This window comes from Rhinopithecus roxellana, chromosome 1 (assembly GCF_007565055.1).
Source record: "Rhinopithecus roxellana isolate Shanxi Qingling chromosome 1, ASM756505v1, whole genome shotgun sequence".
Taxonomy (NCBI): domain Eukaryota; kingdom Metazoa; phylum Chordata; class Mammalia; order Primates; family Cercopithecidae; genus Rhinopithecus; species Rhinopithecus roxellana.
Genome location: NC_044549.1, coordinates 132,484,746 through 132,556,834, shown reverse-complemented (window position 1 = coordinate 132,556,834; position 72,089 = coordinate 132,484,746). Strand labels below are relative to the sequence as shown.

At 39.0% G+C, this 72,089-nt stretch overlaps 1 long non-coding RNA gene and 1 pseudogene across 1 annotated transcript; one reads left to right on the top strand and one right to left on the bottom strand.

Annotated features, from left to right (window-relative positions):
* Positions 1 to 880: 880 nt before the first annotated feature.
* On the bottom strand, positions 881 to 4,363 carry LOC115899568. Its single transcript, XR_004059215.1, has 3 exons — positions 4,290 to 4,363; positions 3,466 to 3,598; positions 881 to 1,007 (listed from the first exon to the last, which is right to left on the bottom strand). It is a non-coding gene; the product is annotated as an uncharacterized LOC115899568 (long non-coding RNA).
* A 54,549-nt stretch (positions 4,364 to 58,912) lies between these two features.
* On the top strand, positions 58,913 to 59,393 carry LOC104664667 (annotated as a pseudogene).
* Positions 59,394 to 72,089: the final 12,696 nt, after the last annotated feature.

Below are 72,089 nucleotides of genomic sequence, written 5' to 3'. Positions count from 1 at the left end.
TGGTGGTGGTGGTGGTGCTGGTGGTGACAATGATGAAGGAGGAAGACATGGCCCAAGTCTACCACCCCGATAACGTTGGTCAGCAAATCATTTTGTCACTATAAGTGCATTACCTCTCAACTCTAACATTTATTTCATTAACTGTTCTAAGTGCCAATTTTAGCCTTAGAAACCAAAGAGTAACCCAAACACAGTGTATCCTTTCTTGGGTTCAGATAGCAACATTCCGAGGAGCTAACAGTTACTAATGAGGTCACTGGGCCCAGTATATGTGCTTATAGATATGCAAAAATAAAATTATGAAAGCTTCAAGTGGGAGAATCCCAAGGCCACACAGGTTGCTTAATCTTTGTGCTAAACGACTTCAATCCCCAGGGAGTGGCAAGACGAAAAACAACTGCATACTGTTGCTAGCGACCCAGCTGCCAGGTGTGTTTTCAGTTCATGTGAGTGCCCTTTATTGGGAAGGGGAATGGGTTGACCTAGTGAGACATTTAAAAATGGCCCTCCTTAATGGAGCTCTCATTGTAGACATCTGCAGTCTTTTTTTTTTTCTCCAATTGAAAAAGCTATACCCTTTCTGCCTCAATCTTATGATTTCCACAGTTGGCTCTAAGAAACTGCAAATAAAATCCAGAAGCCTCCTTAAGCTAAGACTTTTAGAATTGGCTTGCTTTTCCAAAACCAGTGGGGGAATAGAAACGGTGTGAGAGAGACTGGGTTGTGAGTGGATGGGACCACAGACACAATTTTCTTGAATAAAATTATTACATAATGAGACGGCTACAAGACCAGAGATTGTATAAGACATAAAAGACATGATTCCAAATCAAAGCACTTTATTTGTCAAAGTAACTAAAATAGTTGTTTAAAACACACACACGCACACATGCGGACGCATGCACACACACTGTTTTTTAAAGCGTGATATTTTCTGCCTGAGCCTTTTCTTCTCACTTGGCAGCCCTGTTGTGCACACGATCTCTACAGGAATGCAGAAAAACCACCTGAGGGAGAAAATTACTAATCACTAAAAATTACTAATCACGCTCTCACACTAAACAAATCCCACCGGGAGGTTTTTAGTTACACACCGGGATATGGGCTCTCTCTTTTTTTTTTTTTTTTTTCTTCTCAGGTTAATGACACAAAGGCATACAAAATTTTAAAAAGGAAGCATGTCACATCTTAATATGCATTAGCAGGGATATTTTTACACGATAGCATCTAGGTCTCAGTCCAAAATAAAGGCAAAGTAGACTGAAAGTCTCTACTGCCTACCACTGGGTCTCTCAGAAAGAAAAGAGCCTGGAGGGAATCGTACTTCCCACAGCATTGAATACAGCGCCTATCATTCCGCCAGCTGTCTCCCTGTCGCTCTCTCTAACATTCAACGACCTCCTTTTCCCATGATATTCAATTCACAAAGCCCATCAAGTGCCTATCATATATTATTTCATTAAGTAGATTAGTGTGTTATTTATGGCAGGCCTCATCCAGTTATATCATATGTTCACATTGTTTATCTCTTGCTTGTTTATCTTTTACTGTTTCTTTCACCCACTGTAAATAGTCTAGGCCCGTGTCCCTACTTAGTTGATCAGAAGTTGAGGGTATCCCATTCAATGATCATATTACAAATGAGAGAAATTAGTAGAAGCAATAGAATTAAGAGTTTCATTGTAATGCCCCTTGGATTTTTTTTTCTTCTTTGTTATTATTGTTTTCACTGATTATATGACATAATACCATTCACTATTAAAAATATGTTTAAGCAAGTGAAAAGTGTATCAAGTACAAAGTGAATGTTCTTCCCCGCTAACTTCTTCTACCAGAGACCATTATATACAAATACATTCTTTATGTATCTAAGTATAGATATAGACATAAACATGTCCATCTAAGTATAGATATAAACATAAACATGTCCTTCTAAGTGTAATAATGTGAAACATACAATTCTGTAATTTTATTTTCACTTAACAGTGTATCACAGCTGTCTTTCCATATGAAAAATATGGAGCTACAATCTCCTTTTGAACAGCCACTGAGTATTTATTCCATTTGGAGTTATATCATAATTAATTTAAATAATTTCCTATTTGTGGACATGTATTTTATTCCCCATTTTTCACTCTTATCAATAAATCTTAGAAAAACTGGCCAGGTGCAGTGGCTCACACCTGTAATCCAAGCACTTTGGTTAGGCCAAGGCGAGTAGATTACTTGAGGTCAGGAGTTTGAGACCAGCTGGCCAACATGATGAAACCCCATCTCTACTAAAAATACAAAAATTAGCAAGGTGTGGTGGTGCATGCCTGTAATCCAAACTGCTCAGGAGGCTGAGGCAGGAGAATCACTTGAGCCCAGGAGGTGGAGGTTGCTGTGAGCCAAGATCATGCCACACTGCACTCCAGCCTGGGCAACAAAGCGAGACTCTGTCTCAAAAAAAAAAAAAAAAAAAAAAAAAGAAGAAGAAGGAGAAGAAGAACAAGGAGGAGGAGGAGAAATAAAAACTTATAAATATGTCTTTGAATACCTTTCTAATTTTCTCCTAAGAATAACTTTCTGGAAAAGAGATCACCTCATCAAAAGACATGAACACAGTTTAAATTTTGAAATGTATTGACAATACACCTTGCAGAAAAGGTAATCCAATGCACCCACATCCTCACAAACACTACATATGATCGATATGTTTTGTCTCTGACAATCTGATACTTATTAGATATAATGCCTTTATTTTTGCAGGTGAATTTCCTTGATTGTTAATAAAATGAAATCTTTTCAGATGACTATTTCATTAATAGCATGATGAAATCTAATTTTTAAGGTTAAAATTCTTCACATGTTATTTTGTAGATTAAAACTACCCCTTGCTTTTATAGACTTCTATCCATCTATCACAGCATTAAGGGATCATACCTATTTTATAGATGAAGAAGCTGAGTCCAAAAAAAAGTAGATGGTTAAAAGAAAGTAAGTAGTTGGCAAGCGTTCTCATACTACTTCTTAAAACAGCAACAATAACCAAGATGGAGCATACTCTGTGCCCTAGATAGGATGTAGAAAACAGAAACGAACTCACATTTATCCCTATTCTAATCCAAGCCAGACAGCGTTGAATTGCAAATGCATGCAAAAAAAAAAAAAAAAAAGAAACCTAACTGATAAAGCATTTGAGTTTTTGCTCCAAAACCCCAAAATGTAGGCCCCTTGATTTAACCTAGGAAAGAACATGTAGGAAAGGGTGCACTCAGAGAGAAAGAGTGTGTGTGTGTGTGTGTGTGTGTGTGTACGTGTGTGAGCATGCACACACATGTTAAAATGTGACGCTTGGTCTTCTAGTTACATTTTTCATTCAGACTAATTAAGCAACACCTCCTAACAACCCTGACAAAGGTGTCCCTTTCCCTCATTCCAGCCCCCAACTCCACATACACTGGCTTTGCAACCCCCACACACCTTTATTTGGTTGGGTTGGGAGCCTGTTGAGACCGCCCTGTCACCACCTGTGTGGCAAAACCAGCCTTCCCCGAGATCAGCTGCTCTGCAACAGTGCACAGGTGTGTCCTGGAGAAATCTCAGCATTCTTCTTCTTCATTTAGGCAGAAAGAAAACAAAAAGGCAGAAGATTAAGTTATACACAGGTACAAACAGATGAGAGAGAACCCAGGAGAAGCCATGTAAGCTATAACCACATTTAGATAAATGCTACTGCAGGGTTCATGGTGATGCAGCTGAGCTCAAAATAAACTTTAAAAAAAATAACAGAGGCTCAGAAATCTTACTTTTATGTGACAGCGCCAATTACTTTCAGTTGTTATGCCAATAAAAATTCTATGGTAAATATGATTATATTATTGGAGGAGGAGATTAGAATAGAATTGATATGTATTGAATACATCTATTATGTGCCATGTAGTATTTATGCCAAGACTTTACATGTTTTTCTTAAAAGAGTGTGCTTTTCCTCCCAGACACAAAATATATGAATCTACAGAACTAAGGCTCTCTGGTATCTTCTCTTGCCCTTCACCAGTTTGTTGGCAATTCCTGGTGCCACAGACCTGCTATCTTTCAACGTGAAAACCTCCCCCAATCCTGGCGTGCTCTCGTCCTCTCTCTCCTCTCTGTCTCTGTCTCTCTGTCTCTCACACACACACACACATTGTGATAATAATAATGAAAATGTTGCAGTCTTAGGAAGGCACTACACAAACCTAAAAATCACTGTATCCTGCTGATGTTGTGTGTAATCCAAGGAAACAATAATGGAAGTTTTTTACCTGTTGTGTTGAGGGAAGGCAAGTTAAACTCCTTAAAGAGAGAAGGACTTTTTTTCCGGAGAGGCCAGGTGGCTGCTTTGATTGTTTGTTTGTTTATTTGGGGTTGACTCCTATGTTGCAAGAAGACTTCCATAACCTTGGGCAATCAAAATTCCAGTCCTCAGCTACAGAATAGTACTCATTCTGTATTTAGGTTTTCTCAGGCATTGGCATGCCGGGACATCAGAACATTACAGAGGGAAAAAAAAGCCAGAGCAATTAATTTTTCGTGTGTCTACAAGAAGACAAAATATTTTAGGCAAACAACCTCAGCCAACTTGGATAATTAACAAGCATGTTTTAGAGAGGCGTTCCACTCAAGGAAACTCAAGCTTGGTTTTGTTTCTGGGTTTTTAATTCCTGAATATAAAGATGGTGATATCAAAACTAACATAAACCTATTTCTGGTAGAAATTTGCCCTTTCTACCTGCTTGCAGGATGCTTCAGACAAGCTGGCAGGGTGTAGGTGACCTTAGCTCAGAGGCAGAAAAACGAAGAGCAGAAACACACAGGTCTCCAGGCTGCTGCTCCTACACTAAGGACAAATGACCTGAACATGGTCCTTCCCAGACCTTAGAGATGCTATTGAATTATGAGAAGCCATAGAAGTAAAAAGAATTGAGAAGGAGGGGTTGTGGCGTTGGGGGGTGCACAGCTTTGTGTTCAGGAGCACAAGTGTTCAGGTCACTGGGGTTCAAATTCCACCCAGCTCAGCTACTTACTAATGCCGTGACCTTGGGCAAGTTTTTTAACCTACTTTACTATACCTTCATCTGTAAAATGAGCACAGTAATAGGACCTCCCTCATGAGTTTGCTGCTATGACAGAATGGGATGATGCCTATCACACTCTTGCCTGCACAGTGCTGGCGTCATGGCTTGACAGAAAGCAGAAGTTGGCATTGCTATCCAGTGCCATGCTCCTAGAGAGGACACATGACTTATCCAATGTCTCCCAGCTGGTTAACCAGGACTGGGACTCGGTTAAGCCCACTTCTTTCATTGTTCTGCCATCACCAGGGTGAACTGATTTAAGGAAACAAGTTGATTTTCCATGCAGCCCAGCCCCACCTAGCTCTACTGGCCCCACCTTTACCCTGGGCCCTGCCCTGCCATGGCCTGTTCTGCATTACCCTGCCCTGCCCTCCCCTAGCCACCCTGGATCAGCCTCAGTAGAAGGATCTGGATCAGCCAAGCCTGAGCACCAGTCTAACAGGATGATGAGGCCAAGGTCCAAAACCAACACCTTGTCCCGCAAACCCAGATTGAAAACTGCTGCCATGGTAAGCAAAAGGTGCGGGCTTCCAAACCAGGAGAAAGGGAAGTGCAGGCAGGTAGGTGGTGCCCCAACCAGCTCTTGCCAAGAAGCTATGTGAGAGGTTTCCCAGGGTTCTGTCAACAATAATAAGCCCAACAAACAAACAAAACAAAGACAGACAAACCTTCACTCAAGGGTGGAACGAAGTGAAGGAAAGGCAAAGGGCAGGGCAAAGGAAAGGGCATCAGCTCTAGGGTTCCTGAGAAATGGGGACAGCAGTTCAGAAAAAGAAAAGCAGCAAGGGAAGATGAGCCACACCAGTCTGAGCAGAGAAGAAAGACCTGAGCTGTCATATTTGCACCAGTTCTGCCCCTATCAGGCTCACACAAAGTTCTGTGTTCCATGCTGGGCACCTACAAGAGAGGAGAGAGGCAAACACTGGGATATGCCCAGGAGATGGCAAACAGGCTAGTGGTGAGTCTTAATACCATATGAGAGGAGAGAAAAGATTTCAAGGTGATTGTTAAAGAGATGAGACTTCTCGGTGTGATATGGCAGCTTTCACTGAATAGCTGATATTTTCCCAGGTAGGCCCACTTTGTCAATGTGGCTCCAAAGGGCAGAGCGAGGCTTGGAGAATGGAACTCACAGGCAGGCAAATTTCAGCACAACGTAAGAAAGGTATGTCCGCCGACATTCAAAGTTGTAATGGACTCCAGCGGGAAAGTCAAGCTCCCCTGGTGGTTATCAAGGAGATGATGGAAATAGTACTGGCAGGATTCCTGCGTTGGGTATGGGGGTTGTAAAGTTGACCTTTGACTGTTGAGGTCCCTTTCGATTCCAACACTGGTAAAACGGGGTGAGTCAGTGAGCACACCTAGAGCTACTTTTATTCACAATAAATACTGATTCATGTGTCTCCCCTCTTCCCATCACTTGGCTTTTTTCTAAATAAGTAAAGGGGACATAATTGTTCTCTAACCCTCAGATTCAATAACATTTAGACGCTGATTATTAACTCCTTGAAAATAAAATGCTACATTACAAATCTCTCTCTTTCTCTCTCTGTCTCTCTCTCTGTCTCTCTCTCTCTCTCTCTCTCTCTCTCTCTCTCTCTCTCTCTCTCTCAAATTCTAGTGTGTTGGAAACAGGGAAATCAAGAAGTGATAAATACACTTTTAAAAGCTCAAGACTCAACTACATACGTTTTAATATTCTGTATGTCAAATAAACATAGAAAACAAAACTAAAAGGCAAATGCCTTGGAAAATGATCATTTTGAAACAAATGAGACTAAAGAATAGTGTCTAAATATATGAGTAGTTTATATAAATCCATATGGGGACAATCATAGCAATAGAAAAAAATGCAAAGGGTATGACTAGAAAATATTCAAAATGAGATATATAAATGACCAATAAATATATGAAAAATGTTCAAAGTAGTCAAAGAAATGCCAGTTAAAACAATAATGATGCCGGGTGTGGTGACTCACACCTGTAATCCCAGCACTTCAGGGGGCCGAGGTGGGCGGATCATCAGATCAGGAGCTCGAGACCAGCCTGACCTACATGGTGAAACCCCCTCTCTACTAAAAATACAAAAATATTAGCTGGCGTGGTAGCACGTGACTGTAATCCCAGCTACTCAGGAGGCTGAGGCAGGAGAATCACTTAAACCCGGGAGGCAGAGGTTGCAGTGAGCCGAGATTGTGCCACTGTACTCCAGCCTAGGTGACAGAGCAAGAATCGGTCTCAAAAAAAAGAGAGAGAATTATATTGCACCTATAATACTGGTTTGCACTTCTTTATTAAAAATTCAAACAGATTTGGATCCCTATTTTGGGGTGAACAAACACAATGGGTTTCTACACAAGGGTCTTTGCTTCAAAGTGGGGAGCATTCTGACCCCTTTAAAGTATTAAAGTATAATCTCCCTTTAGACAGAAACAATTGGCAGTGGAAAATTTCAAGCACAGTTCTATCATTCATTTGAAATGGATTCAGTGGCTGAACTCTTTTCTGGTTTTTAGTTGCAGCATTAGAAAAGAACCCAGCACAATTTTTGCAGAGACTTCTTGCAAGGACTTATCATAAGCATTACATATTTTATTTGCTGAAATGTAAAATTTGCCTTTTTGATAATGGTGCAGACAGGTCTTGGTGAAACATACGAGACAACCCTAGATATGAATCACAATTTGCTACTTCCAGCTCTTTGCAAGAGAGAGGTAAATATCTTATTAAATGTATGGTAAGTTTCAGGGCCCTTTAGGTCCATGACAGGAAAAATGACCAAGGGTCTCTGAAACACAATTTTAAATGGCTAATTTAAAAAAACAAACACACACTCAAATTGCATTTTGATTCCTGTAAAAACTTACATGAAAAGTTTGGTTTAGGAACATTTCAAGGTACTAATTGGAAAAGGATCCCTGAATATCTTTAAAATTCCCTTGTGCTTTCCTTCTCCCTGACTAGTGAGAAAAACTCAGGGGTAACTGAGTGGAAAACAGGGAAGAAACATTGTGATAAGGAAAGTATGAAAAGATGAAGTATGGAAAAATCTTCCCTGAAAGAGACACTACTGGACTATAGTGACTGGGATGATGATCAGGAAGGCAGGGATGGTTGGTTAAAAGTAGAAGGAAAGAACCAAAAGGTGTCTTTAAAAAGGAAGTAGAAGTAGGAGACAAGAAAGCTGGAAGGAAAAATAACATGAAAATAAATTCAGTACAGCCAGCTGAAGGACAATCTCTCTTGGGGCTTTTCTACGAGCAATTAGTCTTCTGGGTGTTCATCTCCTCAAAGGCAGGGGGACAAACACTGGGATGTGCCCAGGAGATGGCAAATAGGCTAGTGGTGAGTCTTAATACCACGTGGGAGGAGGAATAGAGAAAAGATTTCAAGGTGATTGTCTTGGAAATCTTTTTTTTTTTTTAATTTTTTTAATGTTCCCATTTTCCAGTCTCATTAGTTTGGAATATTGTTGATTGGAATTGAATTTATAAAATATTGAATTTCTCCTTGTTTTATTTTCTAAATTTTAGTAACTTTTTATTATTGTATGGTAATTGGAGGAAATTTAGAGAATACAGAGGAAACAGAAACAGTAAAATAAAATTCACTTTTACTTTCCTCTCACAGGTAACACTATTAGGCTGAAGTATAAATATTCCTGTCTTTTTACCGTTGTTTTCATTTACAAAATGAGGGCTGAAACCAATGAACAATATCTGAATGTGCACAATACTGTTTCAAATAAATAAATTTTTAAAAGAGCAGAAGCCATTTGACATTTTCTAGACTTCTTAATGATATGAAACCTTTAACTCATTGTTTCTTAAAAAAAAACAACTAAGGAGCATCAACTCTGATTTTGTCAAGAGCTGACACCAGAATGGAGATAGCCAAGGAGAGAAAGAGGATAAAAAAGGAAATTTGTCCAACCCAAAAACTCTTATACAAAGAGTAAACTACTTTGTATAAGCAAATAATATAATGTATAAATTACTTTCAGTTTATGTAAAAAAAATAGCAGGCCGGGCGCGGTGGCGTAAACCCGGGAGGCGGAGCTTGCAGTGAGCTGAGATCCGGCCACTGCACTCCAGCCTGGGTGGCAGAGCAAGACTCTGTCTCAAAAAAAAAAAAAATAGCATATCATGTATATAAAACAAGTGTACAATTGAGTAAGCAAATGCTATTACTCTACAGAGTTTCCAGGTAACAACTTTCACTCCAGTCATTATTAGAGTCTGTATTGCATCCTAACACTTTTTTTCAAACCAGTCGAAGGACATCAGGACAAACCTCCCCGAGATATGCCATGTAAGCTGAGACCTGAGGGATGTGCAGACAGGTGTGAGCAAGTTGACAAGCTAGCCTGGGGCTATAGTAGCAAAGAAAGAGCCTTTTCAGTAGAAGGAATAGTGTGTGCAAGAGGGAAGAGAGCATACCACTTTCTAGGACCTAAAAGGATTCAGCATGTAGATGTGGAGCCCCAGGAAGATGCATGATGTGAAATGAAGATGGAGATGAGGCCGAATAGGGCACAGTCTTGCCTAGCCCCTCACCAAGCCTGTCACCAGCACTTGTTCCACTTAGGAAATATTAGACAGAGAGGCTATTTTTTGTGAGCCCTAAAGAATGTTCTTTGTAGGGAAAGGCACTGACCTGGAGCTTTGGCATGGTGGCACTCTACCGTGGAGCTTACCATTGCCATCAACACGTGGCTCCTGCCACCTCTATCAAGGCTGGTCAAAATCCGCAAGCAAGTGCAATAGCCAGCACTTCTATAGCACTTAGTATGGTTCCAGGCATGGTGCTAAGAGCTGTGCATGAACTGACTCATCTCGTCTGTGACATAATCTTATGAGATAGAGCCTATACTTATCCCCATTTCATTGATTAGAAAACTGAGACACAGAGAGGCTAATGTGCCCAAAGGCACAAAGCAGGCAAGTGGCAGAGGCAGGCAATTTGGCTCCAGCAGCCTTGCTCCTAAGGGTTACCCCACACACCCTTTTGGCAAGTATTATGTGCCTACCATATGGCCTGCACTTTGCATCCATGTGAAGCAAAAAACCAGCATGGGGAATGTGTCCCATTGACAAAAGGCCTCACTTGCTACTCTGCTACATAAGACAAGACTGCTCGGCAAGTCCTTAGCTAAATATTTCAGTCATTCATCAACAGGTGTGCCTCCTTCAGTGGCAACAGAGGAATAATGATTCTCTCTGGTATTTGTATAACATGCTGTCACTTACAAAACACTTCCTCATGTTGTCTCTTGGTTATGGTTGTCACAACAACCCTGGGAAGCCAGAAAGAGGATTCTCCTGAGAATCAGACTCTGAGGAGGGAAGGGACTGCCAAGGACACTAGCAGGGGAGCCCAGGCTCAAACCTGGGGGTCCTGACTTGAGCAAGGCTCTAAGGAAGGTCACTGCACCTGACCTGGCCTTGGTTGGGATATTGGCTTAGCCAATTAGAAACTACTTAACTCACTAATGATATGGGCTCTCTGCCTGAATTTCCTCACCTCAAAAATAGGGATAATACCTGCAGTATACACTAGTTGTAAGCGCTTGATGAGGTCACAGGGGACAAAGGCCATTCAGCGAATTCAGTGTTTCCTTTTTACTGTCAACTTCATGTGCCTGCCCTTGGAGAAAGTGTATGTCACTGAATTTTTAAACTAAATTATAGTTTAGATGTTGTTTTATAGAAGAACAAGTATGGTATGGTTGCACGAATATTCAACATTGCCTCTCCTGTCTCCCCACCATCATTTTCACAGATTTCAGTTTTCTCTTCAGAGTTTTCTTAAGGCAGGCAACTTAATCTGTAGCCTCCAGAATATGTGCATGTGATGGAGTGGAGGGCACAGACTCTCCATCACATTTCTGAAGGCAACAGTATCTGGCGGCTCAGATGCAAACTCCCATGGCCAGAGACAGGACGGGACTTGCTCCAGGACCCCTCCCCGGAGGCAGCACTAGACCCTGGCCTTCCTGAAGCCTAGCCCAGCATGCAGGCCACTGGATCACACTCTGTTTTTCCCCAGGTCCCAGGGACTCCATTGTCCCCAGAAGCATAAAAGCCTGCACATCGGGGTAAGATGTTCCACCAGAGCATTTAAACCCCCAAGGACAAGCATCACAATCCATCTGCCATCAGCCCTGTGGGCTTCATTCTGGCAGCCGTGACTGCTAAAAGCATGTTCTGTGTTCCCCTGCAGAAGTAAACAGCAGAAAACACTGAGAATTGGGGAAATTCACTGTCATCTTTAAAAATATATAACAAAAAAAAAAAAAAACATGTCATGCATTTTTTATGTGAAATAAGTTCAGAAGCTGAAATGTCTGAGGGAGAACATGAGTCTTTGAATAGAAGCCTGCAGGAGGGACAGAATAGAGGGAAAAGGCCACATTTCGAAAATAACTACATTTCTCTTATTTCTTTTTTTTTTTTTTTTTTTAACACTGCCTGTTCAAGTGAGAATAAGCAGTCTCCAACAAGCATCCTCGCCTTGGCTCTTCCTGAGGCCTGTAAATCCAGGGAGGAGGAAATGGTGTAGTTTGCTTTGCATGTTTCTGCTGTATTTCTGTGGCGCTTGATTGCCCTGGCGGTGTTTACCTCACAAATGCTGCCTAATTCAGGCCAGAGGGAAGGCAAAGCCAGTGAAAATAGCTCCACGGGCTAGAAGGTGAGCAGCCTGAACATGCAGCAGTGGAAACCTTTTCAGAAGCAATCAATAAGAGGTAGTAGTAGCTTTGGCTGCAGAGCATTCAGTGCTTGTTTGGGGGATGCATAGGGACAGTCAGCCTTTGGTTACTGACAAGTTCTCCATTATCTTAGAGGGTGGACCCAGGAAGGGACGGCCTTCCCCTGTCCCTGACTCAGCTGGAGCTCAGTTCACTCTGCTTTGAAGGAGTAGGAGGAGAACATTATTCACAAAAAGGAGGTTTGTAATGGGCTATCACACTCCCTCCTCCATCACCCTGTATCCCGCAGCCACTGATAGAGCTCTGTCCTTTCAACCCTGTCTGTTCCAGGAAGACTTTGTGGATCTCCCAGGGCAGAGTTAGGGGCTCCTTCTGGGTCTCTCATAGCCATCTGTTTCACTTTGTTAGTGGTGCTTCACTATGCTGAATTTTAAGTATCTTTTCACGTGTCTCTCTCCTCTCCGTGGCTCTAACTTCCTTAAGGGCAAGAACTAGCTGGTTCACCATTGTATTCCTGCACCACAGCATAAGCACTCAATCATTATGGGTTAAAGGTTGAAATCCAAAAAGAGAAAGCGAGATGTTAGACACCTGCTGACCAAGGAGGTGCCCTCCATCCTGCTTAACCACTGCCCAGGCCAGTCATTGCTCTCCCTGGAAGACTTTGGGTCATTCACATGCAAGGGAAATGTTATTAGATGAGTTGGATTATGAGCTGTAGTAGACAAAACAGAGGCTTTGATGTTAGAACAGCTCTGGCTTTGATTCTTGGCTCCACCAATGCATACTCTCCATATAAGCTTGCATAATTTTTTGTAAATTCTCTTAATTAACTTTCTCATTTACCAAATGATAAGAAGGTACAACAGAACTAATATAAAGGTATGTGAAATAGTCATGCAATTGTTGGTGTTATGAGTGTTAGCTTATGCATTGCTCTGCTAGTCTGTTTTCCACTTCTGCACTCTTCTACCCAACTCTTCAAAAGCTCCTGTACCCCAACCTCTACTGCAGCCTCCCATTCCCACTGCTTTATACAGTGAGAAACAAAATAATTATTGATTTTCTCTTGTTTCCAAAAGCCCAATTTTTAATAAACCATAGATTTGGAAAAACTGAGTGATCCCTTCTTTCTGCAGAGGACTTCCCACCTCTGCCTCCAAGCCCTTTAGGAACAAAAATCTTCTACAAGCTGAGAGAGTGAAACGAACAAGTTAGATGCTGGTTTGGAAGCCAAGCTCCTGCCCTTTGGGGCCAACTCCCATTAAGAAGAGCTGGTGCTGGAGAAGGGAGATGATAGAACACCTGTGTAGGTTTCAGCCTCCCTAAAGAAAGAGGATTTGAATCTCCCTTGTTCTGAGAGAGTCTGCTGGTAGACTTGTAGAGTGTCAAGGCAGAATTAGGAGGTGCTGCAGGAAGGATACATACAGCATGCACCATCCCTTGGGAGAGCTAAGAAGAATGCAGTTATTTCTTAGGAGATTGCTCCTGTCGAGGACATGCCTAAAGACCAAACCGACTGGCTACATCTCATGGGAGACAGAAGGAGATCTCAACCAATCAAAATTGAGAAGTACACGCCATGGTTTCCTCCAAGTCCAAAGTGGCATATTCACAAATCTCTGCAGTTTTCACATCAGTATCAGGAAGGAGAAAAGGAAGAAGAGGGAAAGCCCACAGTTACACAGGTGTAAATATGAAATGACTAATGTGATCACCAAAGGAACAGAGCTGACATAGATATAACTGGACTGTTTTTTATGTCATAAAAAAGTTGGTTTATGATAAAATTTAAGTTCACTTACAGAAAAACAGGGAGAGCGGCCGGGTGTGGTGGCTCACGCCTGTAATCCCAGCACTTTTGGAGGACGAGGCGGGAGGATCATGAGGTCAGGAGATCGAGACCATCCTGGCTAACACGGTGAAACCCCATCTCTACTAAAATAATACAAAACATTAGCCGGGCGTGGTGGAGGGCTCCTGTAGTCCCAGCTACTCGGGAGGCTGAGGCAGGAGAATGACGTGAACCTGGGAGGTGGAGCTTGCAGTGAGCCGAGATCGTGCCACGGCCCCTCCAGCCTGGGCAGCAGAGCGAGACTCCGCCTCAAAAAAAGAAAAGAAAAATAGGGAGAGTTACATTCTTGCTTTTTTGTGGGCTTTGAAATTCACCAGAAATATAAATATACTTACAAAAATATAAATACAACAAATATGAAACATCTAAAAAGGGGCCTTGTAGATAGGAGGTTCTGAATAAATTAGCTTCCCTAAGCTGGATTATCTAAATTTTTATGCTAATACTTATCTCTAAAATCAGAGACATTTGTAACTTGACTCCAGTAATGAGTAAGGCTTACTTTGAAAATGCAAACAAATCAACCAACAATCTTTATAACATCCAACAACAGTAGAAGAAGAGCACTGTCCTTCCAGGAAGTGACACTGTAATTAGTAAAACAAGATAATGTCCATCATTACTAATGGCCATTGCCCTCATGGTGGTGAAGGAAGAAGAGCAATATAAAACCCATAGGCTCTATCTCCCAAGCATACACAAATCTCATCATTTCCCTGACTGTCACCCCAATCCAAGCCACTATGTCTTACCTGGACACTGCCCAGTCTTCCTGCTTCTGCTCTTATCCGTATAGTCTGCTCTCAACATAGAGTGGCCCTTCCCTTTTAAGAGCATAAATAGGATTATGTTACTCTTCCCCTTAAAACACTCCTAAGTAGCTTAAGTCTCACCATCCTTCCCTTAAGAGTGAGCTTGATTCCAAAGAATAGAGTAGGGAAAGGTGAAAATAGTAACTTCATGGTGGAGAAATCTGGAAAACCTACCTCAACCAAGTGATAAAGGTTAACATCACTAGAGATATCATGTGGATGCAGGTACCTGTTGATATGATATGATAAGAAGGGCACTCACTTCTGTATTATTTCTGATGACTCATTGCCCTAGTCCGATCATGAGAAAAACAAAAGACAAGCCCAAATTGGGAACATTCTATGGGGTGCCTGACTGCTATTCCTCAAGACAGTCAAGGTCATGAAAAACAAGAAGACTGCCACAGACCAGAGAAGACTGGGGAGGCATGGCAACTAAGTGCAATGTGGTACCATATATTGAATCCTGAAACAGAAAGAGGACACTGATGGAAAAACTAGCAAAATCCAAATAAAACCTGATGTTTAATAATAGTAATAAGCCAATGTCAATATTCTAGTTTTAACAAATGAACTGTCGTAATGTATGATATTAACAGAGGAAACTATATAAGGGATATACAGCAACTTTCTGGACTATCTTTATAACTTTTATGTAAATCTAAATTGTTCCAAAATGAAAAGTTTTGTTTTTAAAATTCATGCAGAAATGTAATTATCTTTATATTTCTGTAATGAACTTTAGTTTTTGATAGCCCGTTTTCATAAACAACAAAAAACTTGCAGTGTTATCATTTCAGTACAACAAAGATACTTCCAGAATAACATTTATTCATATTTAGTTAAAAAAAAAAAAAAAAAAAAAAGATACCAAAAGACTCCACACATCTCTGACAATCTCAGTTCCAAAGTTCTTACCAAGGTCTAGAATGTCCCAGGTGACCTGATGGGGCTGGCCACTCTTCCCTCTCCAGCATCCTTGCCTCTTCCTCACCTTACTGTTCTTGAAAAGCTTCAAGCACATTCTCACCTCAGGGCCTTTGCATTTGTTCCCAGAAACCTACATGGTCCCATTTTTCTCAAACCTCTACTCAAATATCAATCTTTCTTTTTTTAAGAACAAAACATGTATATTTCTATTAGACTACCTGACACAGAAGATAGTGCAGTATGGATGGACAGTATGAATGACAAATAATACAAATATATTTTATTTGAAATAAACAAAAATGCTTACACAGTTCAACGGATCACTTGGAAACAAACTCCTGCTTGGATATATTCAAAGAAGTTTTCCATGACTACACTTCAATAACACTCTGACCCTCATCCCCAACACTGCCTAGCCCTTTACCTTGCTTTATTTTTCTTCATACTTCAAATTACATGACATTACATTATATTATAGACTCTTTTGGGTTTGCATTTTTGGATTTTTTGTGGGGTTTTTTTTTTTGTTGTTGTTGCTTTTGTCCATGAGGAGAGGAATTGTGTCTGTTTTGCAGTCAGATGGTCTACCCCTGAGCTACACCCCTAAGATTTTCTCTGTTTTGATCACTGCTATAACCTCAGTACTTAGCAGTTCCTGGCACATGGTAAGAGTTTAATCTGTTGAATGAATGAATGAAAACAAAATCGGAGCAGTTCTTGCTGTAAACCATGTCTCTTCAGGTGGCTTTGGTTCATTTCAACTAGAAAACTGAGATTGCCTTCTGGGCCCAAAAGATACCTGATGATGGACATGTTTGATGTAAATGAAACAAAACCTCCTGCCTTGGACTAATTATAAGAAGTTATTTATAATTAGCTCATTGTTAAATTAATCAGCAAGCTGTTGCTACCTTCAGAATAAAGTTTAATTTCCCAAATGATTTTGGCACTGCTGATAAGCCCATGGGCAATGGACAATATTTAACTGCCAGCAGACGTTAAAGAAAATGACTTGTTCAACTAAGATGCTGGTAAAATGTATTAATGAAACATATCTTTTTAACTTATTGGCATGAATAAGCCAGATTCCTGACTGTAATTATTTTCAGAATCAGAATAGTCTACATACCTCAAATTATGCCCCCTACCTGAGAGAACTTTCTGAAATTATAGAAATGTTCTATACCTTGATTGAGTTGGTGGTTACATAAGTAAACACATTTATCCAAATTCATTGATTGACTTAAAGCCAGTGCATTTAGCTGCGCATAAATTTTACCTCAATTTTTTAAGTGTATCCCTATGTCGGTGATAATTTCATTGTCTACAACCCATCTTAAGAAAATTCGTTTTGTAGGAGAAATGCATATTTTTATAGATAACTGTATCAGTTATTAAAGGGGTGTATATATCACAGGGACCAACCTTTGAACTATATTTTTTCGTTTGGAAGTTTCTAACTAAAAGCACTACATTCGTATTTCCCATTATTATCATCTTTACATATTTTTTAGTTTACACATAAAGCATCTTGAAAATGTTTGCTCTCTTCATGCAGAAAAATGTAAAACAATAGTAGCAAAGTCTATACTCCTCGAATCTAAATATTAGTAGCACAGTCTCAAATGGAGGCAAAATTTACTTGAATATTTCCAGTTGCAGGGAGAATTTGCATAGAAAAAAAGTGTTTTTTGTTTTTTTGAGACAGAGTCTCGCTCTTATCACCCAGGCTGAAGTGCAGTGAATGGTGTCATCTCTGCTCACTGCAACCTCCACCTCCCAGGTTCAAGCAATTATCCTGCCTTAGCCTCCCTAGTAGCTGGGACTACAGACATACACCACCCCGCTGAGCTAATTTTTTTTTTTTTTTTTTTCAGTAGAGACAGGGTTTCACCATGTTGGTCAGACTGGTCTCAAACTCCTGACCTCAAGTGATCCACCTGCCTCAGCCTCCCAAAGTGCTAGGATTACAGATGTGAGCCACTGCCACCCGGCCAAATAAAGGTAAATATTTTAATTGGAATTAAGTCAAGTGAAATCCCTATTCCTTAATGGGGGAGAAATAAAGACACCTGCAGGTAATTAACATGATCATTAACACAAAGGGGAACACAGGTAGTGAACTACGACTACAAGCACTCAGCTTGACTCGGCAATATTGTGAATTTGGAATTCCAACAGTAAATTAGCTTTTAAAATTATTCCAGAACAATAACTCTGTAATACACATTTCTGCGTCTAAATTGCTAGGAACTGACATCAAATTTTCCTAAGAGGTGGTTCTTATATAAAAGAATAAACATTTGCAACATTTCTACCTTGAATTTCACAAAGCTGACCTAATTTATTATCCATTGCAATATAAAAAACTTTTCTCACCAGAAGGCCACTCCAGGTGACAATTGGATGTGTGAGGCTGTTATCCTTTCTCTCATAAGTATTTGCTTTGACTACCGACTCTCCTAACTATCCACGCACTTCACAGCACTTCTCACCATCTGAAATTACATCGTTTATGTTTGTTTGTCAACTTCTTGATGGGCAGCCTCCTCCATTGCCATGTGAGCCCTTTGAGGGTAGGATTTGGATTCTCCTGTCTTTGTTTTGCCCCAGCATGTAGAACAGCGGCCTGGCACATAGTGGCTATTGAATCACAAGATTCAGCCACTCTAATGATGTATGCATGCCCTGGGAGAATGGAGCCCACAGGTAACACTAAGAGAACTGTACTACCTCACCCCAAATGACTGTGTCTGGGACCATTGCAAAGAGACTCATCCAGGGGAGCGGTGCAATGGCCAGACGAGCAGTGGACCAGAACAGGAGTGTGGTGACTAACGAGGGTAGGGCAGTGGAAGAAGGGAGGGATCGTCAGAGCCACAGGTAGTGGAGAGAATGCCACAGGGAGCAAGGTGCCTGCACTGGCTGAGGTCTAGGGACTGTGGCACAGGAAGCCAGGGAGGGACAAAGAGCCAGGTCTAGGTGAGCAAGTAGAGAACAGGACAGAATCCACAGTGCAAAGTTAACAACAAATAACAGGCAGTACCAGGGAAAGGTTCCAAAGGTGAGGCCCAGATTAATCCAAAAAGTTGATACAGACAACCAAAGTTGTTGATAGGATGGCTGTGGTCCAGTTAAGGACACTGAGTCTACTCAGACAAGTAATCATAAATGCTAATTCATCTTCACACTATTTCTGTCAAAACTAATATTGTCTTTGGCTTTAGAAGGTAGATAACGTGACGTATGTATGCCCATTCAATGACAGCTTGAATTGAGTTTCCTTTTCACTTGAGAGTTGTAAGCATTTAGGATATATACATATACATGATTTGTACACACATCCTACATATTACATATATATATAAGTCAACTATATCTATAACTAATGCACACACAAAGTCTGAGAGATATATGCATAACACATCTATAGGTATAAGTCTTTAGCTGATGGAGAAATAAGGAGAAAGACATAGAAACAGAAGGAGAGACTGGAAGCAACAGAGAGACTAGGAGTTAGAGATTGAGAGAAAGAGAGAACATGAGAGACACTTTCAGAGATAGAGCTCTTCATACAGGAAGAAGCCAAAGTCTTGTTTGTTTTTTGAGGGGGGTGGTACACTTTGGATTTGGAACGCCATGTCGTAAAAACAATGTCCACATGTCTGGATTGTGTTTGGGTTATCTGCACCCTCCGATCTTAGTGCAACAGGATTTGCCAGTGGACCATATCCACTGGAACAAAGACGCAAAAAGGTTTTTGCATTCCTTCACACACACCATCACACTGTGACCTCCAGGGTCCAAGGGCCACTTCTGTCTGTGACATGTCCATCTCCTGTCATTAGGCCTCCATGCCTTCAACCATGAAGAGTTTACTAACAGGGAGAAGGAAAAGGAGCTTGACACCTTTCACAATTTAGTAAAAGCCCCTTTAATGGTTATGTTTTCTTTAGTATTGCTGTTTTCCATCTTTTTTACCTAAGGCTGCACTTGACTACAGGTGAGATGGCAGTCAATGACTTGGTTGTGGTCATTAAGCTTCGGGATGTCATTGTTTGTTGTTAGGTAGGAGTACTGCTCAGCCTCTTCCTTTGCTAGATATAATGCCTTTGAGTGAAGGCTCCTAACTGCTAGCTAATATCCCCACTGAGTGTCAGAGTGCTAAGGCATGCATGCTACTCTTCAATGTGGGTCACTTCAAAAGATAAATGCTGGAGGATGTTAGATTAGATTTTCCTGAAATTCTAGCTTTCATTTGTATAAATAAATGTCATCTAATGCTTACCAATAGCATTGAACCAAAATGAATAAGAATCTTGGGTTTCAGACAGAAATGACCAATGGAGATATCTGTGTCAGTGGATAAAAATTGCTAGAACTCTTCTAGCAAGCCCAAGCCTTGTCAGATACTGCCTACATGTCAATTGTGAAAACGATTAGTGGAAGAAGGGTCAATGCACTATAAGAAAACTGAATTTTCATTTTAATAATTGGAAGGGAAATTAATTCATAAGGAAATGAGTTTAAAAGACAAATGAGTCTTTTTGTCTTTATAACCAAGTTACAGGTGAAGAGATTGGGAAAAGAGAAGCTGCACAGGCAAAGACCACGTGGAAAGAGGAAATAGGATGCATTTTAGAAATCAAAAGTAAACCAAGAACTGCATTACTCACTAGGAAAATGCAAATCCAAACCACAATGAGATATCACTTCATAACTATAAGCTGTCCAAAATAACCCATTACTTGATAATTCATAACAATATCCAAAAGTAATCTGATGTAAAGTATCTACCTTTAATCCCTACAAACATTCCTTTCTGCCCTCATTTTTTCCTCCCATTTATCTAACTCACCAAAGTATACAATTATCCATATAGAGAATTTGTGACCCCAAACTGTCTTCTGAGAAATCCCATAGGAACGTGTAGTGGCACTGAATGTCTTTACTTATTAAAGACTACTCCTGTAACCCACAATTAATCTATTCATTCTTTTCTTCATTCAGAAAATATTTACTGATAACTACTATGCACCAGGCACTGACTGTACTGAGAATGCAATGGGGAATAATATAAACAGGTTCCCTGCCTTTGTGAAACTTATAGTCTGCTAGGAAAGAAGCTACTAATCATCAAAAAATCATATAAATAGACAGGGAGTAGTGGGTCACGCCTGTAATCCCAGCACTTTGGGAGTCCAAGGCAGGCAGAGCACCTGAGGTTGGGAGTTCAAGACCAGCCTGGCCAACATGGTGAAACCCCATGTCTACTAAAAATGCAAAAATTAGCCAAGCATGGTGGCACATGCCTGTAGTCTCAGCTACTCAGGATGCTGAGGCAGAAGAATCCACTTGAACCCCAGAGATGGAGGTTGCAGCGAGTCAAGATTACACCAATGCACTCTAGCCTGGGCAACAGAGAAAGACTGTCTCAAAAATATATACATATGTATGTATATATATTTAATATATATTTATATATAAACATTAAAATATATATTATATATAAAATGTATGTGTGTGTTTATACATACACACATTTATATATTATATATTATATATAAATGTGAGTGTGAGTGTACATATATAAATGTATGTATTTATATATAAATAAAACTACATTTATATTAACATATATGTAAATGTAGAGTTGCAACTGTGGCAAGCACTATGAGTGAAAATTACATGGTCCAATGAGAGTTTACAGTCAATGGATTTGACATAGAGTTATCAGAGAATACGTCCTCTAGGAAATGACAATTTCCATCTCTATAAAGAGAACAGAAAAAATAACCAAGTTATAGGTGAAGAGATTGGGAAAAGAGAAGCTGCACAGGCAAAGACCACGTGGAAAGAGGAAATAGGATGCATTTTAGAAATCAAAAGTAAACCAAGAACTGCATTACTCACTAGGAAAATGCAAATCCAAACCACAATGAGGTATCACTTCATAACTATTTACATGCTTATAATCAAAAAGATGAACAATATCAAGTGTTAGCAAAAATGTAGAGAAACTGGAAGCTTCATACATCACTGGTGGGAATGTAAACTGGTACTGCCACTTTGGAAAACAGTTTGGCAGATTCTCAAAAATATTAAACATAGAATTACCATATGACCAAGTAATTATGCCCCTGGGTATATATCCAAGAGAATATGTTCTCTTGGATATATAAAAATTTAGAAATACAAAAACATGTACATGAATGTTCTCACCAGCGCTACTCATAATGGCCAAAAAGCAGAAACAACCTAAATGTTCATTGATGAATAGATAAACAAAATGTGGTATATCCACACGGTAGGATATTATTTGGCAATAAAAAGGAATAAAGTGCAGATACATGCTACAACCTGAATGAACCTTGGAAAGAGTATGTAAAGTAAAAGAAGCCAGACACAAAAGGCCACATATCCTATAATTCTGTTTACATGAAATTTCCAAAATAGACAAACCCATAGAAGCAGAAAGTCAACAGGGGTTGCCAGGGGCTACAGGGGAGGAAAATGAAGAGTAACTGATAATGGATTTCTTTTTGGGGTGATTAAAACGTTCTGGAATTGGATAGTGACGGTTGCACAACCTTAAAACATACTAAAAACAACTGAACTTTAGACTTAAAAAGAATGAATGTTATGGTATGTGAATGATATCTCAATTTTTTTATTATACTTTAAGTTCTGGAATACATGTGCAGAATGTGCAGGTTTGTTACATATGTATACATGTGCCATGGTGGTTTGCTGCACCAACCTGTCGTCTACATTAGGTATTTCTCCTAATGCTATCCATCCCCTTGCCCTCCACCGGACAACAGGCCCCAGTGTGTGATGTTCCCCTCCCTGTGCCCATATGTTCTCATTGTTCAACTGCCACTTACGAGTGAGAACACGCAGTGTTTGGTTTTCTGTTCCTGTGTCGGTTTGCTGAGAATGATGGTTTCCAGCTTCATCCATGTCCCTGCAAACAACATTAACTCATTCTTTTTTATAGCTGCATAGTATTCCATGGTGTATATATACCACATTTTCTCTATCCAGTCTAACATTGATGAGCATTTGGGTTGTTTCCAAGTCTTTGCTATTATTTTAAGTAAATTTTCTTTTTACTTTTTACTCTCAGGACAAGAGTAGCAAAGAGGTTATGAGCAGTGCAATTCAAAATGAGGCTGAAACAAAAGGTAGGAGCTCAATCACGCAGGGTTTTATAACTTATAATTTTGGTCTGTGTTCTAAGAGTAAAGGAGTCTTTTAAGGGGAAAGTATATATGATTAGATTTAAGATAAGAACCATCAACTGGGCTGTATCATGGATAATTGATTTAAGAGGGCAAGAGTGAATGGTTTAAAAGACCAAAGAAGCCTTTATAGGAACCTGGGTGTGAAAAGTTGGGAACATAAACTAAATAAGGAGAAGCAGAGGTAGAAGTGGATGTATTTAAGATTATTAGGAAATAATATCTCTACTATTTGATGAGTGTGATGAAGGGTGGTGTCAGAGGTGACACTCAGGTATCTTTTGCATAACAGAATAAAGTGTTGTTCCATTTGCTGAAAAAAGGAATGCTGCTGAACACTGGGCAAAGGCAGGAAGATAATGATCTTAATTTGACATTGAATTGTCAATGAGAATGTCAAGTAAGCTGGTAGAGAAGGCTGGAGCTCAGAAAAGAGGTCTAAACTAGCTAGACATCTGTGAGACATCTGCATGAGGTGGTCATGGAGGCGTAACAGGCATGGATGAGAAGAGAAGGCAATGGAGAGGACCTAAGGCCAAGCCTTCAGGAAATCCAATATCTAATGACAAGGCAGAAGACAAAGAGCTAGAAAGCAGGTAGAAAGAGTGCCCAGGGAGGTAAGGGGTGGAAGAAATTGTTTCAAGAAAGAAGATGTGGTAGGGTTCTCCACATGTCAGTCTTGTCTTATGAAAAACATGTCCCAGGAAAAAGGGAGTCTGTGGTCAACTCTAGTGGAAAATATTGAATTAAGCAAAGAGAAACAGTTTTCCTTTCTATAGACGTCCTCAGATGTTTTCACATATTTATGTGTATTGTCACTTTCCCATGGAATATACCATATCCCAAGTTTACTTGGCCATAGAATGCTTTCTTGGGATGAAACACCTATTAATATGGTTTGAGATTCTGTTTGAGGAACATTTCAGTAGGCAACATGTTGGTGAAGCTCAGTTGTCAGCCCACCCTCCATAACCCTCTGTAACTAACAGATTTGTGTGGGAAAAAATGGTCATCTGTCCTTTGCTTTATCTCTGTCCTCCATGACACCAGTACACAAGCCTGTTAGGATACATCAGACTTGAATAAATGGCTGAGGTAACTAGAAATAATACAGTCCAGGAAGGTGAAGTGAGCAGAGGGTACATGAATGGACATAAAATTATATGTGACTTTTTTCACATCTAAGGGTAGAGCATTGTCTTTGTCTGTTTGGGCTGCTGTAATAAAACTCCTTAGGCTGGGTGGCTGATAAGCAACGGAATTTTGTTGCTCACAGTGCTGGAAGGTGGGCAGTTCAAGATAAAGCTGCCAGCAGATCAGTGTCTGGTGAGGGCTCTATGCTTCACAGAAGGTGGCTTGTTGCTGTGTCCTTACATGGTAGATGGGTCAGAAAGGGAAAATAGGCTGACTCAAGCCTTTTTTAAGGACGCGAATCCCACTCACGAGGGAAGAGCCCTCATGACTTAATCACCTCCTAAAGACCCACCTCTTCATATCACCACAATAAGGATTAGGTTTCAACATGAATTTTGGAAAGACACACACATTCTGACCATATTAAGCATCCAAGAAAATACCCAATAGCAGAAGTAGGGTCCTCATAGTCGAATGTATTCCAGCCCCTAAGTTTGCTCCACTGCACTTACAGCCCTGCCTCTCCAGTGGAGCATCTCTGCAACGCACATCTCCTCCCACTCTCAGCAAACTGTACTTCTTACCTTCTGGACAGGAACTCTCACCTCAAGTAGCGTTTTTCTTTCCACTCGTAATATCTTACCCTGAGCCTGAGGTATTCAGACTAGAGAACATTCCTGAAACAGACTGGGTAGGATTTAACACATCAGCCTTGGGATAATCGAGGTGGATGGCAATGAGGATGCAGATAATAGTTTTAAGGCTCTGAGACCACAAAGCAGTCTAGAGTTGGCCTAAGAATTCCAAGTGGATCTCTATTGGTATTATTAATACACGTTCACCATACAGTCTCTTCAGTAGCTAACCATTGGAATACACACACACACATACACACACACACACACACAGAGAGAGAGAGAGAGAGAGAGAGAGAGAGAGAGAGAGAGAGAGAGAGAGAGAGAGAGAGAGAGAGAGAGAGAGAGAGAGAGAGAGATTTCCAAAGGACCAACATTAATTCTCAGATATGGTATAACTAATGAGGAGAAAAAATGTTTTCCTAACTTCCTTCACATCTTGCGAGATCAAACATCTCACAACGGAACTGATACTTCACATTCTTTTGGCCAGTTTCTTTTGTTCTCTGTACTCCAGCCTGTTTTAAATTGTGCTCCTTCCGGTCTACTGAAAACAAGAAACAGTCCCATTATTAAGCCATACTTTTATAATTACTAAAAGACAGCTTATAATGAGCCCCATCAACCTTTTCTTAAAATGGGAGATAATGTGTTTGATTCTGCCAGGAAAATATAGCTTGGTTCTTCATATTCTTAGAAAAACATTTGGAACAAGAAATTGTAATAAAAGCTTTAATTATTAAATGCATCAAACACAGCTAAATTCAGACATATAATTTTTATGCATCATTGAGTTTCCTCATAAGAGATCCTTGAAACTCTAGAACTTCCTAAAGGTAACGATAGGTTCTAGGTGCCATTTTCAAGATTTTTAAATATCCATTGGAAATCATACACTTGGTGACCAAAAGGGAGTCTATGATATCTACAAGTTTCCTTGGTTTGGATGGGAATTATAGCAATTTGGTGTTGAATATCTATTATTGCACTTTCATCACAATAGTTAACTGATAGCTATAGTTGTCTTTGCTTATTAAAATCGAAAAACTCGGCCAGGTGCAGTGACTCACGCCTATAATCCTAGCACTTTGGGAGGCCAAGGCGGACAGATCACCCAAGGTCAGGAGTTTGAGACCAGCCTGGCCAACTTGGTGAAATGCCGTCTCTACTAAAAACACAAAAATTAGCTGGGCATGGTGGCGCATGCCTGGAATCCCAGCTACTCGGGAGGCTGAGGCAGGAAAATTGCTTGAACTCAGGAGGCAGAGGTTGCAGTGAGCCGAGATCATGCCACTGTACTCCAACCTGGGCAATAGAGTGTGACTCCATCACAAAAAATTAAAAATTAAAAAATGGAAAAACTCAGAATTACTTAATAAATACAATTTCGTGGGGGAAAAGTCTTTCAAAGTTTACAGCTCATGGGGCAAGTGGACTTTTGATATTAACAATGTTGGAAATCACACTTCAGTATCTCCTGAAACAATGCATTAAATAAAGCAGCTGCTTTCTGGCTTAGTAGTCATATAAGCAGGCAATCTTATGCTGACAAATTTTTGTTTCATTTTCTGTGTTTGTGTTTACAGTTGAAAACATCTCTTCCCTTGCATCTACAAGGTTATAATTATTAGGTATTCCAATTAAAGCCATGTAAGAGCTCATCTATTGTCGCACGATTTTGAAAACATGGTATCTCTTTTGATGACTATGATATTATTAATCAGCTAATTATCATCATTGGAAAAATGTGTGCCCAAGTAGTTTTACAAATACCTTCTCAAAACAAAGTAAACTCTTAAAATGTGTGCGTTATTTTCAGATAAGATGCATTTTTGCATGTAATTGTTCAGCTCCAAGCAATGGCAAAAATAAGTATAGGACCCCACAGGAATTGTGTGTTACCTTGTTGACTTCTGATGTGTTTGTGACTCCCTCCAAGCTCAGCACAAGGTATTTGTCTGTCAGCAATGGTCAGCTAAATGATCAGCTGACACAGCTCTTCACTCCATGGGTCACTGGCAGAACAGACAGGTTCAAATATACAAGATATTGGCTCTCCCTCTTCCTGAATGCCTTTCTTACTTCATTAAGCTTTAAGCTTAGCTGTTTGTGTCGAAAAATAACACACACTGGCACTCAAAAATATAAGCTCACTGCTAAAATGTAATCTATTAATCTATGTAGGAATAATTTACAGGCTGATTCCCAAGGAAGATTTTTTACAAGGCTAAGATGAGAAGATTTTCAATTGTGTTTTATTTTGAGGAAGGCTTATCTATACATTCATATAATTATGACACAGCAGTACAACCCAAATGTGGTCACAATTATCCATTCTTCCTCTCTAAATCACACCCATGAATGTAGGAAATATCAACCATAACTTATCAAAATAAATATTGACCAATAAAATATATCTGGCATTTTCTCAATGCATCATAAGACAAGTGTTTGACTTAGTGCCATGGTATTATGTTTCTCTGGAAATGATTGAGAAAGACCAGCAAGTAGAATAAAAGAAGCATGACTTGGAGCAACATGGAAATAATGCAAACCCTAATATTAAACAAAAATCTTTATTCAATGTAACTGGCAATTGCCCTTTGATTGAGAGACTATTAAATATGAGATTTAGCCTCCTGAGTTCAGAGAGACCAGAAATCCCATCTCCCTAGTTCATCACTTCATTCCAAGTGTCTGACACTTGGTGCTCATAAATATTTGTGAATGAATGAATGGAGTTTGAAAGAACCTTAGGAAGCCTGTCAACAGAAAACTTCATTTCATAGCGGGGGATATTTGAATCAAAGGAACTATGGTGCTTTCACTGCATCTTGTTGGCATTTCCTGGAGGAGAGCTTGCTCCTCCCCTCTCAAAGAAAGGTCTGTATTCTTTTATTCCAGAACTCTATTTCCTTTAGAACTGACAGAGTTAAAAGTGGCCACTCCTAATGTAAGATGTGTTTTCATTTTATTCCACATCCCTATAGTACCAGAATAGTTTCTCTGAGAGAATCCTTTGCACTAGGATTGCCCCAACTATGCTTCTCCTGAAGTGATAATAATTGCTGATGAAGGTTGAGGGATGGGCCCAAGGTAACCCCGTCAGCCCAAAATAAAGGGAAACATTGTGAAATTGGAGGAATTTTAAAAGTAGCTCTGGTGAAATAGAAAGTGTAATTGAAAGCTCAGGATATATTTAGACAGAAAAGATCCTATCCTAATGCCTAGTTTCCATGGTGTTGAAATGTAATCTAAAATCCTTATTATATAAAGTGGAAGTATTTCCTTTCTCATTTTGAATTTGCTTGAGGGCAATGACATTAGAAGATTTTGTCACTGTACAAAACAGAAATGTATCCTTTGTACATGGTTTTGTACTGGAAGGACAGCATTCTACAAACCCCAAATTACATATTGAAGACATAAACCAATGTATAAATTCTACAGACTGAAGGGAGAGGTTTAACAACCTGCTATGGTGTTAAAGCCAAATATACACATCCGCGAACCTAAGAGGCTGGACTTCAGCCTTTCAGGACAATGTAAATCAGACCCAAAAGCAGAATATTCATCTTCCCATTGTTACAAGGCACCCAGCTACATGTGGCCCTAGAAGAGCAACATTCAGACCAGATAGAACACATATTACACTCCAGGCACTTAGGATCAAAGACAACTCTAACACAACTACACTAAGTGGCATAGGGACAATCTGACACACATAAAGCAAACAAATTAATACTTATGTTCCCACTAATTTTTATTACACCCAGCATTAAGTATGTCTCACAGGGAAGTGGTAGAAGGAGGGAGAAAAGTCCTGGGGCTTATTTGTGCAGACAGTTTTGAGCCTGAAAGAACTTGTGACCTATTGCAGATATATTCAACATGATATCATGACAGTACTGGGCATTCCAGAAGACCCTGACTACAGAGGAAATTGATGACTGAGTGAGGTGAAGGTATTGTAAACAGGAAATAACAGCCTGGGAGAATGCTCAGGAGTGAGACTGAGATGATTTGACAGGTTACTGGATAGACGTGCTTGAGAAGCCTGAGAGCCTGAGGCTACAGGAAAGCAGGGAAGATGAGAGAGAAGCAGGCTCTACACAGCGAGGACTGAAGCCCCCAATGTGAAGAGGTTGGACCTGACCCTACAGAGGGCATCTACTGCACTCCTAGTTTGCCTGGATGAGCATTTGAGAATTCAGGAATATTTTTCCCTTTGATATGCTTGGTTAGAAGCACTTTGAAGGTAAGAACAATAACCTCCTGTTCTGATTGCATTTATACATATGCGGGAAAAATGAAATGGAGCATTCAGACACATGACCAGACCTCCTGGGAACCTGGGAAAATCAAACCATCAGGCTCAAGGGAGTTTCAAGGTCTGAACTGGAAGGACACTCCAGATCCAAGGACCCTCCAGAAGTGAAGTTATTTGTCCCCCATAAAAGTCCCTAGTCCTCTAATCTGGTATTTAGTTACAGAGTTGTAATCAAATGTATCTCTAAAGAAATTTTGATTTTCCCCAGTAATGTTTACAAGACACCCTCCACAAGACACTTATCCTAAAAATGGCCAGCGTACTTGTTTAGGTGGCTCTATAAATGCCTGTCCTGCTCAGAGGATCCTGTGGTCTCCCTAGGGTGTGCTCTGACATGCAACTGCAGTACTACACACTGAAAAGTGTTGAGACGTGATTGCACCACTCTTGATTTTGTCATTAAGTAGCCAGTTGCCACTGGAAAGAGAATTTTCCTATTTTGCCCAAACTTGACTGAGCATCAGAATCTCTTGGAAGGTTTGTTAAAACACAGATCACTGAGCCCCACCCTCTAGTAACAAATTTGGGGAAGTACCCTTAGAATTTGTATTTCTGAAAAGTTCTTGACTGCTACCTGATGCTCCCGGTTCAGGAATGAAACTTCGAGAACTACTGGATTAGAAGACATTATTGTTAAATACTGGTTTTAACAGATACCAAAAAAAAAAAAAAAAAAAAAAAAAAACTCCACCTACCAAAACTACCAAGATCTGTTTTTCCAATGAGTATTTCAATAATGTTCTTACTGGCATATTCAGCAACAAATTGGTAGTCCAGAGCCAAGCAAACAGTGAACCTGCTGAGGGGTTAGTTAAGGAGTGTTCCAGTGGAATAAAGGAAGGAATCTAATATTAACTAACAGGCTTGGGTCAAAACTATCACATGAACTGAATTTCATTAAAGGAGCTGACAGGCAAAAGGCCAGATCTGAAAAATATTTGACTCTGAACACCTGAAATACCTGACTTTGTCAAGATACAGATTAAATGTGGGAGCTGTGAGGCAGTGGGTAATGGGAATCAAGTCAGGGAGACATCTCCTGGAGAATGTGGCGGAGATGATGTAAATGCCAATTCCAGGCCAGACTGTTTCAAGGGTGCTATGAGAATGAATAAATAAAGACACCTTCTGCAGGTATTGTAGGTGGTTATCGTGTGACGTTTGAAGGAGATTAAAAAATAATCAATATCCAAAAGTACCCATAGTATATCACCTAGGGAACTTTTCAAAAATATCAATTCCCAGGCCCTAGTTCAGACCTTAAATAGAATCCCTAGTGGTAGAGCATGGGTATCAATATTTTTTTAATCTCCCAAGTGATTTTGATTGATAGCAAATTAAAAATCACTTGGCTGGTTGCAGTGGCTCACATTTGTAATCCCATCATTTTGGGAGGCCAAGGTGGGAGGACTGATTGAGCTCAGGAGTTCAAAATCAGCCTGGTCAACATAGCAAGACCCTGTTTCTTTTCTTCTTTTTTTTTTTTTTTTCTTGAGACAGAGTCTCGCTCTGTCGCCCAGGCTGGAGTGCAGTGGTAAGATCTCGGCTCACTGCAAGCTCCGCCTCCCAGATTCACGCCATTCTCCTGCCCTAGTCTGCGGAGTAGCCAGGACTACAGGCGCCCGCCACCACGGCTGATTTTTTTTTTTTTTTTTTTGGACAGACGGGGTTCCACCATGTTGGCCAGGATTGTCTCAATCTCCTGACCTCATGATCCACCCACCTCGGCCTCCCAAAGTGCTGGGACTACAGGCGTGAGCCACCACGCCCAGCCGCAAGACCCTGTTTCTAATAAAAACAGAATTTTTTTTTTTTAAATCACTGGGATAAATAACGATCTTGCTATCCTTGGTGTGTTTAGGGTAGTATGAGGAGAAAAAGTAGAAAAACAGATGCAAAAGAAAGAAACAGGCCAAAATATATCAATAATCAGGAAAAAAAAATTGAGTGAACCAAACTTTTAATTTTAAAGACAGATATTTATATAGTGGACAAATATACAAAGATCCAGATATGTTTACAAAAGACACACTATAAATAAAAGGAGCCAGGCACAGTGGCTAACACCTATAATTCCAGCACTTTGGGAGGCCGAGGTGGGAGAACTTGAGCCCAGGAATTTGAAACTGCAGTGAGCTATAACTGCACCACTGCACTCCAGCCTGGGCATCCAAGCAAGACCCTGCCTCTTTAAGAATAATTGATTAAATAAATACAAACAAAAGGACAAAAGAGGTTAAAAATAAAAGGATGGAAAAGCATATTCCTCCAAAATACTAACCAAAAGAAAGCTGCAACTGCTAGGTTAGCAGCTAAACTAGAATTTACGACAAGCATAATTAAAGACTAAAGTTTAATCCATAATTATAAAATGTTAAATTGTTCAGAATAACAATTGCAAACTTATATGCACCCAATAAAATAGCTTCAAAATATACAAAGCAAATATTAATAGAATTATACAGAGACATTAACAAATCAATGTTGTATTCAGAGGCAGCTACTAATTTAAAAGACTCTTGGTTTTTTTAACACTCTAATTCTTCCATGGTTATGCAAAAGGTAGATATAATTAGTCACTCTGAAGACAGTAAACTTATACTGGCTCACTACTTTATAGTAGTAGAGTATAACAGAGAAGTGATGCACATTTTCCCAATATAGACACAGAAAACATACTTAAAATCGGGGTGAAAATTAAAATATGAATAATCCACTCCATTTTGTACATAAATAGCTTTGATTAAAAACAACTTTTAAGAGCAATTTGGATTACTAACCTGGAATACTGCAATAGCATCCTAACTGACCTTCCCATTTCACCCACTTTTTTTGTTTGTTTGTTTGTTTTTTGAGATGGAGTCTTGCTCTATAGCCCAGACTGGAGTGTAGCAGCACAGTCTTGGCTCACTGCAACCTCTAGTGGTTCTCCTGCCTCAGCCTCCCGAGTAGCTGGAATTACAGGCATGCACCACCATGCCTGGCTGATTTTAGTATTGTTTTTTAGTAGAGACTGGGTTTCACCATGTTGGCCAGGCTGGTCTCGAACTCCTGACCTCAGGTGATCTGCCCACCTCAGCCTCCCAAAGTGCTGGGATTACAGGCATGAGCCACCACACTCAGCCCATGTCACCTACTCTTGATCTGGCTGTCCTTAAGAGCTTCAGGTAGCATCCTGTTATTCTTTCATAACACCTTTTGTCATTGTGTTCATAATTTATAATAGTGTTCATAACACTAGTTATAATTGTATGTTAATTTCTATGCTGGTTTGTAACTGTCTATCTCATAACTATAAGCTCCATAAGAACCAGAATCAAGTCTCTTTTTCTTAGGCCCACATACCCAACATTTAACAGAGTGTCTGGCACCTGGAAGGCATCCAATAATGTTTCTGAATGAATACTGTCATAGAATTTAGAACAGGTAAGAGACAAAGAAGTTCAGCCCATGTTATCTAACTAAAAGTATACATTACACCAGAAAAAATTACAGCAGAAAAAAAATCATTAACCGAAACAAATTGTATTTCTAAATCATGAAGCAAAATGACCATGCCTAGCTATCATATGCTGGTTTGCATTGGGCAAAGTCTTCCTAACTGGATGCTTTATATAGGAAAAGATAGTTCCTCCATTCACTAACAGAAAGAGATCACAATGATATGTGCTAAAGTATCTATTAAGTAGTTGCATAAAAGATGACTGAAAGACAAAATGAGCATAAAATTTAAGAGGGGGATGAAGTCTCAAGTATTTTTCTGCAATTTTTTCTGTTGGGAATTATTTACAGAAATACAATATTTTGGTGTGAAAGATATAAAATGGTGCCCTCGATCTTTCTATATTGTGTTCATAATTTTAGTAAATATACTATAAAAAGATACAAACATCAATAATGGAAATAGAATTTATTGACAACATGAGTCCTTTACTTTTTGAAATAACTTCTATCCTCATTTTACTTTCATCTATGTTTACCTGTTCAGTTTATGTTCAAAATTAAACTCATGAACTTCCCTCCAAAATCAGTACTTACTTGGGGGTGATCCAGTCTATATTGTGATCCAGTCTTCAAATTTAGAAACATAAGAACCGTTTGTTTGTTTGTTTGTTTGTTTGTTTGTTTGTTTAGAAACATAAGAACCATTTGTTTGTTTGTATGTTTGTTTGGGGATGGAGGATTGAGGCAGAGTCTCATTCTGTCACCCAGGCTGGAGTGCAGTGACTCGATCATAACCCACTGCAACCTCGAAATCCTGGGCTCAAGCAGTCCTCTCACTTCAGCCTTCCTATAGCAGAAACTGCAGGCACTCTCCACTACACCTGAACTAATTTATTTTGTTTTTTGCAGAGACAGGGTCTCACTGTGTTGCCCAGGCTGGTCTCAAACTCCTGGCATCAAGCAATCCTCTCATCTTGACTTCCCAAAGCGTTGGAATTACAAGTACGAGTTACCACGCCCTGCTGGAACCATTTTTAATTTGTCCTAATTGTGCACGTGTGTATGTGTGTGTGTGATGAATCTTGTTATTAACTCTTTGAAAATGCTTCCTTAAACCTAAAATCTATCTACAATATTTATTTAGTAATTCCTTTCTGCTAAAAAAGATCAGAAATAAAGACAATACAGATATGAAAAAAATTATCACATCAATACATATAATAGTAAAAAAAATCATTAAAAAGTCTCATATATCCATCAATGGGAAATTAATAAATAAATTTTTATATCCATGAAAGAAAATACCTTCATTTTTGCAAGGAATACATAATATGCAAAAATACTTATAAAATATATTGAGTCTGGGCACAGTGGCACATGCCTGTAATCTCAGCACTTTGGGAGGTCGAGGCAGGAGGATCACTTGTAGCCCACAAGTTTCAGACCAGCCTCAGGAACACAGTGAGACCTCATCTCTACCAAAAAAATCAAAAAATTAGCCAGGCATGGTGGTGCACACCTGTATTCTCAGCTACTCAGGAGGCTGAGGTGGGAGGATCACTTGACCCCACAAGACTGAGGCTGCAATGAGCCATCATCATGCCACTGCACTCCAGCCTGGGTGACAGAGCAAGACCCTGTAGATAGATAGATAGATAGATAGATAGATAGATAGATAGATAGATAGATAATAGATAGATGATAGACAGATGATAGAGCCTAAAAAGATATATAATAAATGTTAACTTTTTACATTTCTATATTTTATAAATATTCTATAATTTTTTTAAATAAAAGGGCAAAGCAAGTTATTAAGAAGGAAGGGGAAAAGAAAGAGAAGAAGGAAAAGAAGAAGGATAGAAGGGAGGGGGAATTTCTTAGATGTATTTTTTCCTGTCTATTGGTACTTGAACCACTAAATTCCAGTGCCTGATCATGGCACCTCTGGATCCCTCCATGGCTCTAGCATCTCTTCCTCCCATCCCTACAGCTACTGCTACTACTCTGCCTCTGATCAAGAACTCCACTGAGTCCAGATTTCTCTGCCAAGAGTAAAATGAAAAGTACACACTCATATGCTCCTAGTGGAAATATAAATTGACACAATATTTCTGTAAGACAATTTAACAGAATATACCAATAACCTTTAAAATGTTTATATATTTTAGACCAAGTCATGTCATTCTAGTAATTTCTCCTGTCAAGAAAAAAGTGAGATTATTTTTAAAATCATTCTCATGGATAGTGTTCAATGTTAGAGAAGAAAAAAATGGAGCAATTTCCAGCAATAATAGACTTTAACTTAAAGCAAGGCCTCAAAATGTAATATTATGTGGCCGTCACAGATGATGCCTCCAAAAAATGTGTAAAGGCATGCAAAAATGCTGGCAATGTAGTGTTAAATATTAAAAGCAGTTATAAAAATTTATAAATAGTGTTATCCCAAGTCATGTTTTAGTTATAAAAGTAAATATTTACATAGAGAAAAAAGCAACTAGAAGGAAGCATACCAAAGTTGCTGTCTCTGAGTGGTAGAATCATGGAATGCCCTTCTTTTCTTTCCTTTGTTATTTCTATTTTCTACTATAAAATAGTATATCTGGCCAGGCGTGGTGGCTCACACCTGTAATCCCAGCACTTTGGGAGGCCGAGACGGGCAGATCATCTGAGGTCAGGAGTTCAAGACCACCCTGGCCAACATGGTGAAACCCCATCTCTACTAAAAATACAAAAATTAGCTGGGTGTGGTGGTGGATACCCGTAATCCCAGTTATTCAGGAGCCCAAAGTGGGAGAATCGCTTGAACTCGGGAAGCAGAGATTTCAGTGAGCCGAGATTATACCATTGCACTCCAGCCTGGGTGACAGAGCAAGACTCTGTCTCAAAAAAAGAAAAAAGGAAAAAAAAAGGAAAAAAAAAAAAAAAAGTAAGTCTACCTTGTCAGCCTTGTCTTTCATGACCACTCCTTCAGTCAGATGGTCTTCTTCCAAAACACCATGTTCTTTCCCACTTCCACACCTTTGCTTATACTGATTCTTCTACCTAGAATTCTCATCTTCTTTTTCTCCAAGAGCAAGCTTCGCACTCTCCATCTCTATAAAGGCTTCTCTCTCTGTCTATATTGATCTTCAGCCATCGCTTTTTGTTCTGAACTTCTGCTCTTCCTCAGTCAGTGGCATGATATGCCATTTCCCAAGGGCATAAATCATCTCCTTTAATCTTCAAACCTCCCTGGGAGATTTTCATTATTATATCCATTTTGTTGGTAAGGATACTGTGTGAATCAGAGAGATTAGGTAACTTGTACAAGACACTGTTTCATTACTCTTTAATTATTTCATGTTTTTACATGCTTCATCTCTTCACCAAGATTATAAGCATATTGTTTTCCAGGATCTTATTTTATGCAATAGTATCTTACTCATCTGATATTCAAGAATGAACCTTTACCATAATTTTATTTTCTAATTGTTTGCTTTAATTATCAAACAGTATTTTATGGTAACCTCTTTTAATCATTTTAACAATAAACTGAGTATTGTGAGCCTAACTTTTACTCCAATATGTAGAATTAATTGTAGAATCAATCACAATATCAGTTGTGCTACCATGCTGTAACACAATGATACTCTCAAAGGCTATTGGGGAATAGGATAATTTGCCCTTGTACCAAATGTCAGCTACAGAATCCTAGCGTGTCTTACATAAGTATTATCAGTTAGACTCATGTATCTAATTCCTTTCCTCTCCTCCCTCCTACTCGAAAATGAACAGATGAGCTCATTTTAGCAAGTACAGTATCATGTCTCTGCATTTCCAGCTGCATCTGTCTGTTGATAAAAGGAACTTAGTACTGAAACACAACTGGACTAACTGTAATTGAAACTGTAATGAAAAATGAGCAATTTAAATAATGGGTCAGATAACAAAAATCTGTTTTACTTCAAGAATCCTTATATAAGATTTATATATTGCAAATTTCCTGTTAAACTCTTGCTTGATTGATAGATAGACACTATGTTATATGCAATCAGACACATACATATACTACAATTATTGCTACTGAAAGTCTATTCAGACTCACTTGTTGTAAGATTAGACTTACAGTTTTCCAACTTTGCCTTATGAAAGGAATTGAAAGAGGCCTTTGGAAATATTCAATATAATAGTTTGAAATATTCAGATTCCAGGACTTTCCCCCAGGAAATTCTGACTCTGTTGATGTGGGTTGGAATCTGAGAATCTATTCTTTTTTAACAAGCATTCTAGATGATTCCAAGGTTTTCTCACAAATCTAAATGGGGTTTGTGGGCAACCTACTCTCTCAGTTTCTGCATATCAATGTATTTTTTTTAATTCTTCATGACAAAAGAATATCTTAGCTGGGTATAGGACCCTTTCCCTTCTTTCAAAAAATAATGAGAGCTTACTAAGGGTCTGTTCTCAGTGATAGCAGTGAACAAACAAGTCTTCCATTCTTACGGTGCCCATATTCTAGTGGGGAAAAAAAAGATACAACAAACAGACACAGGTAAGCAGATAAGTGCTATAACTTATAGGAAATAATAAGGCAGATAGAGAATGACCCAGGAGAGAGTTGCCATTTTATTGAAATGTAGGGGGTTAGAGAAGGCCTCCTTGATAAGATAATACCTGAACAAAGACCTGAGGAAGGGAGGGAGCCATCTGGAGTTGGTCAAAATGTGTTCTAGGCCAGATGCAAGGCAGCTGTTGTGACTGGCAAGGCGTGAGCAAGGGAAGAAGGGTCAGAGACTGTTAGAAAGGAAAGGAGAGGTCAGGTGTGGTGGCTTACACCTGTAATCCCAGCACTTTGGGAGGCTGAGGCGGGCGGATCACAAGGTCAAGAGATCGAGACCATCCTGCCCAACATGGTAAAACCTCATCTCTACTAATAATACAAAAATTAGCTGGGCGTGGTGTCGCGCGCCTGTAGTCCCAGCTACTCAGAAGGCTGAGGCAGGAGAATCGCTTGAACCTGGGAGGCGGAGGTTGTAGTGAGCCAAGATTGTGCCATTGCATTCTAGCCTGGGCAACAAGAGCAAAACTCTGTCTCAAAAAAAAAAAAAAGAAAAAAAAGGAGAGAAGGAAGGAAGGGAGGGAGGGAGGGAGGGAGGGAGGGAGGGAGGGAGGGAGGGAAAGGAAGCGAAGGGAGAGATGGGAACCTCTAAGGGGTCTTGAGCACAGAAGAGACGTGACGTGACCACTGTGATCTGAACATCCAGGTGAGAGATCACAGTGGCTTGAATTCATCATTTATAGCAAAGTTTCACTGGTTTGTTGCTTTTTTCTCTCAGATAAATTAGATTACAATGATTTCGTCTCCATTTTCTGTAGATGCTATATGTCATTGTTGCCTTCTGGCTTCCATGTTTCAAATGAAAAGAACAAGGACACGCTAACTCTTTTCACTTTTTTAAGTAACTTGTTCTTTCTGTTTGGAGACTTGTAAGACCTTCCTGTTTATCCTTGAACTAATATTTCCAATGAAGCAGACAAAGTCTGTAGGATAGAGTTAAGTTGTCAAATCAAGGTCAGAAAAATACAAAATTGGGGATAAGAAAACAATTGGAAGCCCTGAACCTGAGCACATAGGCCAAAATGAACTAAGGGCAAAAATTCAGCTTTTGAAGGAAGTTCCTGGGGCCTTTACACGGCTGTAGGGTGTCTGCCCTTCCCCAGTCAGCCCAGCCTAAGCCAGTTAACCTTAGATCCCAGCCCCTAAGCTGCACTAACATCCTACATCTTATGCCTTTACTATCACTTTCCTTTGGAAAAAAAAAAAAAAAAAAACACGTGGTCAGAGTTATACTTGGGACCATTTTACTGGCCACATATGTTGACAAATTTAAATTCTGTATGTCTACTTTCATCTCTATTCATAAGCATCTGTTCTAGATACTTACTTAGTACTTAGATAGATCTAAGTATCTATTCACTATATCTGTGGCCCTGAAAGAACTTGGATATATTTATTCAAATGTATAAGTAGAAATTCTTCTTTATTTAGATGCATTTCTTGATTTTTTATTTCATATTTGGCTAAAAGCTGAGTTCATTCATGTCTATAAAAAGTCGATCTCATTTTGGATGTAGGCAGGGAAGAGCCTTGAAGAAAGTATTTATGCCTTGTGCTATTTGGTGGGGGAGGGGTAGAAGGAGCAGGGAAGCCTGGCTGAATAAAGGGTGAGAGAAATGAGACAAGGCTCCTCCATCTCCTGTGGAGGGTGAGTTAGAGCACAGACTCAGGAAACTATGTCAAGAAATGAGCAAGTGTCTAATGGGAGATCGCTGTAGGAAAGCAAATGACTGTAATATCTGATAATGATCCACAGAAAGATAAAAGTGTGATAAGGACAAATCACTTCTGATTCTATTCTGTATGTCCTTCCCTCCTCTGCCTCCTCAGCTAGTAGACTCTGCCTTGCTCCCACTCCCTCCCTGTCACCCACAATCGCTGCATTTTTTTCTCTCATCCATTCTATGAATATCTTCATCTGCTATTTTTGTTTTCAGATGAAGAAATACTTCAGTGCATGCCGTGTGCAGCCTAGAAGATACATATGCGATTGTAGATGAAGCTAACTGACCAGGCAACACCAGGAGGAGCACGAGGACCAAGAGAACTAAGTGGGCAAGATGCCCAGGCAGTGGACAGAAAACAGAAAAGAACAACATCCAAAGAGCCACCTGGAGAACAGATGGGGACCGGGGACCAGAACGCTCTTCCCAAATCAAACAGAAAACAGGAAGGCTGTCCAAAGATTTGGGGGGCCGAGAGAGTGAGCAATGCAGAAGGGATTGTGACCACCAAGCTCCCTTTCTAGAGGATGTGTCCAAAGCAGGTCCAAGCAGATTGGGGGTGGGAGAGGAGAATTCACATTAAAAATTTATAATGTGCCCAATGAGTTCTAGTGGGAAATCTCAGAAGATGCCACCAATTCCAACTTTAAAATACTCTTCTTCTTCAATGTCTGTATGTGTTTTTAGGAATCCAAGTACAATAAAATATTCATCATGGAGAGTTTTTGATGGTAAAAGGGTATCCCAGGGAATATCTTCTGATGTTGTATTGTCACCCTTTGTGGAATTTTCACCCTCTCACTTCGTTCTTTATTAGGTTGGAATTGGGATAAAAGAGTAGAATGGGTCATAAGGTCCTGTTCCAAGTAATTAGAGAGTTTTTTCTTTTATCTAAATGTGCCTTGTTAAAGTATATCAGTGTCAGCCAGGTTAATTGGAACTTTAATACATAATTAATGTTAATTTATGGCCCTTTTTGTTCCAGGATGCTACTGCAGACCTTAAAGTCAGGATACAGTTTTCTTGTTATTAATTATATACAGAAAGCCAATATCCCCTTTGAGAAGAGACCCATGTCATCTGTAGCTTATTAAAGATACAGCGTGTCAGCCATAGGTCACTTTTACTGCATAAGTCCCTGGTAAACTCCACATTACTCCATAATAACATAATACACTAATCACAGTAAATGAAAAATTAGAATTTCAAGCTAAAGCTCATAACATACTGTATATTAAAATGTTAACATGCAATGTTTTAAAAAGTATTATGCTTCTATGGATTCATTGTATTCCACAGGGCCACAGAAACCTGGAATCATTTTGGAAATCAGTACACCATCCTGAAACCAAAAAGGTCTCCATAAATATGAAAGCAATAGCAATGCCGTCACTGAGCCTGCCATGAAGTCAGAATGCCAAATGAAGACTATATAACTTGGATTTGCTTGCAGCGTTTCCATTGAAATTCTAATTCTTGGTTAGTCACCTTTTTGGAGACAGAGAAAAATGATGTGTCCCAAATCCAATTAAAGATTCTGTGTTCTAATTTTCTTCTATTGTAAGGAATTCAATAGATGAAAGTACAGAAGTATAGGATCGTGCAAGGCTTATAAGCCACATAAGCCCACATGTTGTCCAAATGGACTTAGCCAAAACCTTGAGGAAGAAATTGAAGGAAAGGCTAAGTCCCGCAGTATGAACTTACTTGATGAATAGCAGTGCTAGATTTACAGACGGCTAAAAGATGCTAAATTTGCCAACGTTGCTTCATGACTATCATTTTGAAAGAGTGAAGAATAGATGCCTTTATATAAATTTAACGCTTTGGAATTTTTCTAATATGTCACCATGTTGATGTTCAACTTAACATTGCCATGATGTGCTCAGATACGACACAACGTGATAAATAGCAGGAGTGTCTCACAATGGAACATGACACAACATGGTGTGTCAAGTTTCTTTTGAACCTTTCTTGGGATCCAATATCAGCCAAAAGGAGGTCATTTTAATTATCAGATGATTAATTAATTAGATAGTTAACTGTCAGAGGTAGATGAATTCAAAGACAATGTGGTTCTGTACATGCACGTTTGTACACAGAGGAAAATGTGACTTTTTTAAATGTACCTAGCTAAATTAAAAGACACTAAAGTTTAAGAACGTGACTCATTGTTTATTCAAATAACATTCATGAGCGGCTAGGATGCATTATGCCAGATGTTGTGTGTGAAGCATGTTCAGAAGTAGAGAACCATCCCTGCCCTCAAAGGGCTGATGTTCAAGTTGAATACATAAAGCTTTCTTTAAAACAATCTGGACACCTAGAGAAAGTTCAATGATTTTTTTTAAGTTAACAACTAAGGAACAGTTTTAAGGCAATGAATTTTTTAAAATGAACTATTTCCAGTACTTTGCCGCTGTTTGCTTTTTAGGGGAAGCTGTCACATTCCAGGAACAAGGGTAACTGCAAAGTAACTTTTTTAATCATAGTAATGAAACCCCAGTATCAAACACTCTATGAGTTAGATGGAAACCAAAAAAAAAAAAATTAAAACCCTATGTAAAACTTTAATAAATCAGTTTTTTAAAGTTATTGTCTACTTTTTACTTTTCTGCTAAAAGCAGAAATCTAAGACATGACAAATACTTCATTTTCCAAAAAGAGCTGGAATCTTATAACCTTTATATAAAAGGCTGCCAATATTGTAAGTTCCTTTATACATATTTAGAAAGGATTTTTTTTTTTTTTTTTTTGAGATGGGGTCTTGCTCTGTCGCCCAGGCTGGAGTACAGTGGCACAATCTATGCTCACTGCCACCTCCGCCTCCCGGGTTCAAGCGATTCTCCTGCCTCAGCCTCCCAAGTAGCTGGGACCACAGGCACATGCCACCAGGCCCGGCTAGTTTTTTGTATTTTTAGTAGGGATGGGGTTTTACCATGTTAGCCAGGATGGTCTCAATCTCCTGACCCCGTGATCCACTTGCCTCAGCCTCCCAAAGTGTTGGGATTAGAGGCGTGAGCCACCGCGCTTGGCCGGGATTTTTGACAATCAATAGCAACTCAAGTATCATGCAAAAGCACTGTCAAGTGCATTTCTTAAAGCATCTATTTGCATGAGATTTTGTCCTAGGCATTATAAAACAAAATAAGCATATAGTTAATGTTCTGCAGTCTAAGATGTTAAGTACTTTTCATTGTTCTAAACTAATAAAGCAGTTTTCGTTTTATTCCCCCAACTCCCCAACATTTGAAATTAGTTCTATTGACCTTTCTGGGCCATTCTTCATCTGCAAAATGAGAATATACTCCCCCCTCACAGAGCCCAATGATTGGCAACAACTCTAAATCATTTGTGCTGTTTTCTAACCATAATATGTTAAAAATCAAAGATTACAAGAGTATTAGGAGGGATTTTAAGATGAGAAAAGAGCTAAAGCGAACTTTAGTTGTGTGAGCTAAAATAGTAAAAGCTCCCAGGACTTCGTTTTAATATAGCTGAAGCAATTGTAATTCATTGCCTTTTAAGATGTTTTTCACAGCAATGTTATTCTTGATCCTTTGCTTTCCCTTATGTCTACTGCTAATCCAACAGCAAGTTTTGCATATTCTATCTCCAAAGCATACCTGAATCTATGCATTCTCTCCATGTCTGGCACCACTTCTCTGTGCAGGTTTCACTGTTTCTCCCCAGAAGGCTGCAGTGGTCTCTTCAGGTTGATGTTGCCCAACACAGCCCATCCCCTACACCTCCACAAGAGTGCAGTGCTTTCAATGCACCTCAGTGGTCTCACCAAGCCCCCTCATTATCAATAGACAAGCTTTCTTATTTCACTGAGAAACCAGAAGCAAATTAAGAAGAACATTCACAGAGTTTTGCCACCCCATCTAGACACATACTTGTGTCCACATTCATGCATTCTGCCTTCTTTTCCATTACACTGGATGTATTGTTTGCATTCCCATCTAAAGGCCACCCTTCCACTTGTCTTCCAGATCCCACTCCTTCTTACCTATTTGATGACTTTACTCCAGTGATTTTCCCCTCTCTAGCATCACCAATTTTTCCTTCTCTAATGGATTATTCCCACTGACAAATAAATCCAGTATAATCGCTCACAGTGTACAAAAGAAAATTCTACCGAGACCTCACTCTCCCATCTCCCAACCACTGCTCTGTGAATCTCTTCCTTGAACTTCAGGTCCATGTATTCCCCTCCCCATGACACAACTCCACATGGGTGTCTAAAAAGCATCTCAAAGGTAACATGTTCAAACTGAGCTCCCAGCCTTCCCTCAAACCTGCTCTTCATGCAGTCTTCCTCATCTCAGTGAATGGTATGCAGTACTTCCAACTACTCAGTTCAATCTTGCCTCGTCTCTTTTTCTCATTAGAAAATCCTGTCATTTTACTGCATCTACTTTTGAATGACGTTTCATCAACTGTTCTGCTACCACCCTCGTCTAACCCACCATCTCCCATCTTCTAAATTACTGCAATAGCCTTCAGGCAGACTCCTACTACTTCCACTCTTATCTCCCTTCAATCTATTCTCAACACAGCAGCCAGAATAAGCCTTTTAAACATAAGCTAGATGAAGCCTCTCCTCTGCTCTAGTCCCTCCAATGACTCCTCATCTCATACAGAGCGAAAGTCAGAGTACGTACAATGATAAGTATATGATATATATATATACTTATCTTATAGGGATATATAGACAGATATATCCCTATATGACCTGAGCCCGTCACCTCTCTGACCTCATTGCCTTCTGTTCCCTCCTTGTGCATCTCACCACAGCTGTACTGGGCTCCTAGCTTGAACATACCAAGAATGCTTCCGCTTCAGCATTTTTGCCTTTGCTCTTCCCTCTGCCTGGAAAGCTGATCCCCTGGAGATCCTTGAGAATCCTCAAGGGCACATTTTCTCTTCTGTTTCAGGTCTGTGCACACGAATTCACCTTCTCAGTGAGGCCTTCCCTGATGCCCTAGATGAAACTGCACATCCTTCCACCTCACAAACCAGACACTCTATTTTCCTGTCCTGTTTTCTTTTCCTCCATAACATTGTCTAACACACTCTGTTAGCTCCGTGAGAGCTGTGAGATTTTTGTCTTTTTTGTTCACTGCTAAACGCTCATGCCTAGAATAATGCCTGGTCTATAGTGGTCGCTCAAAAAAATATTGCATAAATGCCAGGCACAGTGCCTCATGCCTGTAATCCCAGCACTTTGGGAGGCCAATACAGGTGGATCACCTGAGGCCAGGAGTTCAGGACCAGCTTGGCCAACACAGTGGAACCCCATCTCTACTAAAAATACAAAAATTAGCTGAGCATGGTGGCATGCATCTGCATCCCAGTTACTCGGGAGGCTGAGGCAGGAAAATTGCTTGAACCCAGGAGGCAGAGGTTGCAGTGAGCTAGGATCGCACCACTGCACTCCAGCCTGGGTGACAGAGCAAGAGACTCCTTCTCAAAAAAAAAAAAAAAAAAAAAAAAAAATGCATGAACTAATGAAAATTTGTGTCCAAAACTAAAGCCCGATGTCAGTGAGGGTGCAGGGCCACGTGTACTCTCATATTCTGCTGATTAACATATACATTTTAACAACTTTCTGGTTGCTAGTTGGATAATAGGAATCCAAAATCCTAAAAACATGGATACTATTCAACCAGAAATTTCACTTCTGTAATTGAGTCTAAGGAAATTTTCATAGATATGTGCCAAAAAGTTTACATAAGGATATTTATTGTAGTACTCTCTGCAGTAATGAAAAATTGGAAACAATCCTAAATGTCAAATAAAAGGGATTTGACAGGATAAACTATAATATGATACATCGATACAATGAAATTCTATTCAGCTAGTCATGATATTATAGAACATCATAGAACGGTCTGCAGTGTTAATAATAGATATTAGAGAATAAAATCAAATTTTGTGAGATAATGTTTGCAGAGAAAACAACTGGCAGTAGAGCACCTTTATTTATCTCTGATTGATGAGATTATGCATAATTTTATTTCCTTTTGCATGTCTGTATTTTCTTAATTAGTTATAGTGAAAAGGTATCATTACTATAATAAGAAAACATCACTAAAAACAATAGTTAATATTTACTGAGCCCTTCCAATAAGCTGAATACTCCACCTGTACCATCTCATTTAATCCTCAAAGAGGCACTATGAGGTAGTACTATGATTATCCTCATATTGCAGCTTTGGAAATTTAAGCTTAATGAGCTTAAGAATTTGTCCAAGGTCACACAGTAAAGAGCACCAACCTAGGTCTGTACTCTTAGCTGCTCTAGGCGTAGGATAGGTATGAAAGGTTCTCTTTCCTTTATTTATTTATTTATTTTTATTTTTATTTTTTTTTTTTTGAGACGGAGTCTGCCTTTGTGGCCCAGGCTGGAGCGCAGTGGCAGGATCTCGGCTCACTGCAAGCTCCGCCTCCCGGGTTCACGCCATTCTCCTGATTCAGCCTCCGGAGTAGCTGGGACTACAGGCGCCCGCCATCACGCCTGGCTAATTTTTCTATTTTTGGTAGAGACGGGGTTTCACCGTGTTAGCCAGGATGATCTCAATCTCCTGACCTTGTGATCTGCCCGCCTCGGTCCCCAAAGTGCTGGGATTACAGGCGTGAGCCACCGCGCCCGGCCGTAAGATTCTCTTTTCTTTTATGATCCAAACAGACACAACCTCAAAGCCAACCAGAGCAGGCATCACCAATTCCTAACTGAATTTTCATGTGATTGCTGCACTTCAATTCTATCAGCAGCTACCACAAGCCTCTAACCTCCCCCTTGCCTCCACTTCCCAAGCAGCGGCTTCCTCCCTCACCTACAGTCAGCGGCAGCCGAACATCACAGGTGATTACTGTCAACATCTCCAGACCTTCTCAAGCACCTCTATAGTTAATGAATTAGGAGACTCCAGAATTATAGCCATATAAATGTAATATGCCAAAATGCAGAATATTTATAGTTTGTCAACTAAAGAAATATTTTATTAAAATTAAGATTTCTGACCTCCCCAAGTAGAAACTTAGCAAAAAAAAAAAAAAAAGTGGGGTAAATGGCTTAAGGCCAAGGGCTAACCATTCTTATTGAGGAATGAAGAAAAATTCACAAGATGAAATAACTAATCTGTTTCCATATAACTACAAAAGGCCTCCAACCTTTCAATTAAATATGCAACAATGACTAGTTTCAAGAAGGAGAAAATAGTCATTGTAGTAAATGCATGTTAAGAAAATAATACCTCTTCATTATGCAGTTACCTTTTTCCAAGAAGCTGAAATCACCAAAAGAATTTGATTCCATACATTCGAAGCAAGTGGCAGATACTCAGGGCCAGTTCTATACCCAAAAAGTTACGGCATTAATTGGCAGAAGGTTGCCCAACTCAATACAAGGATTAAGCCTGTTATATTGCTAACACTGTTAAAGCCTCCAAGAGTAATAAAACAAAATGAAAGAAGGAAGATGAAGAAGAGGAAGAAGAGAAAACAGCATGTTTCTGTCCTAAAGGTGCTTGTGATCTGCTCCCTGGGGGCCCCCTCAGAATATTGGCTTGAAAATGATCAAATGCCACAATCTAAGTTGGTCTCTCTGCCCCACTCCTCACTACACTCTGTCCATCTGCCACACAGCAATCTGAGTAATTGCTTAAAAACATATACCAGAACTTGCCACTGTGTCACTGTGGAGTTTAAAACCTTATGACTCCCCATTTTACTTGGTGGGCGGGTGGGGGTTGGAGGACATATTCCTTGTCAAGGTACAATAAAGGCTTAGCTCCCCTGGGCCCTGCCAACTTCTGAGACCCCCGTCTCCCCCACACATCTCCACTCTCACTAGCATCTAGACACACTGGCCTTTGCCTAGTCCTCCATCAGCCAAGCTGCCACCTAACTTGGGGCCTGGGGACTGCAGTCTCTCTCCTGACCCAGCTGGTTGCTTTTTTCAGTAAGATCCCAGCGCCTGTGTAACCGACTGAGAAAGGCCTTCCCTACCCAGCACCAATCAGCCCCTCAGCCCAGCTTCACATACTCTAGCATCTCACCTGACACTTTTCTTCACAGCCCTTTTCACCATCTGAAATCATCAGATTTACATGTGTTGTTATTTAGTGTCTGTCTCCTCCTACTAGAAAGTCAACTCCATGAAAGCGCAAACCATGCCCATCTTGTCCACTACACACACTTGGCTTCAATAAGTATTTATGGAATGAATCCGTGAATAATAAGTAGGCAGAAAGAAGCATGTCAGTGTTGACTGGAGTTATCCAAGAAAACTCCAGGAACTCAATGGACCTTGAAGGATAAATAGTACTAAACCAACCAATCAGAACCTGATTGAACTAAGAACTCTCCTCTTTTTTCTCACTGACATTCCTGGCCTTCTTCAGCATCTTCAAAAGGCAAACAAATAACTCCAAAAGCAATAGCTAAATGCTTATTAAATGGAATAAGTTAAAATAAGTTAATTGTGAAACAATTCCAAGTGACGTATATTACTCTGAGTTGAAGCTATAAGCTTGGGGTTCACTGAGGCTGTTTTTGGTCTAGTCGCAAAAGCAGTGGTGTCCCAGTTAGAGACTGCCCTATGTCTAGAGTAAAAACAGAAATGAAGCAGAGCCACAGGAAACCCAAAGAGGTCTTGATATAAGCAAAAAAGTCTACTTCAAGCAAGCTTCTTTCCCACCGCTAGGCCTCAAGCCTAACCTAACAAAAAGTACATGGAATGTGAAATCCTGTTGGCTTTTGTGACTTAAATGCTGTAGCATTGCCTTAGTCTTTAACTTCTATACCATGCTTTTATTTCTGGCAATATTTATCTTTTTAAAAATAAATCTAAGGCGTAATCTCTCTCTCCATTAGGTATCTGTTATGAACAGAATTGTATCCCCCCCAAAATTAATACATTGAAGTTCCAACCATCAGTACCTCCAAATGTCACAATATATAGAGATAAAGTCTTTAAAGAGGTAATTAGGTTAAAATCAGATGTTTAAAGGGTCCTTACCCAATATGACTTGGGTCCTCATAAAAAGAAGAAATTTCAACAAAGCATGCATGAACAGAGAAAAGGCCATCTGAGGACACAGCAAGAATGTCATCTGCAAGCCAAGCAGAGAGGACTCAGAATCAACCAAAACTACTGACACCTTCACCTTGGACCTCTAGCCCTCAGAACTGTGAGAAAATACATTCTTATTGTTTAAGCCATCTTGTCTGCAGTGTTTCGTCATGGCAGCCCTTGCAAACCAATAGAATACCCATACTCATAAAGTTTTTCATTGTTGCTGTGTCAAATAATGATACCCATTTCCAACTCATGGTTCCCAAAACTTGTCACTTCAACCACAACCAGGTGAGATACGGAAGGGAATTACACATTCAGTTAGAATGAGACACATACAAAAAAAAACCCTTAAAAACCGGGATCTTTTTTCTATTCATATCTCTCATTATAGTGAACAAGAAAAGAGGTAAATAAATGGTTGTTTGGGAAATAAGGAATTGACAGATCTTTCTTTGGTATGATATCAGGCTCAAGATCCTGTGCTTGTCAGACTGAGACTAAGATTGCAATACCTTTTTACTTCATGCCTTATGTCCTGAAAAAAATTCCTAGTCCAAGGAAAAACTCGATAAATAGAAGAATGAAAATGTGCTGTCCAAACTATGTAAAAATGCCTCTAAGTTTAGATTGTAGAGTATTGTCTATAGCCATTTAATTTGCATGTGTGATAAAGAGTATCATCCAAATATAACCTTATGAAATTTTTTTTAACTTCTAGAAGTCAAAAAGTGCCCAAACACACACACATACACACAAACTTATGCTTTGTAGAGGGGAGGGAGGTTTGCCATATATGCGACAAACCGAAGGTTAAATCCTTATTATGTAAAACACAGCTTATAAATTCGTAAGAAAAAGATAACTGTTATAATAACAAATATTAAGCAATTCACAAAACAAATTCAAATATTCTACTAACTTTGTATTCTTTTATTCATTCAATCAATATTTATTGGTCATTTGGTATGTGCTCAGTGTAATACAAGACACCAGGTACATGGTGATGAGCAAAAACTGACCCTTCTCTGTAATTGTTTGCAGTATAATATATAACCCAACTAACAATAAAAGAAATTCAAAATAAAATGGTGTCAGGGAGTAATCAGAGAAGTGCAGAATTGTGTACAAAAATATTAACTGAGATATTATAATAAGGAAAACTTGAAACTACCTTAATGTTTATTAATTCACTATAAGTTAAATAAATGGATATAAACACTAAATTTGTCCCTAAAAATCTGTAATGTCATTGGAAAATTCCCACTACAAAATATGATGGAAAAAAGCATATGATACTGATGTTTAGATATATGTATATTTCATATTTTCTACAGTAAAAGAATTATTCTAATAATTCAGGAAAAAGCTTTCTAAACAACCAACATGAATGCTTTTGACAGGGATGCCATCGTGTAAGTTAATTGCCAAATTAAATATACTTTTTTTTACTATTATTCTTCAGTTGACAAATAAAAACTATAATTTGCAGTGTATGACATAATGTATTGAAATATACATAAATATGCTTTTTTGGATACTCACAATTTGGGTACATTTTGGAGCATACTGGGGTTCAGAAAATCCTAATGCTGAAAGCAACACAATACCCTTAATTGAGCGATAAAATGCTACTTGGTTGCTTAAATTAAAGAAAGGTTCAAAAGTTTAGTTTGACATTCACCTCCGCCTTTATAAAAATAAACACAGCCTATAAAATAACTTAAACGCCCAGAGTGCCGAGTTTCGTCGGGCCCTGGCTGTGCCGGGCCGAGCCCTGCGCCGCGGAGGTCGCCGCCTAGCACGGTCTGCAGATGGCAGCCTCCCGCGGAAAGCCCCGCAACGCCGCTTCCTGCCTGGGGGCGGCACTTGGAGCCCGCGCCGGGGTTTCAGAAACCTGTTCGAGCCGTTCCTTTATGGCGGAACGTTCTTATTTAGTAAATATTTATTCCCCTCTCCGAGGACTCCGCACTAATCACTGCCACTTCTCTTTAATAATAAATGGTGAACTTCAAATGCGGCAGAACTCAGCCGGCTAATCAGTGCTCGCCGGGAGGTGCAAAACTGTCTGAAGCCCACCGGTAGACATGAAAGACGGAACATTTCCTGTTCCAGCTCTCGGTGGCCCAGAATAAACTTGAGCCGAATGAGAGGATGTCGAGGCGGCGGCCCCCCGTGCGCCGGCCCGGGAGCCCGGGTTCCATCTGCCTGCAGCCGGGAGGTGCACCCCTGCCCGCTTCGCCCGGAGGACCCACGGAACCCGCGGCTCTGCCCGCCACACAATCTGGGCTGCCGCTCCCTTGGGCTTTACGTGAAAGCTTCCTTTTAAACTCGCTATTTGGTCGCAAGCCATTTAGCCCTTTCCGTGGGCCCGGGCGAGGGCCGGAGAGCGACCCGCGCTCCTGGGAACCTGGGGGCTCCGCGCTGGGGACTCCGGGCCGCCCGCCTCGGCTCTGGCCAAGGGGTCAGCACGCGGGATGGTGTTTGCGCCAGCCTTCCAGCCCTTTGGTCTCCAAAGGCTTTTTGTATTCACTAGGGAAGGTAAAGGCCGCCCCTTTAATGGTTGCATTTTGGAATGTAACAAACCATGAGGACCACCCGGTACGCTTGCATTGGCATCATACGACCCCCGCGGTCCCACCGTCACCCACGGCTGATTTGGAAATGCCACGGGGCCTTTGGACATAGGGACTTTTGGCCCAGACACAAGACTAAAAATACTGAACACGTCTTGAGACATAACTCATTTATCTACAATTCTGTTTACTCAAGGTGTAATTTTAATTCTATATTGCCCATTCTAGTGAAGACATGAGTGTTTGAAGCGGGCTGAGTATAGTTTTCTGATAAGCCATATCTTAGCTTTAAATAAGAACTGCATTGCCTCCAAAGTATTCCATCTTTTGTGTAACAGAGACCCATAGATCCTAAGTGAAATTTGTTCTCAAATTTAACACATTTCTGTAACATATTTAAACCTGACTTAATTTAGAATGGGTTGCTGGCACCATTGGGATTGATATTAAAATGGTTTTGCCTCATTCACATCGAGCCCTGCAAATGTGCTTTAAATTCTACTCTCTTAATAATCCCTAGGCATGGAGAAAAGATTGGAAGCTCTTTTCCTGCAACCGCTCACTAAAAACAACACCGTGCACGGTTTCAGTGATGAGCTTGGAGTGCCCCTCTGTGGAAGAAGGTGGGCACTGCAATTTTTCTTCCTTAAGTTGACTTGCTGCTGTCTTGGGAACCGTGGTTCCTTACCTCTGCCCACCATGAAATCCGATGTTACTTTTCCATTAACTTTTGTGGATTGAATCTCATTCTTTTTTTTCCATAGAAACTTAAATATGTGTTAAAAATAATGAATGAATCTTCTTGTCTCCTCTTCCCCCAAAGCTTTGCAACTGATGATAAAAGATGAGAACATTTTCTTGCAAAGCCCAAAGTTGGGTTAGTACCTATTCTGACATTTAGGACTAGACAGAACGGCGTGATAAGAAGCACAGATAGATGTTATCTTATGTGCCAGCAGTGGCTGCTACAGAAAGCTACTGAGACAGAGTTGGGGCTCAGGAAGAAAAGAATGATGTGATACAGAAAGTTAGGTGTAGAAAGTAAGTTAGTTACTCTCCCTACAAAGAGTTGAAACCTGCATTGCTGATCTATAACAGTGCTGGCCATTGGCTGATTGTCGTGAGTTCATTTCATTTACTTCAGTTTTAATCTCAAAAGTCAAAACAGCATATCCAGGCCAGGCAAGGTGACTCGCACCTGTAATCTCAGCACTTTGGGAGCCTGAGGCAGGAGGATCACTTGAGGTCAGGTGTTTGAGACCAACCTGGGCAACGTAGCCAGATGCCCATCTCTCAAAAATTTTAAAAATTAACTGGTCGTGGTGGCAGGTGCTTGTAGTCTTAGCTCCTTGGGAGGTTGAGGCGGGAGGATCACTTGAGCCCAGGAGTTCAAGGTTGCAGTGAGCCAAGATCGCACCACTGCACTCCCACCTGGAGTGAAACCTAAACTTGGTTTCCCTCAGAGGTGATCAATCTTTATCTGAGTCATATGTTCAAGTTACACTTTAATAAGAGATATTTTCCTTAGGATGCTTTTAACTGCGACTAAAACCCAAAATCTGTCTTATACAATACATGAGTACATTGACTCATATAATTGAAAATTTAGCTCAAGCTTCAAGCAAGGGTTGATATAGAGGCCCCCATAGTGTCACCATAGTATTAATTTCTTTCCATTTTTCTGCGTTATTGTCCCAGATATTGCCTAAAAGTGGGTGGATGAAGCCACCAACGTTATCATGGCTGCTCGAAGGAGGTAACTCAATGTTCTCTAAGAAGGAACAACACATGAAAATGGCTGTCATTTGAAAAATATATATTTTTATAAAAAAGAAAGTAATCTACAGATAAGACAGTATTTCAGAAGCAAAGCTTTATTTATTTTGAGTCTGTGTAGGTCCATGGTGGAGGAACTTGTCCTCCCTTTTGCTACCATATAAACATTTAGTATACCAATAAAAAGAGGCTGTGGTGAATCCCAACACACATGCCAGGCTTCACACAGCACACCAAACTCAGTGCTGGGAGACACGCGAGAGGATGCATGGTCTTGACTCTTCATCATCTAGGGCAGTAACTGAGACCCAGGGCAGAGAAGGGAACATAAATTTCATCGTATGAAAACTGAAAAGGCACTTCAAAACGTCAGTGGGATCAAGCCTCTGCCCACCAAAACTTGTTTATTAGTCAAGAAACAACTACTGCAGGCTGAATGCACTGGCTCATGCCTGCAATCCCAGCACTTTGGGAGGCCAAAGTGAATGGATCTCTTAAACCCAGGAGTTTGAGACCAGCCTGGGCAACATGGGGAAAATCCATCGCTACAAAAAATTAGCCAGGCATGGTGGTGTGCACCTGTAGTCCCAGCCACTTAGGAGGCTAAGGTGAGAGGATCACTTGAGCCCAGGAGGTTGAGGCTGCAGTGAGCCAAGATCATGCTACTTCACTTCAGCCTGAGTGACAGTGTAAGACCCTTTCTCAAGACACTGTGGTCTAATTTCAGATAGCAAGCTTATTTTTCTCTGATACCCACAGCTCCTACTTGACTTCATATGATGTTTTCTAAATTGATACACACACGGCAAAGAATGCATTCCATAGTGTAGGAAATATAACTGGTATATGAATATCAAATGCAGGATCTCACCAAGATTATTGTTTAAGATGAGCCTATAGTTTACGTATCAGTGATAGTCTGTCTTTTATAATCTGTTTTGTAACTTTAATTTTAGGATTCACAAATAGCCATGAACCTTCCATAGAGTCAACCTTGCACATTGAAAGCAAATTTTACACGCTGCTGTATTCACAGAAAAGCTTTGGATACTCTGGATATGTATAAAGGTTTAAGAGAAAAAATTTCTAAAGCTTTAAAGGCTGTCAGTCTCATTAGTGTCAAGCCACTGATTTCTTTACCTTTTTTTTTGTAAACTTTTTAAAGAAATGAAGCTCATTGGCTTTCACTCAGTAATGTTCTCACTCCTCTATTTGTTTTGCAAGGAACTTCAAGTCTCTTCTGTATGTAATCTTCAATCTGCCAAATTGTATGCATGACTTGTGTTGGTGTTAAAAGATAATTGCTCATTTGAACATTCTAAATCTAGCCTTCCATGGCAAGTTTACATTCCTCATGCAAGATAAAGTGAATGGGGAGATCATAAAACTGGAGCTATGAGGAACACTGTTTGATCATGGTAAGATCAGTTTTGTTACTTAATTACTTTGTTTAAATTCATCTGAAGAACCAGTCGTAAATATTTTAAACCTTATCAAAGAAACACTTGAAAAAGGGGCCTCAGACTTCTCCTCCTGGCAGTAAAAGAGATTAAATATTCTGAAAGATCCTGCCCCTCAAAAACACATAGATCCTGGATAAATCATCCTTTATTTCATTTCTGAATTAGTAAAGACAAGGGGAAATCTTCGATATCCTTCCAAAAAAATAAATTTTCAAAAGGCAAGAAAGTGAGCAATAATAAAAGGGAGAAAATGGGCTGGCCTAAAGACAAAAGCTACTATCAGAGCTGTGGTAGCTGAACTAACTCTTGGGCTAGAAGCAAATACAGGAACTGTACCTGAAAGTACTACTTTAAGCTAACATTCTCAAAGGACACTGAAGTATTGCAGGTCAGTATTTCCCCTGTTTCCTAGCGAAAGCAAAGTGTTTTCTGGAGAAAATTATCCCCTATGTATTCCCACAGGATTCTCACAGATTAAAAGGAAACAAATATGAACTCAAAACCAAAATCAGCAAATACACATTGAAAGAAGTCACCCTTATTACAAGTCACCAGTAACTACAAATAGATTTAAGCCCCTAAGCAATTCATATTTTGGAACTGCTGGATATAGAATATAAAATTGCAATCTATGAACTGTTTAAATAATGAAAGATGTGTTCATAAAATGATTGTTAAGAGACTGTCAAAAATATGCAGATTTATAAAATAAAAACAAAAAGGACGTTTGGAAATAAATGTAATAGTTGAAAAAGAAAGTTTAACAAATAGTTTAAGTTGCAGATTAGCTGTGGATAAGAAAGAATTAGTGAACTGGATGATGTATCTGAAAGAAATATCCAGGATCCAGTATATAGAAAAAAAGGAGGTAAATATTAAGATAGATTAAAAGATATGGAAGATAGAATAAAAGGCTTTAATATATATCTAGTCAGAGTCCTTGAGAGGAGAATAGAGAAAATTGAGAGCTGCTAGATTTAAGGAGAAAATGAATTTTTCAGAATTGATGAAATGCAGGCCATATATGGTGGCTCACGCCTATAATCTCAGCATTTTGGGAGACGGAGGTGGGCGGATCACTTGAGGCCAAGAGTTCGAGAGCAGCCTGGACAACATGGTGAAACCCCATCTCTACTAAAAAGAACAAAAATTAGCTGGGCTTGGTGGTGTTCACCTAGAATCCCAGGTACTCAGGAGGCTGAGGCAGGAGAATCTCTTGAACCCAGGAGGTGGAGGTTGCAGTGGGCTGAGAGCATGCCACTGCACTCTAGCCTGGGAGACAGAGTGAAATTCCATCTCAAAAAAAAAGAAAAAGAATTGCTGAAATACATGTGTTCATAAGTAAAGAAAGTAAATGTATAATAAGCAAGATAAGTAAAAAGAAATCCACAAAGATATACATTTTTGTGAAATTGCAGACTATAAAAAACAAAAAGAAGATATTAAAACTAATCTGAGGCCGGGCACAGTGGCTCACACCTGTAATCCCAGCACTTTGGGAGGCCAAGGTGGGCAGATCACCTGAGGTCAGGAGTTCAAGACCAGCCTGGCCAGTAGTGAAACTCTTTCTCTACTAAAGATGCAAAAATTAGCCGGGCATGATGGCAGGTGCCTATAGTCCCAGGTACTCAGGAAGGCTGAAGCAGGAGAATAGCTTGAACTGGGGAGGCAGAGGTTGCAGTGAGCCAAGAGCATGCCATTTCACTCCAGCCTGGCCAACAAGAGCGAAACTCCGTCTCAAAAAAAAAAGTAACTTGAAGGAAAAGGAATGATGATTAGCATCGCAAGAGTAGCAATAGAATGCAAAAGAAAGGGTCTAATAACTTTAAAGTATTTAGAGAAATTAACTGTCAACTTAAAATTATGTACTCAGCAAAACCATCTTTTCATAAATAATTAGAAAATAAAGAAATTTTCATTTTTAGATGAACAAAAAACTAGAGTTTGGCATCAACAGATCTTCACAGAAACTCCTAAATGATGTGCTTCAATAGAAGAAAATTATTGCAAAAGTCTAAAATGCAGAAAGAAAAAATTGGTACAAATGTAGATAATTTTAAGATGACAACATATGCATGAAAAAGAGATTAAAAAGGATGAAGAGGAAGAAGTAGAAAAAAGAAGGTGAGGAAGAGAAGGAGATATTATTTACAGGGTTTAAAAAATAAGGTATAGAACTAAAGTTTTTGCTTTCAGTGGCATTTGAGTCAGAAGTAGGAAGCTGATTGAAAAGTGTTATAAGATTCTTCTTATTTTTCAGATCATTTAACTTATTGATTCACTTTAATATTACTTAAGTTTAACATGTATGATAAGATTTCAGTAGTACTGAAAGAAAATAGTGTATTATGTTTAAGTAGTAAAGGGGAAACATTTGGTTAAGAAAAAAATTTAACCAGAAAAAACTAAATTAATTTTTTAAAGACAAGGGAAGAAACAAGAGTGAAACAAACAGGGGCAATTTTACATTGATAGAAATAAGTGCCAATACACCAACAATCACACCAAATGTAAAAGGAGTAAATACCAGTTTAAAAAAAAAAAAAAGAAAATATAGCTATACTGTTTATCATAGTCATACTTTTAAAATGTGGGAAGGTTAAAAATACGAAGACAAAAGAAATACTAGACAAGTATCAAAATAATGCAGAGACCACTACATTAGTATTAGATAAAACAGAATGTTGGCGGGACCTCATCTCTACAAAAAACACAAAAATTACGTGGGTGTGGTGACGAATGCCTGTAGTCCCAACTACTAGGGAGGCTGAGGTGGGAGGATCACTTGATCCTGGGAGGCAGAGATTGCAGTGAGCCGAGATAGCTCCAGTCCACTCCAGCCTGGGTGGCACAGTGAGATCCTGTCTCACAAAGAATGTAAGACAAAGAGCATTACTGGAAATAGAGAAGTGTACTATATATTGATTTTAGTTTTCAATTCACTATGTGATTACAGCCATTTTAAACCCAGATATATATAAGAAAATTGCCTCAAAATCATTACAGGATACTTTAACACACCTCTAGTAATTATTGACAGCTTAGAAGATAGGAAATTTATACAGATGAACAATATTTAAACAATATACATTAAAAGGGATTGGTATTAATACAATTAACATATTTAGAATTGTACCCCTAATACCTAGAGCATACACATTCTTCTCAACACAGAAGCAATGTTTTCAAAAATCAACCACTTAAACACAGCCATACAGCAAGACTGGACGCATCTCAAAGGATGAGTGTCATAAATACCATGTTCTCTGGCAACAATATCATCAAAAAGGAAAAAAACAATAACACAAATTTGATGGACGACTTTGAGTCACACATTCAAGAAGTTTTAATCAGAATAACTACAAAGAAAAGTATAACCTAGTACATCAGCGTAAAACAGCTGAAAACCAAAAACAAGAAGCAAATTTTTAAAGTAGTCAAAAGAGATACTATCTTCAAAGAAGCAACAGTAAAATAAGCGGCCATCTTCTCAACAGAATCCATGAATGTCAGAAGACAATGTGCTAAAAGAAAATAACAATAATGTAGCATTTCATACTCACCAAGAATACCCGTCAAAGATAAAAGCAAAAGAAAGATAGTTTCAGACCTACAAAGTGTGGGTGAATTTCTCACTAACAGACCTGCATTACGGGAAATGCTAAAGGGCGTTCTTCAGGCAGAAGTAATGGCCAGTGGTCCCAGATGGAAACTCAAAGGTGCAAGAAGAAATGAAAACCAACAGAGAAAATAATATAGAAGTAAATATAAATGAATATTTACAATATAAAACAATAAGAATGTTGCTTTGTGGGAATATAGATATAGATATGACTGTAATAGCACAGAAGTCAAGAGAACAAGTAGAGTGAAAATGTTTTCCAGTGTCTGTGATTAACACAGCTGTTCTCAAAGTGTAGTCTCCAGGTTTGCATTTGCATCACCAGTATCACTCAGGAAATTGTTGGAAATGCAGATTCTCATGCCTCACCCCATGCCTGCTGAATCAGAAACCCTGATGACAGAACCCAGCAATCTGTGCTTTAACAAACCCTTAAGGCAATTCTGATGCATGTTCAAGTTTGAGAACCACTGGCCTGGGAAATCACAAAAGTGACAACTTACATAGATGTTTAATAAATTGAGTAGCATGGTGTTATCTCTATGGCAACCACTGAAAAGTAGTAAAATAATATGTAATTACTTAACCAAGGAAGTAATAAATAATAAATAATAAAAAATACTTAATCATAATAAAAAGCAAGAACTTTGAAAAATGAGCAGAGGCAATTCAGTGGAGAAAGGACAGTCTTTCAACAAATGGTGCTGGAACAACTGGGGATATTAAAAAAAACAAAAACAAAAAACAAAAAAAACGTAGACACAGACCTTGCACCTTTCACAAAATGTGACTCAAAGCAGATCATAAACCTAAACATTAAAACACAAAACTGTAAAACTTCTAGAAGATAACATAGGATAAAATAGCGGTGACTTTGGGTTTAGTGGTGTGTTTTTAGATACAACACTGAAAGCACAATCCATGAAAAAAAATTAGCAAGTCGGGCTTTATTAAATTTAAATACTCTTCAAACCACACTTTGCTCTGCAACTGATGGCATCTGTAAGACTCAAGGCAAAAGGAACTACAGAAGTACTCTAGTTGATACAGTTTTTCCCCATAGAGGTATGGATTAAGAGTTCTAGTACTGCCTGATACTGCTATACATGTATACAGGAATTCAACAATTAAGCAAATGGATAGCAGATGATAGGAGGTAGTTTTCTCACTATTTGAAGTAGGAATTTATAGATAAGGAAAAGGAGGGGAGTAGAATGATGCATGTGGTAATGGATTAGAACTAGAGACATCGGTAAGAACTTCTATAATAATTAACAATATGGAAACAGATGGTTACACATAGAAATATTTATAAATATGTGTATATATACAAAGTAGTATACATACATACATTAATTGCTCTGTCAGGTGAGAAGCCTGCAAAAAAAAAAAAAAAAAAAAACTACATCCCAATAGCAATGAACACACCTAGCACCCAGATCTTGGTTCCTAATATCATTCTCCAAAATAAAGGAATCAGGGCTCCCTGGAGTAATGAGTGACTAGGACTGGGGCCGGAAAATACAAGATGAGCCTGCAGTGTCTTACAGTGCTAGAAGTAAGAAACTGCATTCTCTCTCCCTTACTCTGTCTCTCTTCTCTCTCTCTCTCTCTCTCTCTCTCTCACACACACACACACACACGCAAATTAATGAGAGTATCTCAAAGGGGCTCAGGACCAAAAAGCTCCCAATGGCCAAAGCTAGAAAGATTTCAGCAAGGAAATAAGTAGTTTGGGATTAGAGCCCAGAGTATAGAACACATATCCATGAGCTCAGATTTGATATAAATATATGATTAAATAAGTTAATAAACACAGGAAAAGAAACAAATATTCAGTACAAAAAAAAGAATTCCAAATAAATTATATTGGTATGGTGACTAGGTTGGCCAGGCTTGGTGACTACACTGGCCCGGCTACACTGTTCCATACCTCCCACTGTCGGATTGGGCTGCTACCTCTGTGCCTGCCAGTCATGTTATTAATACTACTGCCGGTGCTGTCACTGCTGCTGCTGCTGCTGCTGGGACCTGGCCCTGGGTCCGGTGAGGCCTCCAAGAGGTCACATGTGCACCGGTGTGGGATCCTGGAACTGGCAGGAACTGTGGGTTTTATTGACTCCCGAACCCCACTTGCTTATATGAAATACAGTTGCTGTTGTGGTCTGGGAGGCCATGGCCAGCACCGGGATGCCATTGACTGCAGCAGCAGAGAACAAATGCCAAAAACACTCATGCAGGTGTGACCAGGAGATTGCTAACTGCTTAGCCCAAACTGAGTACAACTTAAAGTACCTCTTCTATCCCCAGTTTCGGTGTCAGCAGGACTCGCCCAAGTGCGACTGGCTAGCTTGACTTGAAATGCTCCTTTGCACAAAGAAATAAAACTCCTTCTCACTAATGAAAAAGTATTATATTGTTATTATATTGTTACTTCATCCTAATGGAGGGGGACCATAATTTTCCACTCCTTAAGGGCTATGTATAAGGAACTTCCTTCCAAGGAGTACAGTTAGAAGGGGGAAATTTAAGTGAGTATTTTTATGATAGGGACACTCAAGAAACAGTAACCCAACCAAGTGATCAAGGTCATATCAAGCATCATAAATCACGTTGATAATCTTGATATTATCTGTGATGAAAATGGCACTTTTCTTCTATGATAAACCCATAAACCCAGTCTAATTGTGAGAAAAACATCTGTCAACCTAATTAACAGAGAGGGAGACTGTCTAAAAGAAAATGATGTTTATTTGGGAATAAGCGTTGCCAAGGCAATAAGCATCCCATAGTAAACTATATGAGTATTCAGGGAAGTAAAAGAAGAAAAAGGCTTTTAGAGGAAAAATGAGGAGTATACAATTGTTTTGACACTATTATCCTTGGCTACAAGGATCAGTAAGAAGAGTGGCTCTAGTCTGAGGTTGAACAGGAAGTTGCTGGGCAGATGTCCTCACAGGAGTACTTCTTTGTATATAGTTGCAATGACCTTTGTGCAAGGTTGTGGTTTCTGCAGTCTTCTGTGATAGTTCTTGTTATCAGGCATTTGGGAATGAGAAACTTCCCTTCGAGACCTTCCCTGGCTCTCTTTGTCAGGAATTTTAATGCAAGTGACTCCATTTTGATTCTGACAACTTTCACATAATCAATAGATTTGTGGAATTTATTCTAATTATATTGGAATTTTACAAATTCCAACAGAGGGCATCCCACAGTATACCAGACCAGTATGCCTCAAAACTTGTCAAGGTCATTAAAAGCAAGGAAAATCAAGAGGAATCAGGAGACACGAGCATTAAATGTGATGTAGTATCATGGATGAAATCCTGGAACAGAAAAATGAGATTAGGTAAAAACTAAGGTCATTTGGATAAACTGTGGACTTTAGTTAGTAATAATGCACCATTATTACTGGGGGTACATAGGAACTCTGTACTATCTGTTCAATTTTCCTGGAAACCTAAAACTATTCTAAAATAAAGTCTCATTTTTTAAGGCAAGATGACAGAAAAATAACATTGACTAGATGAGAAAAATGGAAAGCATATAGTAAGATGGTAGACATAAATACTTAATCAGTAATTGCATTAAGTGCAAAGAGATTAAATTCTTTCCATTAAAAAAACAAAGATCATCAGGCTGAATTTTCAAAAACTATTATATGTTGCTTACAAAAGAAAACTTTAATAAAATGCACAGAGGTGCCTCATGCCTATAATCTCAGTGCTTTGGGAGGCCAAGCAGAAGGATGGCATGAGAACAGGAGTTGGAAAGCAGCCTGGGCAACACACTGAGACCTTGTCTTTACAAAAAAAAAAATTAAAAATTCACTAGACGTGGTGGCACACACCTGCAGTCTTAGCTACTCAGGAGGCATAGGTAGGAGGATTTCTTGAACTCAGCAGTTTGAGGATGCAGTGAGCCATGATTGCGCCACTACACTCCAACCTGGGCAATATAGCAAGATCCCAACTCAAAAAAAAAGGTACAGAAAGATTAAAAATGAAAGAATGGGAAAAGATATGTTATGCGAATATTAACCTACTATCAAAAATGCTTAGTAGGAAAAAGAAACTAGATATATCTTTTTCCACTATTTTACTTTCAATATTTCTGTATCTTTAGATATAAGGTTGATCTGTTTGGGATGTACTAGATTAGATAGAGTTTAAGACAATAATTTACTGATAATAAAATGAACATTTCACAATAACAAAAAGGTCAGTTCACCAAGAAGATATGGTAATTTGCGATCTGTAACTACCTAGCAACATTGCCTCAATGTGTATTAAGCAAAAATTGACAGCATTAAGAGAAGAAATAAACACATCCACAATCAGTGAGCTTTTTAAAATACCTATCTCAGTATTGCTAGGACAGGCAGGTAAACAAGGGGTAAGGATATAGATTATCTTAAATATATAATTAACAACTTGAACTTAGTAAATAGAAATAGAAAACCACCCCCACAAATGCAGAATACAAATCGTACACGCAGAATGATACAAAAATTGTCTGGCTGTTCTACAGTAAATCACATCTTAACAAATTTTAAAATATTAAATTAGAATATATTATCTGACTACAGAGGGACAAAACTAGAAATAAGTAACAAAAATGATTAGTAGGAAATGTCAATATGCTTATCAATTAAACAGGACAGTTCTAAATAATCTAAAGATCAAAGAACAAATCACAATGAAAATTAGAAAATATTTTCAATTGAACAATAAATAAAACACATTTCAACACATGTAGGCTACATACAAAACCAGTCTTACAAGAGAAATGTATAGCTTTAAATACTTACATTAGTAAATAGATTAAGAATTAATTATCTAAGCATTTATTCTCAAAGAGCTGAGAAAAGAACAGCAAAATATTCCCTAAGAAAATTGAAAGAAGAAAATAAGAATCATAAAAGCAAATTGATCTAGTAGAAAACAGACGTACAATATAGAAATAAGATAAAACATGCAAATTATAAAATCTAGGAATGAAAGAGGAGATATTACTACAAGTACTATAGGCATTTTAAAATTAATTTAAAAGGTATAACTTATGCCAATAAATTTGACAATTAAGTGACACACATGGACAAATTCCTTAGAAAATATAATTTACCAGAAGTGACACAAGAACAAATAGAAAAGTTTTCTTTGTGGGAATTTTTGTTTTTTTACAATATATTCAATTTCTGTAATAGGTAGAGGACTATTTGAGTTATTTGTGTCCTCTTTCATAAGCTTTGAATTTTAAGCTGTCAAGAAATTTGCCTATTTTATTTAAGTTGTCAAATCTATAAGCTTACAGTTGCAAGTGATATTTATTAACCTTTTAATGTCTGTAGGGTTGGTAATGATGTCCCTTTTTTATACCTGATATTGGCTATTTATATCTTCACTCTTTTTTTTTTTTTCCTCAATCAGTCTGGCTAGAGGTTTATCAGCTTTACTAATCTCATCAAATAACCAACTTTTGATTTCATTGATTTTCTCTATTGTTTTTATGTTTCCTATTTCACTGACTTCTGTCCTTATCTTTATTGTTATTCTCCTCACTTTGGGCTTGATTTTCTCTTCTTTTTCTATTCCTTTTTGATTTTTTTTTTTTTTTTTTTTTTTTTTTTTTGAGAGAGAGATAGGGTCTCACTATGCTCTCAAACTCCTAGGCTCAAGCAATCCTCCTGCCTTGGCCTACCAAAGTGCTAGGATAACAGGAATGAGCCACTGGACCTGGTTTCCCTTTTGTTATTATTAAGGTGGGAGCTGATAAAGGACATCTACAAAAGAAACTTAAAATTAATTTCATATTTAATGATTAAAAACTGAATGATTTCCCCTTAAGATCAGGAACAACACGAGGATGTCCACTCTCACTATTTCCATTCCATACCATAGTGCAGATGGAGTGGAATAAAGCAAGAAAAAGAAATAAAAGACATACAAATTATAAATAAAGAAATAAGCCTATCTCTATTTACAGAAACCATAATTTTCTATGCAGAAAAACCTAAAGAATCTATTTTTTAAAAAGACTAGAAACCATGAGTTTAGTAAGGTTTCAGGATATAAGATCAATATTTTAAAATATCAATTGCATTCTATATAATAGCAGGGAAGATTTAGAAATTGAAATTTTAAAGCAGAATTATTTACAGTAGCATCAAAAAAACATACTTAGAGATAAACCTAAAAAATATTGTAGAAGCTGCACACTAAAAGGCATAAAACATTACTAAGAAAAATTAAAGAACTACACAAATGTACTGAGTTGACAGATCAGGATACCCTATATTGTTCAGGTATCAATCCATGCCTAATAGATCTACAGATTCAATGCATATCCAGTTAGTATCCTTTCAGGTATTTATTTAAAGAAATAACCAAGTGTATTCCAATATATATACAGAAAGAAAAAAAAAAAAAACAAAGAATAATCTATTTTCCCACCAGGCATCCACAGAGTTCCTGTAGTCATATTTCATACTATCTTTAGGATTTAGAATTTCCTCTAATTAAATTCATTTGCTCTATGCTCATTGCCTAATCTACTGTACATTGGATGATTGTACACTTTTTAAACCACATACAATCATATTTTATTAAAAGCAATGATTGACATAAATACATTCAATTAAAGTAATTTTTTGTTTGGTCTGTTGGAAAGAATCAAGAAATTCACATATCAATATATAAATTTACCACATAACCCTTTATCTAAAAAAGAAAAGTATGAATCTATATTTCCTCACTTGTAAGCAATAGAAGTAATGAGTATATTCTTCTGCATTTTTTGCACAGCAGCTTGTCACTAACATCTGCTGCTCTTTATATGATGCTTATGTGAAGATATGTGCCAGTTATTGTAAGCTCTATGAAAAAAAGGAAGACAGAACATGTGTGAACCAAAACCATAAAATATGAATATCAGGATCCTATTTTTAAAGCACTGCCTATGTCTTATTTCATCACACATTTGCCTCTAGTTTTGACTTCACCTATTTATGTGAATGTTTCTGTGAAGTAATTAACCAAAATCCATGTCATTTGGCCTCTTCACCCCGTACATTCTGCCAACACTTGCCTGACCCAATCATCTCCCACATCCTGTGTGTGGCATGTCTCCAAAGCCTCCTAGAAATTCAGGGTTGATTTCTGCTGCACCTATTTGATTAGCTCATTTTGCAAGTTTCTGGGTCGATGCAGACGATCACAAAGCCTGCTTGGCCAAGGGACAGAAATCAATAAGGAGGGAGACAGCAGGAACGACAGGGGTTGGGTTCAGAAACCTTGCCACACAGTGCGCTGGCTTTGTTGAGCTTCATGGCACAGGCCCATGTTCTGTAAACTTTTCATCTGCACACAAATTGCATTTCACAGCGATACTAAAAGGGTGGGCTACTGATGGTGCATGTGGGAGGTATGTGCACAAATCCTGTTATCAGATAATGGGATTACCATGCATGCCTCCTGAGCATGCTTTAAAAGTTTACTCCTGAATCTACATATACAGTCACGGGCCAGCCATTTTATAGCACAACAAATAAAATTGCTGCCAAATCACTTTTAAAGTTGCTATTACCGTCATTATTTCTGTCATCACTTCTGAGTTGCGCCAAGGTAAGCACTATTTTCATCACCCCCCGCCCCGCAACCACCCCGAGTAACACCAGGTTGTTTCTTAGTGTTTGTTCTGGAGCCCATAGAAAACTATAGGCCTTGAGGAAATAATGAAGAAAAATTAATAGGGAAAAAAGAAAATACCAGGTATTTTAGCAACACTGATAAGATGTCTTCTACAAAACTTATAACCAAAAAAACGATTTTAAATGCTGACTTACCATCCATGTTGTCACTGGCTTTGGTGTAAGTTTTCACTTGGTCTTACGTTACAGGCAGCATAGGTGCAGGATCCAGCTTGTACCCATTTCAAAAATTTCATGTTCATGACTTTTGCCCTCCTGTGGCTAAAAAGACCTCATACTGTGCTCCAACTTCACCACCCCAGGTGGAGAAACTGTTCTGTGTGGGGAGACCAGGACACAATCCTCAGGACTATGGTAATTATTGATCAGAATCCCTGAACCAACAGTCATAATGTCATAATGCACAATCTATCTGTTAAAATAAAACATTTTTTCTTTTGTGATAGAGTTCCCTCTGTCACCGCTGGAGAGCAGTGGCACAATCTCAGCTCACTGCAACCTCCACCTCCTGGGTTCAAGCTATTTTGCCTCAGCCTCCTGAGTAGCTGGGATTACAGGCATGCACCACCACACCCAGCAAATTTTTGTATTTTTAGTAGAGATGGGGTTTTACCACGTTGGCCAGGCTGGTCTCGACCTCCTGGTCTCAAATGATCCACCCGCCTTGGCCTCCCAAAATGCTGAGATTACAGGAGTTAGCCACCATGCCTGGCCAAAAGAAAAACTTCAGACAGGCAGGAGCAATGGCTTACGCCTGTAATCTCAGCACTTTGGGAGGCCAAGATGGAAGGATCACCTGAGGTTGGGAGTTTGAAACCATCCTGGCCAAACGGCAAAACCCTGTGTCTACTAAAAATACAAAAAAAAATTAGGCATGGTGGTGTGGAACTGTAGTCCCAGCTACTCGGGAAGCTGAGGCAGGAGAATTGCTTGAACCCAGGAGGCAGAGGTTGCAGTGAGCCAAGATCACACCGCTGCACTCCAGCCTGAGTGATGGAGCAAGACCCTGAAAAGAAAAAAAAGAGAGAGAGAAAGAGAGAGAGAGAGAGAAAGAAGAGGAAGGAAGGAAGGAAGGAAGGAAGGAAGGAAGGAAGGAAAGAGGAGAGAGAGAGGAAAGAAAGAAGGAAGGAAAGGAAGAAGGAAGGAGGAAGGAGGAAGGAAGGAAGGAAGGAAGGAAGGAAGGAAGGAAGGAAGGAAGGAAGAGGAGAGAGAGAAGAAGAAAGAAGGAAGGAAAGAAGGAAGGAAGGAAGGAAGGAAGGAAGGAAGGAAGGAGGAAGGAGGAAGGAAGGAAGGAAGGAAGGAAGGAAGGGAGAAAGAAAGAGAAAGAAAGAAAAGGAAGGAAGGAAGGAAGGAACGGAGGGAGGGAGGGAGGAAGGGAGGGTGGGAGGGAGGGAGGGAGGAAAACTGTAGGCAAATTAAATTTAAGAAAGTTTAATTGAGCAAAGAACCATTTAAGAATTGGGCAGCCCCTAGAATTAGATTAGGTTCAGAGCAACTCCAAGACTGCCACATGTTTCAGATCATATTTATGGACAGAAAAAGGAAAGTGATGTACAGAAACAGCTGGATTGGTTATAGCTCAGCGTTTGCCTTATTCAAATACAGTTTGAACAGTTGTCCCCTTTGATTGGCCAAAACTCTGTGATTGGTATAAGAGGTAGGCTATAGTCTGTTTACACATCCAGCTAGGTTACAGTTCACTATGCTTGGAGAAACCTTTAAGCTGAACTTAAAATATGTAAGGAGGCAGTTTTAGGCTTGACTTAATTTAACAATTCCTCCTTTTGGTTAACCTCTCAAAACTGATTTTTTTTTTTTTTTTTTTTTTAGAGATTTTTTGACCCCTTTGAAAACTTTAGGCATTGATATCACTCTGTCACCATCATAAATGGGATTATTTGGTCTCAAATCCCACTAACAGTAGATTTTGTAAGGTGGGAATAAAAAAACAGAACAATAGGAAAAACACTGATTAACATCAGGCTACTTCAGGTTACTTTTTTTGTAAGGGTTAGAGGAGACTTTTTTATTATGCTGGAATCGCCTGTTTTCAGGAGGAAAAAAAAACTGGTCCGTTTTAGTATGCACCTGCTTCCTCAAAGTTTCTGTTTGATTACCTCATATTTAGCATGAGTGACTCCATTTTGGTTTGGTTTGTGGGGGCCTAGTGCACAAGCTCAGTCCAAAAATAATAGCTACCCATAATTTTGTTCAACAATTCCCCCCTTTTGGTCAGGTTCTTACCTGGGTGAGAATGTGACAAAAATATAAGACATTACCACCACTTTGTTACCATCATTTTGGGTTTCCAGTCTCAGCATGTCATTCCTAGGTTATGGTGTCCTTGTGATTATGCATTTCTTTGAGTTTTTGTCATTCTAGTCTAAGAGAAACGATTTGACATTTTATGGAGTCTGCACAGTGGAGTCATGCCCTCCCCTAGCTCTGGCCAAGAGGTTTCTCAATCAGTTCAAACGGTTACAGAGTTCAGCTGGAGATTTCCTTCTCCCTGTGGCCTTTTCCCAGGGCCTCTAGCCACCCTCCCAAAGGATCCCTGTGAGGCCAGGTAGGAATGACCTGCTTGGGGACCCAGGAGCTCCCAGCACCTTTCCCGCTGCTTCCTCTACCTCTGTATTTTGCTCGGCTCTCTAAATTGACTCAGCTCCAGGTAAGGTCAGAACCTTCTCCCTAATCTAGACCCTCAGTTTCCCTAGTTGGGGAGTGTGTTCAGGGGCAGATGATCTCCCTTTCCCACTTCCACAGTTTGGGCACTCCGAGTATTTGGGGTGTCTACTGGGTCCTGCAGGAGCAGTCTGCTTTCTTCAGAGGGTCTATGGGTTCTCTCAGTTTCCTGGTTTATTCCTGCAGTCGTTCTGGAGCTAAAATTCATGATGCGAGCCTCCAAACTCTGCTCTATCTGTCCAAGTCAGAGCTGCAATCTAGTCCTGTCTCCTGCCCTGAGATACTCTGTTAAATCATCTACAAAATCTTTATTGTTTTGCATTTGACATCGAGAAGGTTTACTTTTCACCTAAAATGTATGTGGGTCTCAGTGTAGATTGTGGGTCCAATATCTTTTTTTTCTTTCTTTCTTTTCTTTTTCTCCCTTTTTTTTTTTTTTTTTTTTTTTTTTGGCGTTTATGGCTTATTTGTCCTAGCATCTTTTATTCTTTTATTGAAAAGACATTCCTTTCCCTCCTGCTCCGCAGCCTTCCGTGTAATCAATACAATTAACTCATAAGTATGTATCTGAGTCTTAAGCTCTCTATTTTGTTCATTTGTCTGTCTATTATTAAACCAAAATGATGCTTCATAATTACTAATGCTTTTAGCTCTTGGTATCAATAGAGCAAGTGTTCCCACATGAGTCTTCTTCCTCAAGAGTATCCCGGTTATCCTTGGCCCTGTGCAGTTCCATATAAATTTTGGGATTAGCTTGTCAAGTTTTACACACACGTGGAGAAAAACATTGTTGCTATTTTTGACTGGGATTACATCGAATCTGAAGATTAATTTGAAGAGAATCAATATTCTTTAAATGTTGAGACAACTCCATATATATATTCAATTATTTAAGTTGCCTTTATTTTCTCTTATTAAGTTTTACAGTTTTCACAAGGGTTCTGCACATTTTTTAAACATTTATACCTAGGTACATGACTTCTTATGCTATTTTGAATGCTATTTTTTATTTCATTTTCTAAATATTGATTGCTGATTATAGACTTGCAATTAATCTTTACACTGATTTTGCATCCACTACTGAATTTGGTTATAAATTCTAATAATGTATTCATAGATTCTTTTGGATTGTCTGTGTTACAATCATATCTTCAAATAATGAGAGTTTTGGTTCTCTCCAATCCTTGTATTTCTCTCCCCCCACTCCCCTCCCTTATCTTACTGCTCTAGGACTGTGCTAAAATTCTGAATAGAAATAGCGGTAGTGGGCTTCCTTGTATTTTTTCTGATTGTCTCATTTGCACCCATGGAATTTTTGTTTATAGAGGTGAGTGAGTGACAGCACAGAGAGATTAATGCCATTGAAGAAGAATTCATTTTCCAGGAAAAGGAGACATGCTACACCATACAGGTCCACTTGGGGAGCACGAGGTGTGGTCAGGAGGCAGCAGCAGAAGCAGGGAAAAGCCTAGGCCAGAGCCTGTATTAGGCTTCCTTGGGAAAGGCAAGGCAGGGCAGAGTTGGGAAGTTTAGGAATGGCAAATTTAAGTAAAGATCAGCAGGCTTTAGGGTATAGGGAGCTCTCTAGTTGCCTGGTACCTGGCCCTGCAATGATTTAAGGCAGGGGAAATAATGGAGTGGTGTATGAGAGTTTGATAAAGGGGAGTGGTTGGTTTGCATTTTAGAGGCCTGTTCCCAAGTTGTTTTCTATTTTGAGAAATTAGTTAGCCCTGGGAGGGCAGTCTCTCCTTGGCCAGCAAGATTTTTAAGAAGTCAACACATCATAAGATACAGAAAATAAAAACATAATAAACACTGATCCAAGAGAGAAAGCTTCCAACATTCCATTCAGGTTTTCCGTTTTATTTTGTTTTAGATATCCTGTATCCTAAAACAGTTCTTTTCTATTCCTCAGTTTTCAACAGTTTTTTCCTAATTATGAACAGATGTTGGATTTTATCAAATATTTTTCCTGAATCAATTGATTATATGACTTTCCTCATATCTAGCAATATGAATACTCAATTTATTGAACTTTTAACGTTAACCAATATTTTTATTTCTGAGAATAAACTCAACTTGGTCATGATGTGCTCATTTTTATACATTGTTAGATTTGGTTTGTCAACATTTTGTTAGAATTTTTGCAACTATACTTATAAAAGAAATCGGTCTGTTTTTCCCTTTTTTGTGTTGTCCCTATTGGATATTGGTACAAGTTTACGTTAGCCTCCTGCAATTAGTTGAAAAGTACACCTCAGAAATATTTACCAAGAAAGAGTTGGCCAGGCTCCGTGGCTCATGCCTGTAATCCCAGCACTTTGGGAGGCTGAGGTGGGTGGATCACTCCAGGTCAGGAGTTGGGGACCAGCCTGGCCAACATGGTGAAACCCCGTCTCTACCAAAAATATGAAAACTTAACCGGGCATGGTGGCACACACCTGTAATCCCAGCTACTCGAGAGGCTGAGGCAGGAGAATTGCTTGAACCCAGGAGGTGGAGCTTGCAGAGAGCCAAGATGACACCACTGCACTCCAACCAGGGCTACAGAGTGAGACTCTGTCTCAAAAAAAAGGCCAGGCGCAGTGGCTCACGCCTGTAATCCTAGCACTTTTGGAGGCCAAGGCGGGTGGATCACTTGAGGTCAGGAGCTCGAGACCAGGCAGGTCAAATGGTGAAAACCCGTCTCTATTAAAAATACAAAAATTAGCCAGACGTGCTGGTGGACGCCTGTAGTCCCAGCTGCCCTGGAGGCAGACCTTGCAGTGCGCCAGATCGCGCCACTGCACTCCAGCATGTGTGACGGAGGGAGACTCCGTCTCAAAAAAAAAAAAAAAGAAGAAAGAAAGAAAGAGTTAATAGAATATTGGCATTTTTTTCCTTGTTTGGTAGAACCGTCCAATTAAGCCAATCAGGCCTAGAATCTTCTTTACAGGAATAACTTTTAACTGGGATTTCATTGCTTTAATAGTTATGAAAGTATTTCAATTTTCTATTCTTTTTTTGTATCAATTTTGATAAGTCAGTAAGTTTGTGTCAGTTTTTAGAAGTTTGCTGTTTTTCTGGACATTTCATCTAAATTTTCAATTTTTTGGCATAAGCTTGTTCATATTATCCTTTTATAATCTTTTTAATGCCTGCATGATTGGCAGGTTTTTGTTTCTGATATTGTTTATTTGTTCTTTCTTTTTTTCTTGATAAATCTCACCAGAAGTTAATCAACGTTTTTAGTCTTTTAAAATAACTCTTTGGCTTTGTCAGTGCTTTCTATTAAACATTTGCTTTTCTCTTTATTAATTCATGTTCTCATCTGTTTGACTTCCTCCCTTCTAATGTCTGTGGATTCACTTTTCTGTTGTTTTCTAACTATTTGAGATTGACGTACAGCTAAATAAATTTCAACCTTTTTCCTTTCTTAATACATACATTTAAGGCAATAAATTTTCTGTTGAACTGTTCTAACTCCATCTCTAAAATTTTTAAATGTACCATTTTTACCATTATTCAGATAAAAGTATTTTCTAATACTTCTTGTGATTTCTTCTTAGACTCATGGATTATTTAGAAGCATATTGACTAAACTCTAAGCAAATGGGAATTTTTTAAATTAATCTTTTTTATTACTGATTTCTCTAATACATCATACTAGAGAACATATTCTATGTGATTTCAGTACTCTCGCATTTATTAAAAACCTTCTTTACAGCTGCTGTGCATTGCCAATAATTATATATATTCTGCATGACTTTTTGAAAAGAATATGCAATACATAGTAGTTGGTGCAATACTCTGTTTCATCAGATATGTTAAGCATATTGCTCATATCATTTATATACCTCATGATTGTTTTCTCAATGAGTGAAAATATGTATTGAAATATTCTTTATGATGAACTTATTTCTTCTTGCAGTTCTGCCTGATTTTGCTCACTATGTGTTGATATTGCCATTGAAAGCATGCAAATTTAGAATTGCCGTATCTTCCCGCGAAGCTTAACCTTTTATCATTATGAAGCAAAGCCCTTTAATTCTAGTAATGCTTTTTGCCTAAATTCTATTTTGTGTGATATTACTGTAGCTGCTCCAGTTGTAAAACAAACTGGGGAGGAAGGAGGGGTAAGCATTTCACTTTCTATCTTTCTGTGCCATTATCATGTTTATCCTTTATGGATATAGATTTGGATATATCTATATTGTGGATAAATATAAAAGATTGCTTGAAAAATTATATATGTGTATATATAGTCATACATACAGTTCTTTAACTGGAGCATTTAATCCATTTATAATTAATGTAATTACTGTTGTCTTAGAGTTATATTTATAATCTTACTCTACACCCTCTCTTTGTCTAACAGCTCTATGTTCCTTTTTCTTTTTCTCCTCTCTTGCATTCCTGTGTAGTGATTGCTTGGGGGTTTATTTATTTTGTTTTGTTTTTATTGTGCTATTTTCCCTGTTAGTTTGAAAGACATATACTCTTTTTAGATTTTTTTTTCTTTAGCGATTACCCTAGAACTTAAAAAATAGATCCTTAATTTCTGACGCCTAATGAATTGAAAAAATATTTGTGGAAATAATTGAATGACAACAGTAGCATTATACTGTTCCAGGTGTTATTTTTATCTGCTCCATTCAGGCACCTAGAGGCACTAGCAGTCA